At 49.0% G+C, this 57,019-nt stretch overlaps 3 protein-coding genes, 1 long non-coding RNA gene and 1 pseudogene across 8 annotated transcripts; 4 read left to right on the plus strand and 1 right to left on the minus strand.

Moving 5' to 3' along the window:
• Nucleotides 1-1,494: 1,494 nt before the first annotated feature.
• On the plus strand, nt 1,495-3,083 carry LOC100352302 (probable RNA-binding protein 23 pseudogene; annotated as a pseudogene).
• Nucleotides 3,084-15,560: 12,477 nt separating this feature from the next.
• Nucleotides 15,561-24,069, plus strand: LOC138846678 (uncharacterized). Its single transcript, XR_011384206.1, has 3 exons — nt 15,561-15,859; nt 20,173-20,269; nt 21,558-24,069. It is a non-coding gene; the product is annotated as an uncharacterized lncRNA (long non-coding RNA).
• On the plus strand, nt 16,070-16,963 carry ORYCUNV1R1671 (vomeronasal 1 receptor oryCunV1R1671). The gene is given in 1 exon segment (NM_001167341.1): nt 16,070-16,963. A coding segment is annotated over 1 exon segment (894 nt).
• Nucleotides 22,202-43,404, minus strand: FPR2 (formyl peptide receptor 2). 5 transcript variants are annotated; one of them, XM_070063154.1, is made up of 4 exons: nt 43,299-43,402; nt 38,955-38,997; nt 37,280-38,337; nt 22,202-22,636 (listed from the first exon to the last, which is right to left on the minus strand). In XM_070063154.1, the coding sequence occupies exons 3-4, from the start codon at nt 38,324-38,326 to the stop codon at nt 22,406-22,408; spliced, it is 1,278 nt and encodes a 425-aa protein (XP_069919255.1). In that variant the 5' UTR covers nt 38,327-38,337; nt 38,955-38,997; nt 43,299-43,402; the 3' UTR covers nt 22,202-22,405. The 5 variants fall into 5 exon arrangements, with proteins under 5 accessions (XP_069919255.1, XP_069919256.1, XP_069919257.1 ...); XM_070063156.1 differs by lacking the exon at nt 22,202-22,636 and adding an exon at nt 35,110-35,585; XM_070063155.1 differs by lacking the exon at nt 38,955-38,997 and having other exon boundaries at nt 22,204-22,636; nt 43,299-43,404.
• Nucleotides 43,405-46,414: 3,010 nt separating this feature from the next.
• On the plus strand, nt 46,415-50,401 carry FPR1 (formyl peptide receptor 1). Its single transcript, NM_001082314.1, is given in 2 exon segments — nt 46,415-46,459; nt 49,182-50,401. A coding segment is annotated over 1 exon segment (1,059 nt). The 5' UTR covers nt 46,415-46,459; nt 49,182-49,192; the 3' UTR covers nt 50,252-50,401.
• The last annotated feature ends 6,618 nt before the right edge of the window (nt 50,402-57,019 follow it).

The following is a 57,019-nucleotide window of genomic DNA, read 5'->3' on the forward strand; positions in this document are numbered from 1 at the left end:
AGATGGCCCAAGTCCTTGATCCCCTGCACCCGCGTGGGAGACCTGGAAGAAGCCCCTGGCTCCTGGCTTCGGATTAGCACAGCTCTGGCTAATTAGCAAGCTAATTAGCACAGCTCTGAGCCAATTGGGGAGTGAACTAGCAGATGGAAGACCTCTCTCTCTCTACCTCTGCCTCTGCCCCTCTGTAACTCTGCCTTTCAAGTGAACATAAATAAATCTTAAAAAAAAATGTTTACAGATTTCAAGGAACTCATTTATTTCCTACTTCTGGACATAGTAAATCTTGTAATTTTTAAAAATTCTCATTTAATGGTTGCCAGTGTTACCATAGAAATGTTTGCAACTTGGCTCTGGGCTCTGTTGTTCATTTGGCAATGGGACATAGCAGCGCCTCCCAGGATCCCAAGGCAAACAGCTTTCCCTTCCTGATTGGCTCGGTTTCCTTAGCTTTTCTCTTTCCCATTCTAAGCTTCTCCTTCCTGGCTACAATGTATCTATCTACATTGTTGCATCTGACTGGACACAGTTGTTATAAATTTATGCAAACCCGGGTCTGGGCTGCTCCTGGCAGCTCTGGGGACATGTCCCACCCTTGGGATTCTGGTCATGAAATCTCACCGGGGGCTTCCTCAACGACCGTAGCTTTCTGGCCCAGGGATCCATGTTGCTCTTGTTTCTCAGTTGCAGGAGCTGCTGCATTCTATAAAGCCAGAGCCTGTGGGTTTAAAAAAATGTTTAAATTACTAATTTACTTGAAAGGTAAGGCGAGGGAGAGGAAAGGGGAGGGGAGGGGAGAGAGAGAGAGAGAGAGAGAGAGAGAGAGAGAGAGAGAGAGAGAGACAAGAAGAAAGAAATCTCCTATCCACTGGTTCATTCCCCAAATGCCCACGGCAGCTGGGGCTAGGCCAGGCCAAACCCAGGAGGCTAGAACTGAATCTGATTCTCACACAGGTGGCATGGACCCAACTACTTGCGCCAGCCCCTGCTGTCCTCCAGAGTGTGCACTGGCAGGAAGCTGGAAACAGAAGCGGTGCTGGCACTTGAATGCAGGTGCTCTGATAAAATCTCTTCTGATGTGGAAACAGTGAGAGCACGTGTGTATACCTGCAGGGGCTGTTTCCACATGCTACAGTCTCCTTTAACTCTAACACCTCTGGGAGGCGCTGGGATCACTCCATTTCAGAGAACACCAAGACAGGGCAGGTTGTGCCCCAATAAAAAGCAAATGGTGGAGGAGGGGATAAAACACACTTTCCAATGGATAAAGATCTTTGATTTCAGGCAGAATTGCCGTAGAATTCAGTGTTAAGCAGTAAAGAAAAAAAACCAGAAAACTATTTAAGACAGCTGTCAGACACACAAAGACAGGACGGCTCAGTGTTGTGTCCAGCCATGGCTGAGACTTCGTAGCCATTTCAGCCGAGCTTCGTGCACCCCAAGAGGAGACGGCAGAGCCTGGACCCCTCTGCTGGGACCTGGAACCGATCTGACATGATGGCGTCTGATGGCTCTGATATCGTGATTGAGGCCATGCTGGAAGTTCCCTGTAAGAAAAGAGGAAGAAGAGGAGGCGCAGCCGCAGCCATAGCCGGGACCGGTGCCATGGGAACCCAGAGCTCTACCGGAGGTCTCCGCTTGCCACTGGGCCCAGGGGTGGCCACAGGAAGAATCCCACCGGCAGCCAGTGGATAAGCGGAGCCCCAAGGAGCATGATGCCCGTGCACTTCCCCACCTGCAGTCGGCTGCCTGCACTGGGCCTCCAGACCTGCAGGACTTTCCCTCTGCTGTTGGCAGGGTTTGTGAGGTGCGGGTCATCTCAGGTCGGAACTCACGTCGTCCTAAGGGCATTCTGTGACATCCAGCCTGTGCTCCTGGCCATTGGGCTAGCTAGGAGTCCCTGTCATGGTACAGGCCTCCCAGGCTGAGAAAAACCAACGGTCAACCATGCCAAGGATCTGCAGAAGGGCCAGTGCGCCTCCCTGTAGGCTCCCTGCATTTCAGTATCACCGAGGACAGTCTCCGGGGCATCCATGAGCCCTCCAGCAAAATTGACAATTGTGTCCTGATGAAGGATTCAGATGCAGGCTGCGCTAAAGGTTGTGGTTTCATTCTGATTCCGAGTGTGGCCCTGGAGCGAGCAAATGGCTTTGAGCTTGCTGGTCGACCTAGGAGGGTTGGCCATGTGGCTGAGTGACCGGATGGTACCACAGATACTTTTCCTGATGGCGACCAGGAGTTGGATCCGGGATCACCAGGTGGGTGTCAGCAGCTCATGGCCAAACTCGCAGAAGGCTCTGGAATCCAACTGTCAACCACAGCAGTGGCGGCTGCCGCCTGCAGCTGAATGGAGCAGTTCCCTTGGGGACCCTGAACCCAGCGGCTCTGACTGCTCTGAGTCCGGCCAGTGCTTCCTGCTCTCTGTACCCCCAAGACCATGTAAATCACTGCACACTGACCTGCCTCCCCGTGGCGCTGGGTCCTGCCCTCTTCTTCTCCACATCTGCCCAGGCCATTCTGAATGCGTGACGCTGACTGCGGAGGATAGGGGTCACCCGTTGAGACCGAGAGGAGCTCCTGCCTGCAGTCCCCCGGGAATGGGCTCTGCTGAGCATAGTCCAGTTGAAGAATCTACCTTAGGACACTAACCCACTGTTGGTGGGAATGCAAACTGGTTAAGCCATTATGGAAGTCAGTCTGGAGATTCCTCAGAAATCTGAATATAACCCTAACATTCCACCCAGCCATCCCACTCCTTGGAATTTACCCAAAGGAAATTAAATTGGCAAACAAAAAAGCTGTCTGCACCTTAATGTTTATTGCAGCTCAATTCACAATAGCTAAGACCTGGAACCAACCCAAATGCCCATCAACAGTAGACTGGATAAAGAAATTATGGGACACGTCCTCTATAGAATACTATACAGCAGTCAAAAACAACAAAATCCAGTCATTTGCAACAAGATGGAGGAATTTGGAAAACATCATGCTGAGCGAATTAAGCCAGTCCCAAAGAGACAAATATCATATGTTCTCCCCGATTGGCGACAACTAACTGAGCACCAAAGGGGAAACTTGTTGAAGTGAAATTGACACTATGAGAAACAGTGACATGATCAGCTCTTGTCCTGACGGTTGATGTACAATATTTTATCCATTTTGGTATTTTTTTGTTCTAGTACTATTGGTTGAACTCTGTAATTAACACACAATTATTCTTAGGTGTTTAAATTTTAATTGAAAAGTGATCCCTTTTAGGAATCTGGAAAGCATTATGCTGAGTGAAATAAGCCAGTCCCAAAGGGACAAATACCACTTGTTCTCCTTGATAGGTGACAACTAGGGCACCAAAAAGGAGCACCAAAAAGGAAACCTGTTAAAGTGAAATGAACACTATGAGAAACGGTGACTTGATCAGCCCTTGCCCCAACTGTTGATGAACAACTTAATACGTTATCCCCCTTAGTATATTTTTTTGTTTTTTCTACTTAATACTTTTGGTTGAATACTGTAATCAATACACAGTTATTCTCAAGTGTTGAAACTTAACTGAAAAGTGATCACTGTTAAATATAAGAGTGGGAGTAAGAGAGGGAAGAGATGTGCAATTCGGGACATGCTCAAGCTGACTTACCTCAAACGGTAGAGTTAGAAACATACCAGGGGATTCCAATTCAATCCCATCAAGGTGGCATGTACCAATGCCATCTCACTAGTCCCGGTGATCAATTTCTGTTCACAATTGATCATAATGATAGGACCAAGAGCCAAAGGGATCACATAAACAAGACTAGTATCTACAAATACTAGCTGATAGAATAAAGAGGGAGAGAATGATCCAACATGGGAAGCGAGATACACAGCAGACCCATAGAATGGCAGATGTCCTAAACAGCACTCTGGCCTCAGAATCAGCCCTTAAGGCATGCGGATCTGGCTGAAATGCCCATGAGAGTATTTCAGGCATGGAAAGCCAAGATGCTCTGTCAAAAAAAATGACCTAAATGAAAGATCTCCACGAGTGAGATCCCAGTGGAAAGAACAGGTCATCAAAGAAGGAGGTACCTTTCTCTGAAGGGAGGAGAGAACTTCCACTTTGACTACAACCTTGTCTAAATATGATCAGAGTTGGTGAACTCAAAAAGCTTCCATAGCCTTGGTGACTCATGACAAGAGCCTAGGGTGATTACTGATGCCATAAACAAGAGTGTCAATTTATTAAGTCAACAACAGGAGTCACTGTGCACCTACTCCTCATGTAGGATCTCTGTCCTTAATGTGCTGTACATTGAGATTTAATGCTGTAACTAGTACTCAAACAGTATTTTTCACTTTGTGTTTCTATGTGGGTGCAAACTGTTGAAATCTTTACTTAATATATGCTTAACTGATGTTCTGTATGTAAAGAGAATTGAAAATGAACCTTGATGTGAATGGAAGGGGGGAGGGAGAGTGAAAGGGGAGGGTTGCAGGTGGGAGGGAAGTTGGGGGGGGAACCATTGTAATCCATAAGCTGTACTTTGGAAATATATATTCATTAAATAAAAGTTAAAAAAAAAGAATCTACCCTGCACTGAGTCCTATTTCTCCATGTGTAGCATCTTCCTGAGAACGACCTTCTTGCCTCTCCAAACCCCTATTCATGGTTCCTCCACTCCTCCTGTGCTGGGAAAGACCTAGGCCACTCAGGGAGGGACTAATCTCTCTCCTTTTCCTGTGCTTTCCCTGCAACCCATCAAGGAGATCCCTAGGATCTCTCAATGGAGAGGACTTGGGAGTTTGGGGAGTGGGCCTTGCAGATGCTGGCTTTCCACTACCAGCACCCTGGGAGGTAGCCTGGACATCTGCATCGTAGAGCCTGCCTTAGACCCCAGCCTGGTGTGGCTTGAGGCCAGAGCGACCATCGGTTCAGCCACTTGCTGAGAGGCATGGGAGAGGTCCATCCTGCCAGGCAGGTAGAATGCCTTAGGGGCTCTCGGGAGTTTGATAAAAGGTGGGTTCCCTTTCCAGTAATTTCCATCTTCCTTTGTGTGCTTGACCTACTTCCCAGGTCCTCTCTTTGACCCAGGGAGGGACAATGGGGAGAATGCTACCACTCTGCACCGCTTCTGTGTGCCTCTGCCCTGGCCTCAGCCGTGGTGGTTAAAGCCGCCCCTGCCCCGTCTGGATCCACATGAGCCCTTCTCACTGGATCTCATACCGTGTCTGTGTACATAAATACACACACACATACACACACACACATGTATGCATGCACATATAAGCTTGATACAAAAGGCAAGCTCTCTTGTGGCAACTGTTATCCATATATGTGTGGCCTCTAAAGTCATCTGGTATTGGCCGGCACCATGGCTCACTTGGCTAATCCTCCGCCTGCAGTGCCAGCACCCCAGGTTCTATTCTGTAATACACAGAGACTGTGAATACAGTGCTCTGAAAGGCATCAAATCAGACAAAGTAGTCCTAGACAAAATCTATTCTATCAACCCAGAATACTGTACCCTGCAAAGCTCTCATTTATGAACAAAGGTGAAATAAAGACCTTCCATGACAAACAGAACCTGAAAAAATTTGTCATCACACACCCAGCCCTGCAGAAGATGCTTAAGGATATGCTGCCAAAGAAACACAGAAACATGGTCATCACTATGGAAGAAGGTAAAGGAAGGAAATCTCCCAGGAAAAGCACAAAGGAAATCCAAAGTAAAAATTAGGAATATCAGGGCTGGCGCCGTGGCTCACTAGGCTAATCCTCTGCCTAGCAGCGCCGGCACCCCAGGTTCTAGTCCCGGTCAGGGCGCTGGATTCTGTCCCGGTTGCCCCTCTTCCAGTCCAGCTCTCTGCTGTGGCCCAGGAGTGCAGTGGAGGATGGCCCAAGTGATTGGGCCCTGTACCTGCATGGGAGACAAAGAGTAAGCACCTGGCTCCTGGCTTCGGATCAGTGCAGTGCCCCGGCCTGGGTGGCCATTGGAGGGTGAACCCACGACAAAGGAAGACCTTTCTGTCTCTCTCACTGTCCACTCTGCCTGGCCAAAAAAAAAAAGGAATATCAGGAAAAATAGCAGGGCAAAGTCATTACTTATCAATAGTCATGTAAATGTCCTTAATTTTTCAATTAAAAGATACAGACTGCCTGAATGGATTAAAAAACAAAACTCATCTATTTGCTGCCTACAAGAAACACATCTCACCAACAAAGATGAACACAAACTGAAAGTGAAAGGATGGAAAAGGATTTTCATGCTAACAGAAACCAAAAAAGAGCTGGTGTAGCCATCCTAATATCAGACAAAATAGATAGTAACACACACACACACACACACACACACACACACAAAACTGCTAAAAGAGACAAAGAAGGGTTCTATGTAATGATCAAGGTATCAATTCAACAGGAAGATATAACTATTATAAATATATATGCACCTAATTACAGGGCTCCTGGCTATTTAAAATAAATGTTAAGGGATCTAAAGGGAGACAAAGACTCAGATACAATATTATGAGGGATTTCAGTAACCCACTTTCAGTAATGGACAGATCAACCAGACAGAAAATCAGCAAGGAAACAGCAGAGCTAGTTGACATATAGACCAAATGCACCTAACATATCTACAGAACTTTTCATCCTACAGTTGCAGAATACACATTCTTCTCATCAGTGCATGAACCTTTTCAAGGATTGGCCATATGCTAGGCCATAAAACAAGTCTAAGCAAATTTTAAAAAATTGAAATCATACCATGCATCTTCTTGGACCACAATGGAATGAAGCTGGAAATCAACAACTCAGGAATCCCTAGAACATAGGCAAATACATGGAGACTGAACAACATGCTGCTGAATGAACAGTGGGTCTTAGAGGAAATAAAAAAATGCTGGAAACAAATGAAGACAACAATACAATATATCAAAACGTATGGGATACAGCAAAAGCAGTGTTAAGAGGGAAGTTTATGGCCATTAGTGCCTGCATCAAGAAATTGGAAAGGCACCAAATAAATGAGCTATCAGTGCATCTCAAGGATTGAGAAAAGCAATAGCAGACCAAACCCAAAACTAGTAGGAAAAAAGAAGTAATTAAAATCAGAGAAGAAATTAACAAAATTGAAGCCAAAAAAACAATACAAAAGATCAGCAAAATGAAGAGCTGCTTTTTTGAAAAAATAACCAAAATTGACACACCATTGGCCCAACTAACCAAAAAAAGGAGAGGGAAGACCCAAATCAATAAAATTAGAGATGAAAAAGGAAATGTAACAGACACCACAGAAATAAAAGGAATCATCAGAAATTACTACAAAGAGCTGTGATGCCAACAAACTGGGAAACCTAGAAGAAATGGATAGATTCCTGGACACATACAACCTACCTACATTGAGCCATGAAGACATAGAAAACCTAAACAAACCCATCACCAAGGTGGAAATTGAATCAGTAAGAAAGACCCTCGCAACAGAGAAAAGCCCAGGACCAGATGGCTTCACTACTGAATTCTACAGACATTTAAAGAACAAACTCCAATTCTTCTCAAGTTATTCAAAACAATTGAAAGGGAGGGAATCTTCTCAAATTCTTCCTATGAAGCCAGCATCACTTTAATTCCTAAACCCAGAAAAGATACAAAAGAGAAAGAGGACTATAGACCAATTTCCTTGATGAACATAGATGCAGAAATCCTCAATGATTCTGACCAAACGAATCCAACAGCACATCAGAAAGATCATTCACCCGGACCAAATGGGATTTAGCCCTGATACGCAGGGATGGTTCAACATTTACAAATCAAGATGATATATTACATTAGCAAACGGAAGAGCAAAAACTGTATGATTATCTCAATAGATGCTGAGAAGGCATTTGATAAAAATACAATACCCTTTCATGATGAAAACTCTAAGCAAATTGGTTATAGACGTAACATTTCTCAACATAATCAAGGCAATTTATGACAAACCCATGGCCAGATCCTTTGGAATTGGGAAAAGTTGGAGGCATCTCCACTGAGATTCAGAACCAGACAAGGATGCCCACTCTCACCATTGCTATTCAATATAGTCCTGGAAGTTCTAGCCAGAGCCATTAGGCAAGAAAAAGAAATCAAAGGGATTCAAATTGGGAAAGAGGAAGTCAAACTCCCTATTTGCAGATGACATGATTATATATATGTATATAAACTCTTGCATATATATATATATATATAATGCAAAAGACTCCACTAAGAGACTATTGGAACTCATGGGAGAGTTTGGGAAAGTAGCAGGATATAAAATCAATACACAGAAATCAACAGCTTTTGTATACGCAGGCAATGCCACAGCTGAAAAAGAACTAAGATAAATCTCATTCATAATAGGTACAAAAAATCACCTAAATTGACATAAAAATAGAAAAAGAAGTATCCATGGAGTATAAAAGGAAATATGAAGCAAAAAAATCTATCCTGGGCAGGAGACGGGAAAAAGAGGAAGTGAGACTATGGGTTGCATCACGACTATGGCAGAGACTAAAAAATTAGGGTAGAAGCAGAAATGGCAAACAGTCACGTTTGTTGTGCTTCCTTGGCCCTAGGACAAAAAGACAAATTTGGGAATGCCCTGTGGTGTGATTGAGGCTGGCAGGAATTTCTTTCTTTTCTTTTTAAAATAGATTTATTTATTTGAGAGGCAGAGGAACAGAGAGAGGGAGAGATACAGAGAGAGATCTTCCATCTGCTGATTCACTCTCCAAATGGCTGCAACAGCCAGAGGGGCTGATCCAAAGCCGGGAACCAGGAGCTTCTTCCTGGTCTCCCACATGGGTGCAGGGGCCCAAGCACGTGGGCCACCTTCTACTGCTTTTCCAGATCATAGCAGAGAGAGGAGCAGCTGGGACATGAACCAGTGTCCATCTGGGAGGCAGCACCACAGGCGGAGCCTTAGCCCACTACACCACAGCATCGACCTGGGCTGGCAGGAATTTCCTGCAAGGGTGAGGGACTAGCACGGAGTCAGCGCTTTCCCGGCTTCCAGATGGCCCAGCTCCCTCGGCAGAGGCTGTGACCCTCAGCTTGGTCTAGCATGGCTGTGACCATCTCACCACCATGACCCTACGCAGAGCGGGACTTGGAAACAAGGGCCTGCTTGGCAAACCCTGGTGGGAGCAGCCGAGCCAGCGCTGAGCTCTTGGGAGCCCTTTCTTCCCTGTTAGGCACAGAGTCCACAGCAGTGGCCAAGGAGAGTCTTGCACCTTTAATGAATCAGTTAATTAATTCCTGCCTCAGTCATCCCAGGACTTGCTGGTTTGTCCTGGGGACTAACGCTGACAGCGCCAGGGTCCCTTTGCAGAGGATGTCAGCGCACTGCAGGTGACAGTAATTGCAGCCGTGGGGAGACATGAGCTCAGGCATCTGGAGACCTATAACTGCTGTGGCTGCGGATGGCTCATGTTTTCTGAAGACCACACTTCACTGCTGGTGCCAGCAACAGAGACCAGCCCGTGAGTGTTGCCTTAGGACTCACACTCCATGCAGGTCTGGGAGACCCTGCGAGAGGGTGGTGAGGAGCTGGGCAGGGCAGAGGCTTCCCCCTGGCCCCAGGACAGCTTCTAAGCCTCAGACGTCTGGGCTGATAAAGGGCAAGGCAAGTCTGATGATGGGGACCCCCGGTGGCAGGGTTCTTGGCTTGGGAGGGACTGGACATTGCTGTGGCCCGCTTGCTCTGTGATCCCTTAAGGTGGGCACTGGCCATCGGCCCAGACTGCTGAGAACTGAGCTGGGAGAAGTTGACACATGTTGCTGTCTATAGCATAGGGTACACATGCAGACTCTGGCCTGCAGGCTGTGTAAACCCGGCGAAACCATGTGGGTCGGCCCTGCAAGGGCAGCTGCAGGTGAGGCTTGAAATTCAATCTGCAACAGGCTAGTTTTTAAGGTGGTATTCTTGAATGGCCCACGCACAAATGATGGTATGAATATCCAAGTGGCCCTTGGCAGAAAAAGGTTCCCCACCCCTGCGGCAAGATAGATATGTCATCAAATTTCACTCCCTCTCAGAGTAACCCTGTTGATCTTTTTTATGTCTTGTTTTGGAGATGTTGTGGGATGGATCTGAATTTTGTCTGTGTGAAGACAGAGACACAGAGACAGCGATTGTGTCTGGTCTACACCTGTGATTACCCGTGTGCCAGGGAATTAATCTGTTCTGGAGTGTCTGCATGGTAAGACACCACGTGCCTCAGGTCGTCTCAGACCCAGGCTGCCATGTAACTACAACTAACTGAGATCATTTAAAAATAATCTCTGTGTCTTATTTACTTGCCCTTTGCATCTTGATGTAAGTGAAAACCAACAGAGTGCACAAGTCTCCCGCGTACAATCTGAGAAGGTTTGACAAACTGACACACCCATGAAACGATGGTCATAAACAGTGAGCAGTCCCTACACATTTCCTCGTGTTCTTTGTAAACCTTCCCTCCCGCCCTCCCCTCCCCCAGCCACTAGGCAGCTACTGAGCTGCTCTCTCTTGCTGTGGGTGGATTTGCATTTTCCAGAATGTTATATAAATCTGTGGCTTATTTTCTATCCATGTAAAATGTAGTAAGACTATTGTGTGTTTTAAGATTTATTTTATTTATTTGAAGAAGTTACAGTGAGAAGTAGAGAAGACACAGAGAGAGAGAGAGAGAGAGAGAGAGAGAGAGAGAAAGAGGTCTTCATCCACTGGTTCACTCCCCAGATGGCTGCAATGGCCAAAGCTGCGCTGATCTGAAGCCAGGGTCAGAATCTTCTTCCAGGTCTCCCACATAGGAGCAAGGGTCCAAGGACTCAGGCCATCTTCCACTGCTTTCCCAGGACACAGCAGAGAGCTGGATCAGAAGTGGAACAGCTGGGACTCGAACCAGCTCCCACATAGGATGCTGGTGCTGCAGGCCTTGGCTTTAACCCACTGTGCCACAGCGCTGGCCAAGAATATTGTTTGACACTGAGCGCTCAGTGTTGTCTTACATGAGAGGCCTGTGCCAAGCCCTAAAGCTCACACAGAAAGTCACTCATCAATCGTATCTACTGGTGTTTTCTCTGACTGGACCTGGGGCCACTTTTTGGGAAGTGGGTTAAAACAGAGAAGCTGGTACCTCTGCCCTAACGTCACCCTTTCTTTATCTGTATTTCTGTCTCCCTACTCACGTAGCTTCTCCATCTCTCTCCGGTGCTTCTCCCTCACGGGACAAGGTCAACCCCAAGCCTATTCTACCTTTTCCAGGTCTATCCTTTTTAAGAAGTAGGGATTTCTCCAGCACTTTTGCAGGCAGGAGCTCTCTCAGATGTCACTGCCCCTGGCTCTATGTACAAAGTCTGACCGCCTGACACCCCTGTATTTGGCTTGTTCTTCGTTAGCTCATTCCACTTTTCATTTTCTCATAGTGTTGGCCTCTATGGCACTTGCAAAGCACAGACTTTGATCTTTGCCTTACTACTGTCCCTGCTGTTCGGTTTTAAAAATTCTTTTTCATAAAGAGAAAACCATGTAGCACCAAGCACATGGGGGAAAAGCAGGCACCCTGAGTTGCATTGTGGGAGTTTTCCTCTACACTGAGATATAGACAGGGCCCCTCAGATCTGGGATCAGCCCCCCATCATCCACCACGAGGGGCTGTGACTTCAGACAAAACCTGACTTTCCTGTGCCCCATTGTGATCCGCTGCCTAATGAGAATGGTGACTACCGTATTTGGCTCACTGGATTATCTAGGGATTAAATGGATCAATATATTTCTGACCCTTAGCGCAGTGCCTGGCACGGGGTCCATGTTCAGTAAACTTCCACTGTGTGTTTTTTTTTTCTGGTATTGCAAAGCATGAAGTGGCTGAATCTTCGTGGGCCTGGATCACGGCTAGGATTTGGAACTGACGCCTGAGCCCCATGGGTCACCTTTACAAATCCCAGCCTGGGTTTGAGCCGTGAGCTGGAGGTGATGTTTCCTCTCGTGTTCTGGAGTGTTGATCCAAGGGTGTACATGGTGGGGAAAAGGTGCATGGTCATGAGGGCTGAGGTCACCGTGAGAGGTGTTCTTGTGTGTTTCTTCTCTTCTCCTCGTCCCCACTTCCCCCACCAGGGGCTCAGCATTCCCATCTTCAGGTCTCTGCTCTTTATGGAGCCCGCATTGCAACCCCAGAGAAAAGGCTGTCTTGACAGACAGGCAGGGCCGGCTGGATGGGTGCTGGAGCAGAAACACCAGCAGCAGGACACGCGGACCGGACCGCAGGATGCAGACGTGGGGGCGGGCATCAGAGTTGCGGGCCCCTCTCCCGGGGCCCCTGCTGCGCTCTCCGACCCAGATCTTCCGCCTCTGTTCTCCAGGCTCTGCTGCTTGCTTTCCTTCTTGAGGTTTGCTCTCCCCCTCGTCAGTGCAGCAGCTGAATGGTTCTGTCCCCCAGGAAACTGTGTGGAAATCCTAACCCCCAAAGTGACGGTGATAGGAGGGGGGCGCCTTTGAGGTGGGCTGGGGGGACTCTTGTGAGAGACTTGTGCCTTTAAAGGGGACCCTGGAGGGCTCCCGTCCCCTCTTTTCCAGGAAAAACGTTGTGTTATGTGTACTTGCTTCCTTAAATTTTTCAGTGAAAGTATGTGGAGCTAATATCTTTATAATGTTCAGATATCGAATCCAAAAACAAAGCATGCCTTCCACTTGATCATGTTTACTTCAGCTACTGGAGAGTTTACAGTTTGTTTATGTCATGCTTTTCTATGATGTTTCCTAAGTTAATTCTTAAAAATTATACATTTTTGTTGGTTTTTAAATAGAATTTCCTCTACCATGATCTGGTTTTTGTGTGTATGAAGGTTGTTGATTTTTATATATTAATTTTATAGATTGTTACTTTTCTTTTTTTTTTACAGATTTATTTATTTATTTGAAAGTCAGAGTTACAGAGCAAGGAAAGGCATAGAGAGAAAGAGAGGTCTTCCAATGGCTGATTCACTCCCCAGATGGTTGCAATGGCTTGAGCTGCACCAATCTGAAGCCAGGAGCCAGGAGCTTCTTCCAGGCCTCCCACATGGGTGCAGGGGCCCACGGCCTTGGGCCACCTTCTACTGTTTTCCCAGGCTGTAGCAGAGAGCTGGATTGGAAGAGGAGCAGCCAGGTCTCAAACTGGTGCCCATATGGGATGCCAGTGCTGCAGGCCAGGGCGCTAACCCGTTGTGCCACAGTGCCGGCCCCCAGGTTATTACTTTTCTAAACTCACCTATAGTTAACATTGATTAGCTAGAGGCTTCTTACTATTATATCATCTAAGGGTACAGTTCTACTTCTTTTAAAATTGTTGTGCTTACTTATTTTCTCCTGAACAATTACATTAACTCATACTTATGGGACAGCATTAATTGAAATAGTGGTCTTCTTTCTTTGTTCCTGCACAACTTATTACTTTTTTTAAAAAGATTCATTTATTTATTTGAAAGTCAGAGTCACACACAGAGAGAAGGAAAGGCAGAGAGAGAGAGAGAGAGAGAATCTCCCATCCACTGGTTGACTCCCCAGTTGGCCGCAACAGCTGGAGCTGTGCCAATCTGAAGCCAGGAGCCAGGAGCCCCCTCTACGTCTCCCACGCGAGTGCAAGGGCCCAACCACTTGGGCGATCTTACACTGCTTTCCCAGGCTGTAGCAGAGAGATGGATTGGAGGTGGAGTTGGTTTGGTGGTGCCCATATGGGTATGGGATGTCGGTGCCACAGGCAGCGGCTTCACCCACTATGCCACAGCGCCGGCCCCTCTGCACTATTTCTTCTTCTTCTTCTTCTTCTTCTTCTTCTTCTTCTTCTTCTTCTTCTTCTTCTTCTTCTTCTTCTTCTTCTTCTTCTTCTTCTTCTTTTTTCTTTTTTTCTTTTTTTTTTTTTTTTTGACAGTCAGAGTGGACAGTGAGAGAGAGAGACAGAGAGAAAGGTCTTCCTTTTGCCATTGGTTCACCCTCCAATGGCCGCCGCGGCCGGCGCGCTGCGGCCGGTGCACTGCACTGATCCGATGGCAGGAGCCAGGTGCTTCTCCTGGTCTCCCATGGGGTGCAGGGCCCAAGGACTTGGGCCATCCTCCACTGCACTCCCGGGCCACAGCAGAGAGCTGGCCTGGAAGGGGGGCAACCGGGACAGAATCCGGCGCCTTGACCTGGACTAGAACCCGGTGTGCCAGCGCTGCAAGGCAGAGGATTAGCCTAGTAAGCTGCGGTGCCGGCCTTGCACTATTTCTTAATAAAGTGCTCATGTGTGTTTACATATAAATGTGCACACACACATATGTATAATATACAAAATACCTCAAAAAGTTCATAGAAAATGCCTAAGTATTTTGTTGTTGATTTTTTGAATTCCTTGCATAGCTTTTTCATAATATGCACTAAATAAACTATCTTTTGGTCTCATTTTCCAAGTACACTTTGAAGTCTCCTCTCACATAATCACACTAAGGATGTCTGTACATTCCTTTATCTTGTAGTGTCCTTTTGATCATGTTGATATTTTGTCAAACCTTTTTAAAATTTTATTTAGTTATTTGAGAGACAGAGACAGAAAGAATGAAACAGTTACACAGAAAGAGCTTTCATATGCTGGCCCAATCCCCAAATCCCTACAGTGGCTGGCGGGCCAAAGCCCAGAACCAGGAACACAATTCCAGTCTCCCACATGGGTAGCAGGGACCCAGCTACTTGACCGTCACTGCTGCCCCCCAGGGCGCACATGAGCAGAAGCTGAATGGGAGCTGAAGCGGGATCAGGACCGTGGGCTTTGACATGGCTTAACCGTGAGGCCAAACACCTGCCCCAGGGGTTTGGTTTGGTTTTGTTTTGTTTTCAAAGTAGTAGGGGAGACAGTCACATGAATTTTCTTCCTAATATCAGTATGGCAGATTTTATTGATAAATGTTGTAATATTTAGCTGTCCTTACATTACTGGTATAAATCTCCCATGGCCATGGTATATGATTTTCCTAATATCTTTTCTTTGTCCTAGGAGGTATGATGAAGAATGCTTTAAATTTCTAAGCACAAAAATTTCTAAGCATATTTATATTTTTATATGTATATATATATATATATAATCTATCTTTATTTCAAATTGCTGCAATACACACAGCAATTTAGAGCCCTGGTCTAAAGCGCAGGCAACTCATATGGGCGCCGGTTCGAGTCTCTGCTGCTCCTCTTCTGATCCAGAACACTACTATGGCTTGGGAAAGCAGTGGAAGATGGCCCAAGTGGTTGGGCCCCTGAACCCACATGGGAGACCCAGAAGAAGCTCCTGGCTCTTGGCTTCTGATTGGCGTAGCTCTGGCTGTTGACACCATTTAGGGAGTGAACTAGCGGAAGGAAGACTTTTCTCTCAGTCTCTCCCTCTCAGTGTCTATAACTCTACCTCTCAAAAAATAAGTAAAGTCTTAAAAAAAAAGAAAACTGTGGAAGAATCTCACACCTTAGAGACATGGTTATCTCAGGGAAGAGGAATTAGGCTGTAAGGGAGAAATGGGGCCTACATTAACTTTTTCTTTTATCTTTGTATTATTTATTACTTGTGGTGTACACATATTTTATAATTTGTAAGAACAATTTACAAAACATAAAAATTAAAATGCCTGTGTATTACAACAGAATCACTAAGAGCTAAAATATCCCATACATATTTCAACACTACCATTTATATCATGCATTCGTAGCATGATCTATCCTGTAGCCTAATCATATTCTATGTATGTATCTCCCATTCTAAGCTCTGAGGCCCGAGGACTGGTGGCTTGTCCTGGAATGTGGTGAATATTCGGGAAATCACTTTGATATGAGAGAGAAGACTTGACTTTGGGGATTACATCTGGACACAGTGAAGGACTGGCAAACGGGTAAGCAATGGCCCAGCAGCTGGCAGGGCGGCTCCCTGAATGGCGATGCCCAGCTTCCTGGTGGAGTTGTGGCCGTCAATGGGGTCGTCCTCAGGACAGTGTGTGAAGGGCTGAACGTCCCTGTTAGAACCAGGACTGTTGGAGTCAGCCTACACTGAGCTCTAACATGGGGACCTTCGAATCAGTAACCTGCCCCTGCGAGGCCTGAGAATGGATTTCGGTGACTTTATCCTCAGGCTGTTTTTCCTGGCCCAGAATGGGATTGGGGTCCTGGGGAATACCCTTCTCCTCTCAAGCTACGCCTCCACGGCCTGTGCTGGCCACTTGCTGCGGCCCACGCACCTGATCATGGCCAACATGGCCGTGGCCAACTTCCTGGTTCTTTTCTTCAAGGGGATCCCTCAGATGATATTTACCTGGGGAGTGGTTTACGTCCTTGGGGACGCTGCGTGTAAACTCATCTACTACATCCACAGAATGGCCCGGGGCCTCTCTCTCTGCACCACTTGCCTCCTGAGCGTTTTCCAGGCACTCACCGTCAGCCCCGCAGGTGGCGGGTGGATGCGGCTCAAGGACATAGCTCAGAGGAAGGTGCGTTTCTCGTGCCTTCTGTGTTGGGTGTCCAACCTGCTGATGAACCTCTTTATTCCTCTGAAAATACAGGCCCGTCCTCGTGGCCTCAACTCCACCAGCATGCAGCATTATGGACTGTGCTCTTCCGAGACCCCCAAGATGGCCGCTACAAAATACGCGGTCCTGTTGACCTTCCCAGACGTGGCGTTCATGGTGCTCATGGCTGCGGCCAGCGCCTACATGGTGCTTCTCCTGCACAGGCACCACAAGCGGGTGAGGCATGTGCACAGCCACAGCGGCACCCACAGACTCTCCCCGGAGACAAAGGCCACGCACACCATCCTGCTTCTAGCAGGCACCTTCATTTTCTTCTACTTCACCAACTCTGTCCTCACAATTTCTGATATTTATTTTTCTCAGTCTCACCTCTGGCTGCAGCATGTGCCCACCTTTGTGGCGGCCTGTTATCCCACCCTCAGCCCCCTGATACTGATGCTTCGAGATCCCCGGGCGCCGACTCTGTGTTTTTAAGTGGAGAGAAAGGAATTGCAAGTCACAGATGATCTCACTCGCAATGGTTTCTCTTTCAAATCACCTGGTTATTCCCTTACTCATGTAATGACTTGTGGATGTCTAGAATGTAAAGGCAGCACTCAAAATACAATGATAAAGAGATTTGTAAGAGGGGCAGTGCTGTGGCGTAGTGGGTAAAGCCACCACCCTCAGTGGCGGCGTCCCATGTGGGCGCCAGTTCGAGTCCTGGCTACTCCACTTCAAATCCAGCTCCTTGCTAATGCGCCTGGGAAAGCAGTGGAAGATGGCCCAAATGCTTGGGTCTTGCTCCTGTGTGGGAGACTCCAAAGAAGCTCCAGGCTCCTGGCTTCAGATCCTCTCAGCTCTGGTCATTGTGGCCATTTGGGGAGCAAACTAGTGGATGGAAGACCTCTCTCCTTCCCTCTTTCTCCATCTCTCTCTCTTTCTCCCTCTGCCTTTCAAATAAACAAACACATATTTTAAAAAAGAGGGAGATGTGTATGATTCGGGCATTGCCGTGTGGAAGCTTTCATCTTCACTCCCAAGTCAGATGTATAACCAAAAAACCACAGTCCATCTATTAACATTATCCAGCTGCATTCCGATCGTATTTTTCCTTTGTAATATTTTATGTAAGCATGGTGGTAGATTGAGTAGAAATAATTTTGGGAACATATTAGAAGTTCTAATGATTTACAGGACAATTATTAATTGGATTCAGTTTTATATAATGATAAACAGCAATGACTTTAAGATTTATTTCAAGTATCAAGGAATTAATCCAATAAAACTGTACAAGACCTCTATCAAAGACAGTAACTTTACTCAGACGTTAGTGAAGAGCCAAATAAATGGAGTAACTCACTGTCCATGGATTTTAAAACTTCACAGTGTAACAAGCTCATGACTTGCTAAAATGGTTTATAAATTCCGTGTCCAATGCAAATCTGAGCCATGTGTTTTGGGTGGAAAATGCCAAGGTGATTTTATAAAGTTCTGTGAGGGGCCGGTGCTGTGGCATACTAGGTTAATCCTCCTCCTGCAGCACCAGCATCCATATGGGCGCCAGTTCTAGTCCTGGCTGCTCCTCTTCCAATCCAGCTCTCTGCTGTGGCCTGGGGAAGCAGCAGAGGACGGCTCAAGTTCTTGGGCCCCTGCACCCATGTAGGAGAATGGGAAGAGGCACCTGACTCCTGGCTTCGGATCAGCACAACTCCAGCCATTGTGGCCATTTGGGGGGTGAACCAGCATAAAGAAGACTTCTCTCTCTGTCTCTCCCTCTCACTGTCTGTAACTCTACCTCTCAAATAAATAAATAAAATCTTTAAAAAAAAAGTTATATGAAGATAAAAGGGTGCCACTTCATGTCCTGGCTGCTCCTATTCCCATCTAGCTCTCTGCTATGGCCTGTGATAGTAGTGTAAGATGCCCCAAGACCTGGGACCCCTGCACCCACATGGGAGACCCGGAAGAAGCCCCTGGCTCCTGGCTTCAGGTCAACACAGCTCCAACTGTTGCAGCAAATTGGGGAGTGAACCAGCAGGTGGAAGACTCTCTCTCTCTCTCTCTGCCTCTCCTTCTCTCTATATATGTAACTCTTTCAAATAAAATAAATAATTCTTTAAAAAATTAGCACATTTAGAAGATCAAAAGATTTCAGTACTGAAAATAAGTGATATATCATTACTTCTCTTCTTTCATGCTCTCTGTTCCCATATATAGGAATCTTTAACAAATCTCAGATCACTTAAAAATTTTCTCTGCTTTTGTCGCTCCCCCTCTTCATGGAGGAACGACACAGGACCCTGCGCTGTTCTTTTGTCTGCTCGGCCCTCCCCGGGTTTGCTGCTGGTTCTTCCCGGGTTGGCTACCGTCCCTTCCACCTCTGTGGAAGGGCGGTTCCCCCTGCCACCTTCCCCACTTCCACGGGGGAGCGGCACACCACCGGCCGGCTCTCTCGGGGGCTGCACAGGTGTTCCTTCGGATGTTCCCCTTAGATGTTCCTGGTGCATGTTGTCTCTCTCCTCCTTTATAGTCCTCTTCCACCAATCCCAACTCTGCTACCCACACGCCGAGTACGCTGCTCTCCTCCAATCAGGAGCAAGTCCCACAGTCTATTGGTTGAACTGGAGGCAGCTGTGTAGAAGCTGTTTCCCTTCTCAGTGCCATATTGTGGGAGAGCAGACGCACAGAATAAGTCCTAATTCCAGTAACTTAGTCTAGTCCGAGATGCTCCCCACAGCTTTCTTCTAGAAGCTTTCTAGTTTAACTTTTACATCTATAATCCGTTTGTAGTCACTTTCCATATGTGTGAGTTAAGCATGTCCACTTGTTAAACATTTTCTCGTCACATTCATGCTTTTCTCTAACTTCTTGAAAATATCGAATAAATGTAAAAATAAGATTTAAAAAATGTATTTGAGAGGCAAAGAGTTGGAGGGTTGGGTGGCGGGAATGCCTGTGATAGCCAGACCTGGGGTGAAGCTGAAGCTGTGACCAGGAACTCAAGTGTGGGCGGCAGGTGCCCAGGTACTTGAGCGTCGGCACTGACCTCTGGGGTCTGGGAGACAGGAAGCTGGAGGTGACCATCCAGCCCTGGCACTGCCTGAAATCAAAGATCTTTATCCATTGGAAAGTGTGTTTTATCCCCTCCTCCACCATTTGCTTGTTACTGGGGCACAACCTGCCCTGTCTTGGTTTTCTCTGAAATGGAATGATCCCAGCGCCTCCCAGAGGTGTTAGAGTTAAAGGAGACTGTAGCATGTGGAAACAGCCCCTGCAGGTATACACACGTGCTCTCACTGTTTCCACATCAGAAGAGATTTTATCAGAGTGCCTGGGTTCAAGTGCCAGCACCACTTCTGTTTCCAGCTTCCTCCCAGTGCACACTCTGGGGGACAGCAGGGGCTGGCGCAGGTAGTTGGGTCCATGCCACCTGTGTGAGAATCAGATTCAGTTCCAGCCTCCTGGGTTTGGCCTGGCCTAGCCCCAGCTGCCGTGGGCATTTGGGGAATGAACCAGTGGATAGATTTCTTTCTTTCTTCTAGTTTCTTTGTCCATCTCTCTCTCTCTCTCTCTCTCTCCTCTCTCCTCTCTCCTCTCTCCTCTCTCCTCTCTCCTCTCTCTCTCCCCCACCCTCCCCTTTCCTCTCCCTCGCCTTACCTTTCAAGTAAATTAGTAATTTAAACATTTTTTTAAACCCACAGACTCTGGCTTTATAGAATGCAGCAGCTCCTGCAACTGAGAAACAAGAGCAACATGGATCCCTGGGCCAGAAAGCTACGGTCGTTGAGGAAGCCCCCGGTGAGATTTCATGACCAGAATCCCAAGGGTGGGACATGTCCCCAGAGCTGCCAGGAGCAGCCCAGTCCTGGGTTTGCATAAATTTATAACAACTGTGTCCAGTCAGATGCAACAATGTACATAGATACATTGTAGCCAGGAAGGAGAAGCTTAGAATGGGAAAGAGAAAAGCTAAGGAAACCGAGCCAATCAGGAAGGGAAAGCTGTTTGCCTTGGGATCCTGGGAGGCCCTGCTATGTCCCATTGCCAAATGAACAACAGAGCCCAGAGCCAAGTTGCAAACATTTCTATGGTAACACTGGCAACCATTAAATGAGAATTTTTAAAAATTACAAGATTTACTATGTCCAGAAGTAGGAAATAAATGAGTTCCTTGAAATCTGTAAACATTTTTTTTTAAGATTTATGTATGTTTACTTGAAAGGCAGAGTTACAGAGGGGCAGAGGCAGAGGTAGAGAGAGAGAGGTCTTCCATCCTCTGGTTCTCTCCCCAGTTGGCTACAACAGCCAGAGCAGCACTGATCCGAAGCCAGGAGCCAGGGGCTTCTTCCAGGTCTCCCACGCGGGTGCAGGGGACCAAGGACCTGGGCCATCTTCTACTGTTTTCCCAGACCATAGCAGAGAGCAGGATTGGAAGTGGAGCTGATGAGACAAACCAGCACCCATATGGGTGCTGCAGGCCAGGGCTTTACCCATTGAGCCACAGCACCGACTCCAAAATCCATAAACATTGTATAGGCCCTGAGTGTAAGGAAATATCTTTGTTGTGTCTTCCTCTTTCATTTCTCTGATCCAGTGTATGGACACAATGAACAATTGTTGTTCTAAGAAAATATAAAAGGTGGGGCCAGCACTGTGGCGAAGTGAGTTAAAGCCCTGGTATGAAGTGCCAGCATCCCATATGGGCACTGGTTCTAGTCCTGGCTGCTCCTCTTCCCATCCAGCTCTCTCCTGTAGCCTGGGAAAGCAGTAGAAGATGGCCCAAGTCCCTGCACCTGCGTGGGAGACCCAGAAGAATCTCCTGGCTCCTGGTTTCAGATCAGCACAGCTCCAGCTGTTGCAGCCATCTGGAGAGTGAACCAATGGATGGGACTCTCTCTCTCTCCCTCTCTCTCCCTCTCTCTCCCTCTCTCCCTCTCCCTCACTACCTCTGCCTCTGCCTCTCTGTAACTCTGCCTTTCAAATAAATAAATAAATCTTTAAAAAGAAAATCAGAATACTCTCCTGTAGGTCTTTTGTACTTTGTGGCTTTGTATTAACTCCAGATTTAAAAGAATTGTTATTCCAGAGCTTACTGGCTTAATGAGGTGGCGATGAACTTCACCCGGGAGGAATACTGGCTGCTAGACAGTGTTTGGAAGAACCCCTACCGAGATGTGATGTTGGAAGATTACAGCAACCTACTGTCCTTGGTGAAGACCATTTTCCCAGGTATCTTCATATCGTGTAGACACAATACTTGACTTTTATTCTGGTGTCCACAGTGGAGGGGTATTCTGATATCCCCAATTATTAGATTCAGATTCAATAGGTGATAGAGCTCATTAGCGTTAGGACCCTATCACAGCTGTGTGTAATTCTTTCCAAAGGACAACTTTCAATTTTGTGAGACGTAAACGCATTCCATGAAGCAGAACTTTCCGTCTCAGGGTCCAGGACCGCTCCAGTTCTCTGTGATCCCCACTTCCAGGTGATCAAGCTACTGAGCCCGAAGAGTGGTCAGCTGGAGAAGGGAGAACAAGGAATAGCAGAGGGGGGATTTCCAAGTCATTGCCATTCAAGAGTAAAACCTGTGCAGTAGAAGTCGGTTAACCACTGATGGCTGGAACCATTGTCACATTATCTTTAACACACTTTCTCATGGTGTGTGGACCTCTGGAGTGAATTAGAGAGAATGAAAGAGGTTTCCAGTATGACTGATCTCTCCTCCTCTTACCACCTTTCCACATAAGCCTCCTAGACTGTACAGTTCCTGTGAGCTGTGATTTTGCTGAGATACTTGCCGAGTTCATCTGATGCTTGCTTTCTAGCACAGTTACTCTTTTGCATCCTGTTAGAATGGCCACCCTTTGCCACCTGCTGTCAATATTCATACAGCTCTTCTGTTATGTTTTAAATATTAAAGTTCGATGACATTTATGTCCATGTCCGTAAGTACCTACCCTCTGTTTCCTTGATTGAATTTCTTAGATTTATATTGTGCACCTGCTGGATCCCTTCTGGAATTATCTCTGGATGGTGAATCGAGATTGCACCTCTCTGCTTTCTGTGTTGATAACAGGATTCGTTGATTTTGTTGTTGTTGTTTTCTAGAAACAGTGTGGTAAGTTTACAGTTGATATCCTGAAGATATTGAGAAGAATGAACCTGTGGAGAAAGGTTGTGAAAATAATGCATTGGGGAAAATGTTTTCTTTGCGCAAAAATATTGTACCATTTACAGAAAGAGTCCATAAATGTGACTCAAGAGAAATGACTCTGAAATAAGATTCAGATTCAAGTTGCCAAAGTAAAACCCATACAGAAGCTCACTGTGATGTGTTAAGTGGCCATGAGAAGTCATCCCTCTGTGCTAAATGTGAACCCTCCCATTCTCAAGGCAGTACCATGGACATAATGTGTCTGTAAGGCTTTCAGCATGGTGACAAACTTTAAAGACACTATAGAGGCTGGCGCCATGGCTCAACAGGCTAATCCTCCACCTAGTGGCGCCGGCACACCAGGTTCTAGTCCCGGTCAGGGCGCCGGATTCTGTCCCGGTTGCCCCTCTTCCAGGCCAGCTCTCTGCTGTGGCCAGGGAGTGCAGTGGAGGATGGCCCAAGTGCTTGGGCCCTGTACCCCATGGGAGACCAGGAGAAGTACCTGACTCCTGCCTTTGGATCAGCATGGTGCGCCGGCCACGGCGGCCATTGGAGGGTGAACCAACGGCAAATGAAGACCTTTCTCTCTGTCTCTCTCTCTCTCACTGTCCACTCTGCCTGTCAAAAATAAAAAAAAAAAATTTTAAAAAAGACACTATAGAATTCAGGGCTGGCGCTGTGGTTTAGCAGGTAAAGCTGCCGTCTGCAACAGCAAAGCATATGGGCACTAGTTCATATCCTGCTGCTCCACTTCCTATCCAGCTTCCTGCTAATGTGCCTGGGAAAGCAGCCGAAGGTGGCCCTAGTGCTTGGGCATCCACATCAGAGACCTGAAAGAAGCTCCTGGCTCCTGGCTTCAGATCAACCCAGCTCTGGCCAGGTGGACCAGCTAATAGGAGACCTCATGCTCTCTGTGTCTGTCTGTAACTTTACCTTTCACACAAATGAATAAATCTGTTTTAAAAAAATATGTTACAGGGTCTGGCGCTGTGGTGTAGTGGGTAAAGCCACCATCTGCAGTGCCGCCATCCCATATGGGTGCCAGTTCAAGTCCCAGCTGCTCTACTTCTGATCCAGCTCCCTGCTATGGCCTCAGAAAGCAGTAGAAGATGGCCCAAGTCCTTGGGCCCCTGCACCCACGTGGGAGACCCGGAAGAAGCCCCTGGCTCCTGGCTTTGGATCGGCATAGCTCTGGCCATTGCAGCCAATTGGGGAGTGAACAGCAGATGGAAGACTCTCTTTCTCTTTCTTCTCTCTCTCTCTGCCTCTCTCTGTGTAACTCTGACTTTCAAATAAAATAAATAAATAAATCTTTTTTAAAAAGGACATGTTCATACAGAAAAGTCACATTAAGTATCAAATAATTAGGAATTTCTACCATCCAAATAACAATGACAGTTCACAATCAAAGGACACATTAATTCTCAGTTCAAAGATTAGCAGAGGGGCCAGCGCTGTGGCGTAGTGGGTAAAGTTGCTGCCTGCAGTGTCAGCATCCCATATGAGCACTGGTTCGAGTCCTGGCTGCTCCACTTCCTATCCAGCTCACTCTATGGCCTGGGAAAGCAGTAGAAGATGGCCCAAGTCCTTGGCCCCTGCACCCACGTGGGAGTCCCGGAAGAAGCTCCTGGCTTCAGATCAGCCCTGCTCTGGCTGTTGTGGCTATTTGGGGAGTAAACCAGCGAATGGGAAGACCTCTCTGTCTGTCCGTCCGTCTGTCTGTCTGTCTGTCTCTCTCTCTCTCTCTCTCTCTCTCTGCTTCTGCCTGCCCGTAACTCTGCCTTTCAAATAAATAAATCTTTTTTCAAAAAAAAGAAAGCAGAAAAAATGGCAGATGATACAGGTGCCTGATATTCAGGATACGTTTTCTGACCTTGAGGATTTTGTCTTCTTGCTCCCAGCTTACGCAAATCTTGAACATTTTACTCTGTGTCAGGCTGCAGGACGGCCAGAGAAAATCTCACAGTGCCGCTGGGGACCCAGCGCCCAGTGTTCCAAGTACGAGTTAGGGTAGCTGAGTTCGAGGCAAACTCCCAGGACCCAGGGGAAGCTGCTACCCTCACGTGTGTGGTTTGTGAGAAGGAAAGAACATGGACTAGACTCAGCAAAAGGAAAAGGGGCCCAGGCAAAGCCCAGATGAGACCAGGTGGGAAGTCGCAGTGGCCCTTTTCCAGGGGAGTCCCAGAGAAGGCATAACTTTCCCGGCAACAATGCAGCGGCTGCCAACCCAGAGAGCTCCCCGAGGCTTGGAGCTGTGGTGTAAATGAGGGTGCGGCAGCAACATGACTGCCTTCGGCCCCTGAGGCCCCCAGGAGGCCAACTGAGGGTGGCCCAGGGTCCCAAACCCACAAGAAGGGGCATTGGTCACAAACTACGATATTAGTATACACAACGTAGCATCATCCAAGACCTCAAGAATACAAAGATACTCTTCTTCTTCTTCTTTTTTATTCTTTATTTAGTTGAAAGTCAGAGTTACAGAGAGAGAAGGAGAGGCAGAGAGAGAGAGAGAGAGAGAGAGAGAGGTCTTCCATCTGCTGGTTCACTCCCCAGATGGCCACAACAGCTGGAGCTGGGCCGATCCGATCCAGAGCCAGGAGCCAGGAGCTTCTTTCCAGTCTCCCACATGGGTGCAGGGGCCCAAGGACTTGGATCATCTTCTACTGCCTTCCCAGGCCATAGCAGAGAGCTGGATCGGTGCCCATATGGGATGCCGGCACTGCAGGTGGCGGCTCCACCCACTACACCACATCACCGGCCCCCCAAGTGGCATCTTAACCGCTGCACCCAGCACCTCCCCTGCATGAACTTTGCAGAGTGCACTCCTGTATCAGATCTCTGGGACCTGAACTAGGACCTTGATTCTGTGGGTATCCTTTCTGTCCTGCGCATTCACTCTTGTCCCCATATCACTCAGACTGTCTTAATTTCTGTGTGTCAGTCACCGAGCCACACCCTCATAATACGTGTGTTACCAGCAAGGACGAAACAGAAGATTGCAGTGAGAGGGGATGGCGAGGCAGATACTGTCAGGGAGCAGAGTCCTGGAGAGGCGAGAATGCGGGCTCAGTGTCAGTAAGACGCCGGTCCTCCCCGACTAACTTCCAGATGCAATAACGTGGTGACAACCCGACTCTAAGGAGGCATTTCGGCAGGCAGTGAGCTAAGACAGCCAGACTGGTGTTGAAGGACACAGCTGGAGGCGCATGAAATTGTATCTCAAGGCTTAGATAAAGTGAGACTGATGAAGACAGGGTGGCACTGGCAGAAGATGCAGTGGAAAGAGGGAAGCAGGGCTGTGGATTTCTGAGGAGGGGAGGCAGGCGGAGCTAGGCATCTGAGGGGTCCCCAGTGCATAGAGGGGATCTGGAGCTGGAAGAACACACAACCGAGGAAGACAACTTAGCCTTAGGTACCCCAGTATCTGCATGTCAACCCGAGAGGAGTCAGTGGAGATGCCTGAGGAAGGCGGAAAAGCAAACAAGAGGCTGTATTTAAAGATGAGAGGGTGGTCAGCTGAGCCCTGTAGGCTTACAGGCCTTTAGCTTACCCTGTCAGTCATCCTACCAATGCTACGCGGGCCCACCGGCTGCCTAACCAAGCACCCAGCGTTGGAAGCTGCAGTACACACACATGGCTGCAGATGGCAGTATTGTTCTTGGTAAGAGTCAACCCCTTGCGTGCTAGCTTTCACTTCCCCATTCCATAGCCCAGTCTCGCTCAGAAAGAACCTTACCTGGAATGAGACAAACCTTCACTCCTGAAAGGCCTCGGCCACTAGCAGTCCTGCCTGCTTTGAGCTGTTGCAGTTTTCCATTGATGTTAATCGACAGAACATATTGGTATTGAGATGCCCTAAGGATCCTTCTGTATCCCATTTTTCTGTATCCCTACTTTTCCTCCCGGTGATCAGCATCAATCTCTCCAGCCAGAGCATTAACCCCTTACTCGCTGACTCTGAGGCGACAGGAGCCCAACACAGGGTGGCAGTCTGAGCTTCTACATCAGGGGGGTCCTTGTTGTTTGGGGTTTTTTTTTTTGGGGGGGGGTATAGATATTTTTCTTTGATTCTAAGATCTCTGTATCAACACACCATGAGATCATGGGGATGAGAGGTAAAAACCTTGCTGGTGGTAACTACAAATAATAGTGATGTTTCTCCAGTTTCTGCCCCCAAGTGCAGGCTGTGGCTGCAACACCATCCTGGGTGCTGGGTGGTGATACAGAGCATAGGCTGCCTATGGGAGGACCTGACCTAGCCACTTAGCTGCTGCTGTAACTGAGTCTCCAACAGGCCATCCCGCATCCCTTCAAGCCAGCTGCTTCAGCGACGGAGAGCACCAGCGAATTCCAGAGCCTGGACCCCTGGTCACACTTCATTGCTATGAGTGAGATCCTTGATGAGAAAAGTTCTGTGCCGAGTATAAAGAAGATGAACAAGGCATTCTGTAGGTCCAGAGAAAACAAGGCAAATCCATATGCAGGGTAAATGTCCATCCCAGTAGGAACAAGACACTGGGCTTCCCCACGATAGAGGCGTCCATTGTGATCAGCTGGACGGCACCCCAGTGAGTGGTGCTGATAACCCACTAAGGGCAGACTGCGCCCTCAGCAATGACTATAGCTGATGTGGCCTTAGAGGAGGAAACCCAAAACTGGGGGGGGGGGGGGGGGAGCAGAGAATGGGTGGAAAACTGGATTTCTCAGAATGCATCCAGTGCTTTCTATGGTGTTTTGACTGACATGGTCATGGACATATTGGAGTATGAGGTGCCAATTATATTGCCGTGTGCGTATTAATACATTTGCAATATGAATAAGCATGGGTCCTTGCCTGGTATTCAGAGAAGCCTGAATACTGGCGTAAGTGAACAAGCCAGCATAAGTGCTAAGTTTTTTATTCAGTGAGAGAAATGCATAGGAGAGTGAGGGCCCTGTCTAAAAGAGAGAGGGAAATCTGGGTTCATACCGAGTACCAGGAGCACGCAGGCCAGGAAGCTCGGGGCGGGTGGCAGCAAGGGCCCACAATGGTGGAAGAGGCAAAAGGCCCATCAAGGGCTGGGCCTTTAATCCACTTCCAAAAGGGAGTGGCTCAGCCTGATTGGCAGGTGGGCACACAGGTGTGGCCAGGCAGGGGCATGAGGTCACACAGGGGCGTGATGAAGGCTTGATCTTCCAGCTCACAAACCTGATCAATCTTATCCTATCTGCCTTCCCACAACACTGGGATAGGAGATGACAAACTAGGAAGGTGTTGTACTAGGTGCAGAGCGGCACAGCTTACATACATCTCTGCTGACGACCCTCCTCTAAGGAGGAAAAGTGCCTGGACTTGGAATGTGCATCCCTACACCCATGGTGTGGACGCCCAGCCTAAGGGGTGAGACGGTCACTGGGATCATTTGTGTGCTTTCCCAAGGCCCTTCATTTTCATCCCACCACACCCATCCTCAGCTTGAGAACTGGGGTGACTTCTCCCTCCTCTGGAACCTGGGACCGCCCTGAAGAGTGGGGTCCAGCCGAGAACACGTTCCGTGACGTCCAAGTCTAAGTCGTGAAAGGAATGGAATTTCTACTCCTTCTCACCCAGATCACCCATTCTTGGGGGGAGCCAGCAGCAACGTTGTGGGGATACTCAAGGTGTCCTGTGGTGAGGAACCAACTTGCCAGCCTTGTGAGTGTCACTTGAGACAGCAGCCTCACCTGCCATCTGCCTGCAACCTCATGAGAGTTCTCAACTCAGAAACACTTAAACCACTCCTAAATTTTCCACACACAGAAATTGTAAGCAACCATAGATTGGATGACTGTTGTTTCATGCCATTGGCTTTGGGGAATAATTTTTTTTTGGACAGGTAGAGATATAAATACAGAGAGAGACAGAGAAAAAGGTCTTCCTTCCATTGGTTCACTCCCCAAATGGCCGCTATGGCCAGTACTGCACCAACCCGAAGCCAGGAGCCAGGTGCTTCCTCCTGGTCTCCCATGTGGGTTCAGGAGCCCAAGCACTTGGGCTGTCTTCCACTGCCCTCCTGGGCCACAGCAGAGAGCTGGACTGGAAGAGGAGCAACTGGGACTAGAACCCGGCATCCATATGGAATGCCAGTGCCACAGGCGGAGGATTAACCAAGTGAGCCACAGCGCCAGCCTCCAGGAATGATTTGCTGTGTAGGTAACGTCTCCAGGGACCGGGATCAGCCATGTCTTGGAATCAGGTCAACCAGAGCATCTTCTAATTCACAAAATAGCTCTTATCTAGTCAATTCTTTACCTGTATCTTCTCAAATTTACACAAGATTGCAACTTCAACTGAAACAGCCTGTTCTGTTGTAACCATTTGGCAATCCATTCTTTGCAAACAGGCAATTATTGGAACCGGAGGGAGTGGGAGAGGAAGGTGTGGCTCGTGTGGTAGATAAGGGTTCCCGTTGTACCAGAGGTTCTTCCTCTTACTTGTCTAAGCGCCTCTCATGTGCTTTCTGCGTCAAGGAGCACAGATGACCCAGTGCAGATGAGTTGATTTCCTTTTGTGGTGGGGGAGAGTTCACTCTAATCATCCACTCTCTTGATTGTTCCGGGGAAGCTCTTCTCAGAACAGTGGAACGTTGACAGCTTAGCTTTTCCCCACCAGCTACCTTGAGGGCCAAGTGGCTCCCAGAGCACCTTGCCCAGGATGTGGGGACAACAGCTCCCCCTGGAGATGTGTTGGCTTACCTGGGCTTCTGTATCACTAGCCCCATAGCCAGAGCTTGGGTGTGGACTATAAAGATACATCTGTGTTTTCAAGGTCCAGCACTAGTTCTCAGGCAAAGAGGCTGTTATTTAATTACCAGAGATCAGGGGAATCTGGCTACTCGTCCCCATCACCAGGGAGCTTTGTGAATAAATACAGATTCCTAGATTCTGCAGCAGACTCCAGGAATCGGATGCTGAGACACTGCAGTGACCTAACTCATACTTTAAAAAATACCCCTCCTGGGGCTGGACATTTGGCACAGCAGTTAAGATGTTACTTGGGGTGCTTGCATCCGTATCAGAGTGTCTGGTTCCAGTCTTGGCTCCTCTGCTTGTAATCCAATTTCCTGATACTGTGCACCCTGGTACAGCAGGTGACGGCTCAGTACTCAGATTTCTACTACTCAAGGGGGAGACTCTGATGCGTTCCCAACTCCTGGGGTCAGCCTGGCCCAGACCTGGCTGCTGCAGGCATTTGGGGAGTGAACCAGAGGATGGATGATATTCTCTCTCTCTCTCTCTCTCTCTCTCTCTCTCTCTCTCTCTCTCTCTCTCCCCTTTCTGTGTCTCTGTCAAATAAGATGAAAATGAATACATACAACTTTTAGAAAATACCTTCCCTGTTAATTCTGTTGGAAGAGCACCTGTTGTAGATGAATGGGCACGAGTTGCCTTGAGGTATTTGGAGGCACAAGATAGGAATGTGAGAGGGGAAACACTGCGCGTCCCAAGGTTATGAAACATCTGCGTTCACTTGCTTTTATCGGCTAGGAGTGGTAACTCCTAGGGTGGGATGGGATTCAGGAGAGATCTCCAGACTTCTCCAATCTCCGGAATGTGTGTTCTGGAATGAAGGGGACTTCCCGGATTTTTTAAAAACCAAAGTTCCTGGTTCAAATGTACTCAGAAATTCCCTGCAGGGGGAGCTCACAGGAAAAGAATGAGCTGTCCCTGGGTTATTTCCCGATGAGGTCACTTAGCTGAAGATGAGCCCCGACCTCCCTTTCTTTGCTGCGTGTTAGAGCAGCCGCAAGGTGGCCCTCAGTGTCCAGTGAGTTCGTTTTCATTGGCTCTGGAGACCGACAGCAGGTCCTGCAGGGCTGGTCCATTGTGGCTGCATTTGAGCCCTCAGCCCTGTCCGTTAGACCCAAATTAGAACTTAGCCTCCTATGAACAGAGTTCCCTTCCTCAGGCAGCCTAAATCTAGATGGTATACAGCGCTCCTAATGTGAAAGAAAAGGGACTTGAGTTTAACTGACCCATTTTTTTGAACTTTTAAAATGTAGAATGTAACAAACCTATAACCCCCCAAATTACTAAAAGGCTAGCATGACTCTTAATGGATTTTTGTAGAAGAAACACCCATGTCCCCCTACCCAAGTTGAGACTGTGTCAGCATTCCAGAAGTCACCACGGTGACGTGACCCTAACTAGTCACGGCTCCTCCCCCTCCTTAATTGCAATCACTGTCTTGACTGTTACACTGACTAATTCATCAATTTCCTTTATGGTTTTGCTACATACTTATGTGTTCCCAAACTATGTAGTGTGATTTTGCTGATTTGTGTTGTATGTAAACAGAAAAATATTAAATATACTCTGTTATGTCTTATTTTCTCAGCATAATACCTAAGACTCAACCATGTAGTTTCTAAAAATTCATTGCTGGATAGTAATTTTCTGAATGAAGACGCTGTGATTTCATTCTGCTATTAATGAACTTTTGGATTATTTACAGATTTTAACTACTGTGAACAATTTTGCACTAAGTGTTTGTGAACCTGTGTGGTGTCAAATATGAACATACAAATACATGAATATAAAAATATTTACCTGGGTGTAGAATTACTGGATATGGGAGACTCTTTCAAAAATATCTTAATAGGAATTTCAAGTATACCTAACAGTAAAGAAAAATTCACCAGGGCTGGCTCTGTGGTGCAGCGCGTGAAAATCCTGGCTTTAAGCGCCGGCATCCCATATGGGCACCGGTTCTAGTCCCGGCTGCTCCACTTCCAATCCAGCTCTCTGCTATGGCCTGGGAAAACAGTAGAAGATGGCCCACGTCCTTGGGCCCTTGCACCAGCGTGGGAGATCCAGAAGAAGCTCCTGGCTCCTGGCTTCAGATAGGCCCAGCACCAGCCATTGCAGCCATCTGGGGAGTGAACCATCGGATGGAAGACCTCTCTCTCTGTCTCTACCTCTCTCTGTAACTCTGACTTTTAAATAAATAAAATAAATCTGAAAAAAAAAAGAAAGAAAAATTCACCACCTTCAAAAATTGCATTTTGCCAATCTTATTTAATTTAGCCGCTTCTTTCTTTCTTCTACTCTGAAATGTTTTAAAGAAAATTTCAGGAATTCTATTATAAGTCACTTCAGTCTGTATCAATATCAGATAAGTGTTTAAAAAAGAAACAACAGCCATTAAGGTGGGCCTTTATCACCGGTTCCGATCCCTCTGGGACACCTGCCTCCTCTGAGTGCCAGCTCAGCTCCCAAGTCCAGCTTCCTGCCAGCGTGCGCCCTGGGAGGTGGCAGTGACGGCTCCAGGAGTTGGGTCCTTGCTCCCAGTACAGGAGACTAAGATTGAGCTCCAGGTTCTGGGCTTCATCCTGGCTCAGTCCCAGATGCTGTGGGCATTTGGGGTGTGAACAAATGGATGGAAGCTCTCTTTCTACCTTTCACGTAAAATGGAAATAAATTTTAAAAAACATAAACAGTAGCCACAACAACACTATCACATCAAACGAAGAACAGCGATTCTTTAATTGGATTGAGGCTTCTTAGCTAATCTAATCAGGCTTCCAGAGAGGCACCAAGAAAAGTCTTCCTGAGGCTTAGCAACTGGCTTATAGCTCCAGCAATAGTTAAGAACAGGGAGATCGGCTAATTACATACTGTCTTCCAATCTATCCCTCAGACAAGTCCTCATACCTACAAAAGGGCGCTGTTGGTAACTTCAAAAGATTAAGTCCGAGTGTTAGCAAGGGGGCCACTGGCACGAGTCCTGGAGTCCCAAGGCCAGCATCAGATGTCCACTGAGTCTACCTGGCTCAGCTCTGGGAGCCAGGGATCAGGGCACCTCCCACAGTTCCTCCCTCCAGGCCCCAGCTGGGAGATGGTGCCTGCCTGCCTACGGGTGAGGTCTCCCCACCAAGTTCATCCAGACTCATGCTGCTCTCATTGGGAAACACCTTCACAGACGTGTCCAGTGTTTTTCCAGGCTCCTAGTTACTCTTTGATACACTTAAGAGGAGGGACTGGCATTGTGGCATAGCTGGTAAAGCCACCGCCTGCAATGCCAGCATTCCATGTGGGCACTGGTTCAAGTCCCAGATGCTGCTCTTCTGATCCAGCTCCCTGCTAATGCACCTGGGAGATAAAGTGAAAGGCGGCCCAAAGTGTCTGAGCCCCTGCCACCCAAGTGGGAGAATCGGATGAAGCTCCTGGCTCCTGGCTTCCCTGTCTCTCTGTAACTCAGGCTTTCAAAATAAACAAATAAATTTTTAAAACTACAGCTAGTTGGTACCACAAACTTAACCATCAAATAATCCCATGGAGAAAAAAATAGTCTTTTCAACCAGTGGTCATGGAACAACCGGATATCCATGTGCGATAGAAGTGAACGAAGAAACAGACCTCACCCGCTTGTCCACGGAAACAATCAGGGTCTGGCAGGAGAATCAAAGCTGGAGTTTCTACAGTGAGTCACACTGAAGATTAAAGCCATAAGCAAGTAGCCAGCTGGCTGAGTCGGCTGTTCCACAAGCCAGAATGTGTTACAGGTTTAATACGTTTCCTTTTTTTTTTTTTTTTTTTCAGGCAGAGTGGACAGTGAGAGAGAGAGAGAGACAGAGAGAAAGGTCTTCCTTTTTGCCGTTGGTTCACCCTCCAATGGCCGCCGCGGCTGGCGCGCTGCAGCCGGCACACCACGCTGATCCGATGGCAGGAGCCAGGTGCTTGTCCTGGTCTCCCATGGGGTGCAGGGCCCAAGCACCTGGGCCATCCTCCACTGCACTCCCTGGCCACAGCAGAGAGCTGGCCTGGAAGAGGGGCAACCGGGACAGAATCCGGCGCCCCGACCGGGACTAGAACCTGGTGTGCCGGCGCTGCTAGGCAAAGGATTAGCCAGGTTTAATACGTTTCTTATGGACAGATGCTGAATCAGAATTAAACACGATTTATGTGTGGTTATCTGTCCTACTGAAAATTAAGGAACCCCTGGTGATAATGAACAGACCTGATTATTGATTACAGGAGGGTGCACTGCCTCCCCGCATTCAGTGTTGCCTGCGTGCAGGGAGAGGCGGACTCTGGGCTTACTCATCCTTCCTTTAACAGCCCTAAGACACAACACTTGCATCTTAAAGCTCAGTGGGTGTTTCCTGGGGTCCAGCTGAGGTCCCTTGGAGGATCCTGTTACCTGGGAACTAGCTCCAGGGCGTCCTCACCGACCCAGGTGCCTGCAGTCACTATTCCATTCCCAAGTCCACACCCTTCACAGAATAAACTCTAAATGGATCACAGAATGCTTTCTCCCTAAGGTCGGAAGCTAGTGTGGTTATCACTGCTGCTGCTCATTGTTTTAGCTGAGGTCCTAGAGTCATAAGATGAGAAAAAGTAAAATACAGAAATATTGGAAAGGAAAAAAGGAACTGATCACACATCTAAATGCAAAACTATAAACTCCTAGAAGAAAATCTAAAGGATCTTGGATAACATTTTAGATGCACTTAAAAGCACGAGCCATGAAAGAGAGACTTGATAAGCTGGCCCTCACTGAAAATTAAATCTTTCAGCTGGAGCTGTGGCGTAGCAGGTTAAGCTGCCACTTGCAGTGCCGGCATCCCATATGGGTGCTGGTTTGAGTCCCGGCTGCTCCACTTCTGATCCAGCTCTCTGCTATGGCCTGGGAAAGCAGTAGAAGATGGCCCAAGTCCGTGGGCCCCTGCACCCACGAGGGAGACCTGGAAGAAGCTCCTGGCTCCTGGCTTCAGATCAGCTCAGCTCCAGGCCGTTGTGGCCAATTGAGAAGTGAACCAGAGGATGGAAGACTCTCTCTCTCTCTCACTCTCGCTCTTGCTCTCTGCATCTCCTTCTCTCTGTGTGTAATTCTGACTTTCAAATAAATAAATAAATCTTTTTAAAAAATGGGCCAAAGATCTTAGTACATCTCACCATAGAAGACAGGCAGATGGTAGAAAAGTCTATGAAGGTAAGCTTCATATCATGTACCATCAGTGAAGTACAAGTTAAAACAGTGAGGTGCCAGCGTGCACATACCAGAGATGACCCAAACCCAGAACACTGACAACACCAGATGACAGCAAGCATACGGAGCACCTTAGTCATTGTTGATGAGAATAGAAAACCACAAAGCTACTTTGGAAGACAGCTTTGTGCTCTCTTAGCACTTAACATACTTTTTTTTTTTATTTTTTGGACAGGCAGAGTGGACAGTGAGAGAGAGAGACAAAGGTCTTCCTTTTCCATTGGTCCCCCCCCCCAATGGCCGCTGTGGCCGGCGCACCACGCTGATCCAAAGGCAGGAGCCAGGTGCTTCTCCTGGTCTCCCATGAGGTGCAGGGCCCAAGCACCTGGGCCATCCTCCACTGCACTCCCTGGCCACAGCAGAGAGCTGGCCTGGAAGAGGGGCAACTGGGACAGAATCTGGCACCCCGACCAGGACTAGAACCCGGTGTGCCGGCGCCGCAGGTGGAGGATTAGCCTAGTGAGCCGCGGCGCCGGCCATACTTAACATACAGTTCCACAGTCAAGTTTCCTGATGTTTACCCAAAGGAGTTGAAAGCTATGTTCACGCAAAAACCTGTACGTGGATGTTGATAACAGCTTTATTTGTAAATATCAAAACCTGGCAGCAATGGAAATGCCCTTCAGTCAATGAATAAACAAAGTGTGGTCCATTATCCAGTACTGGAAAGAACCGAGTGAAAGGTGTGGAGGAAACTTCAATGATATTAGTCTTTCAAATAAATAAAATAATGTTTAAAAATAGAGGTTTATTTATTATTTGAAAGTCAGAGTTACAGGGATAGAGAGGTCTTCCATTCGCTGGTTCACTCCCCAGTTGGCTGCAACGGCCTGAGCTGCGTCAATCCAAAGCCAGGAGCCAGGAGCTTCTTCCGGGACTCCCACACCGGTGCAGGGACCCGAGGACGTGGGCCATCTTCTATTGCTTTCCCAGGCCACAGCAGAGAGCTGGATCGGAAGTGGAGCACCTGGGACTCAAACCAGCACCCATATGGGTGGGATGACAGCCCCAATAAATAAATCTCTAAGAAAATGTAATCCACATGGAATTTATAAATAATTTAAGCAGGGGAATAGGAATTTGCTGGACATGGTCTGTTATGGGAGGTGTAGGTAATTAGCCATTAAGGCTTTTCAGTTGATACGTAGGTGATACTGTTATTTACTGATTCACTAATCCAATAAATCATACATGTTTATGTATTTATTCAGTAAGCAGGTACTACCTTACACATCGATGATAGCGAATGATACAGACTACAGTCTCTACCTTCAGATCACATATATTATCTGAAAGAAATCATGTCAAGTTTTGTACGCAATAAATTTGATGGTTTGGGTGAAATGGTCAAATTCCATTAAAATTACTTTTTACCAAAGCTGAAAGAGGAGGAAAAAAAAAAAAACAGAAAGGTCACATAAAAGTTGTAACTAAAAGCCTTCCCAGAAAGAAAACCCAAGATCCAGTCGACTGAACTAGAGAATTGTATGAATATTTAAGATGTAACATCAGAGAGCAGACTCCGAGAACTCCCTTCCCAAACCCTTCTCAGAGATCACTATAAATTTGATGTAAAACCTGACGATGACATTCAAGGTAGGTACGTAGTAGAGTCATTTTTATGTAGACACAGAAACTCTGAAGAAATCCATTAAAACCAGTTTATAGGCCGGCGCCGCGGCTCACTAGGCTAATCCTCCGCCTAGCGGCGCCGGCACACCGGGTTCTAGTCCCGGTCGGGGCGCCGGATTCTGTCCCGGTTGCCCCTCTTCCAGGCCAGCCCTCTGCTGTGGCCAGGGAGTGCAGTGGAGGATGGCCCAGGTGCTTGGGCCCTGCACCTCATGGGAGACCAGGAGAAGCACCTGGCTCCTGGCTTCTGCCATCGGATCAGCGCGGTGCGCCGATCGCAGCGCGCCGGCCGCGGCGGCCATTGGAGGGTGAACCAACGGCAAAGGAAGACCTTTCTCTCTGTCTCTCTCTCTCACTGTCCACTCTGCCTGTCAAAAAAAAATAAAAAAATAAAAAAAAAAACAGTTTATAAGCACGTGAACTACATCACAACCATGAGTAGTTTGTTCCAGGAACACGAGGGTGCTTGAACACTCTAAAACTAGTCATTGTAATTTATGATGATGTACATAAAAAGAGTAAAATGGTATAATCCTTAAACAAATGTATTTGACAAAATCCAACATCCATTCATGATTTAAAAAAAATAGAATAGAATCAAGGAAAACTTCCAGAGTCTGATTTTCTTTAAAAATTGCTACAAAACCCTGAATAGTTTACTTAATGGTGATAATAAAATAATAACTAACACAGTTTTTGCTGCTTATATACACTATCTTATCTAAGTCATAGAAATCCCATTATGCTTTCTCTTATGTCTGCTTAACCCAGGATCCGAGCTGAGCTCTGAAACCCAAAAATGACACCAGTGGTAGCACCATCGTCCATTTTGACCACCCAACCAGGGGGGCACAGAAGGGTTTTTCTAGACATTTTTCAATGTTCTCCAACACTTCAGCCACTCACACCTGAGTAACCCAGGGTGACTCACGACAAGATGAAGCTGGAACTAGGGTCAACTTGCAATGAGACAGAGCTCAAAAATGTGCCTGAGCCCCCTTCCTCACAGCACCTGTAACTCAGCCTCAGTAGAAGGTGAGGTGGAGTTGGCAGCTGTGTCATTTGTTGGGGCCGGGTCCTCACTCAGGGCCCTCTCCAGACTGGAGGGCAGGGAGTGGATGAGCCGCTCTCGGAAGTCCTGGCCCACGAAGACGTAGAGCATGGGGTTGAGGCAGCTGTTGAAGAAGGCCAGGGAGCTGGTTGGGTTAACCAGGACGTTGAGGATCTGGTACTTTCCAGCAAACAGCATCTCTTTGAGCCAGACCGTGCTCAGAAGGGCGATCAGTTGAAAGGGGAACCAGCAGATGAAGAAGGAAGCCACCACAGCAGTGAGGACCCGTAAGGGACGGCTGGATTTAATCATGCCTTTTTTGTGCATCCTTGCAGCAATGAGCCCGTAGCAGATAGCGACGATGGACATTGGCATACTGAAACCGATAACAAAGCGGATGATACCTCTGACCGTCAGCATGGTGGTGGCCACCGTCACTCTCTTTTCAAAGGTGTCACCCCAGGACTTAAAATTGAAAGTGCAGTATGTGTTCCCTTTCTCATCCTCGACTATGGTCAAGAACATGAAGATTGGCAAGGTCAGGATTAGGGCAAGAATCCAGGGTCCAGCGATCATCTTCCTGGCTAGGTTTACAGTGCGGTGATTCTGAGCCCAGATTGGGTGCAACACACAGATGCAGCGGTCGAGGGCAATGAACGCTATCAGGAAGACGCTGCCAAACAAGTTTATGTCCACCACAATGTGAACCAGCTTGCACAGGAACAAGCCAAAAGGCCATTTTTCTCCCATGGCCATTGAGACGATGAGGAATGGTAGGGTAGCAGTGAAAGAGAAGTCAGCCAAGGCCAGGTTCAGGTAGCAGATGGTGGTGACTGTGTGTGCCATCCGGAACCCCGCCACCCAGATCACAAGCCCATTGCCCAGGATGCCCAGGACAAAGGTGACCCCAAGTACAATCAGCGGGAGGATCCGCAGAGCAGTGTAGCCGGCAGACTCATAGAGCATTTCTTCAGATCCATTCAGAGGGATGGAGATGTTGCTTTCCATCTTGCCCACACCTGAAACATTTAAACATTTATTGGTTGTGTAACCATCTTATAGAATTCCCACTCGTGCATCCACCATCAACCCTGTGGCCCGAGATACTATACAATTGGCAGTCTCTTCATTGTTCTTTTGGGAAGAACAGTTCTGTATATGCCCATAATTATTAAAGTGCATTCCACCTAGCCAGCTGATCACTTTACCAAGAGAATTCAAGGCTCCTTCCACCAGCAGAAAAACTGAACCGGCCGCATGGGCAGTGAGCATGGGAAGCTTTGGCAAAGTGAGGGAAGCACTAGACTCAGAGTCAGTAGGTCCAATTCTGTTTCTGCCCATGACTCACTGCAAAACTACTGGCCGTCTCTGAAACCTTTATTCAATGCCAGGTTCCCTCCCAGTCTCCTGGCTCCCGTTCCTCCTCACCGTGAGAACCCTTGATCTGTGATTTGGTTGGTGTTTTAGCTAAGTTTTCGGGTTTGGCTTGGGTTTTTAGTCGAAGAGACTCTTGGAAAGTGACTGTAATGAATAGTAATGTGTCACATCCTGTGCTACAGGAAGTCAGTAGAGAGGGAATCCTCTCTACTTTCAATCCAGTGTTCTCACTTCCCCCTGCGTGAATCAGAGTTCTTACCTTGAAGGCAGAGAACTTGTCCTTATTGTATAGTTCTAGTGTTCTGTGGGATTAAGAGTAGTAAAATTTGTTAATATTTGTGGGATTTATAGAGACCAGCATTGTGTTATTCCTACATGTGAGATCCTTTGCCCTGCATATCTCCTTAATGTTCATTATTTTATGCTTTAACAAGAATAAGTTGATGTTCCAAGTAATTATGAAATATGCCAGAAGCCAAGTAAGAAGTAGCAGAGGGAAGACTTCAACCCAACTTGGTCTAACTTCCAATGCTTCCTCCACTACACCAGTTGCAACAAATGTTGCTGGTTGCCCACTGCACATCTGTTCCCTCATTCCTGTCTGCCAACCAGATCACAATGTTTAATTCATTCATCCCTCAGGAAAGATGTCCTTTCTCTACCTTTGGAGTAAATCCTGCTTAGTCTATCCAGTAATTGGAGTTCCTTTGGTGATGGACACATAACTAAATTACGGATGAAAACACTATGGGAAGATGCTTGAGGGGGGAGATTCTGGGATGTATTTCCTTGCTCTGAAGAGCCCCTTCCTCTGGAGCAGGTCACACCTGTGGCTATTGCATCCAGTTCAGCTCAGGGGTCTCTATGACCCTCATGTCCATGCCACCAGACCACATTTCCTTTTACCGTGTTATATGGGCAATATCAGAAATATCTAGGGTGTCTATATTAAAATGCTTGTTCATAAGCCCCATTCTAGAATATTCTGCAGTGAAAGCAAGGATGGTTTTCTATGGCCATGAGAATTTAAGAATCACCTTAAACTATTCTTCCTCTTTAAAGGAAATAGTAATTCCTGGGCACATGTCCACAATTAATACTCAGAGTGATATTGTGAGACAGTCACCATCATCATCCTTCTCTTACCAGGAAAGCCATGGCCAGGGGTTTCAGTAGTTTCTCCAATATCATCTCCAGCCACTCAGTGGAAGCATCAAGCTTTGAAAGCCAGGCTTAACCAAGTCCAAGGCCACGGCTTCTGCTGCTCTAAGGTGCTTCCTTTGAAAAAGTCCTCCCAAGATTTCTTGAGGATGATCAGATACCAGAGTCATGATTTTATTCCCCCTCTCCCCTTCTCACTTCCTCCTTCACTTCCTGTCTTTACCCATCACTTTCGCTGAGGTCTTCTATGAAACACTGTTTCACATAAAGCAGGGTTTCTCAACATCGGCACTGTTAACATCTGTGGCTGGAAGATCCTTTGTTGTGGGCAGCTGTCCTACCCGTGCCTTGTAGCATGCATGTTCAGCAGCACCCCTGATGTTTGTCTTCTACATGCCAGTTAGGAAAACCGAAAGTGTTAGTACACATTGTCAAATGTGCCCCGGGTCTCCTACATGGGTGGCAGGGGTCCAAGCTCTTTGGCCATCTTCCACTGCCTTCCCAAGTGCATTAGCAGGGAGCTGGATTGGAAATTGAGTAACCAGGAATCTCCAACATGGGATGCTGGCATTGCAAGCGGTGGCTTAACCCTCTGTACCCCAATGCTGGCCCCAGTGACATCTCTCTGAGCCTCAGTTTCCTCCTCTGCAGAAGGGAGGCACTGTGAAGACCGACTTTCAGGGAAAAAGTAAATGAGAACGGGGGGAAATCTTCCAGGATAGACCACAGGCGTATCTAGCAAACAGGGACACTGGGTCTTCACCGGGTTCTGTGCTATGTCTTGGGGCTCCATGCTTGGCCATGCATGTAGAAGCACAAGGACGGGCCAAGAACAGTGCTCATGACCACAGTAACCACCACTGATGAATATTGTGCACCTGCCAAGAGCTGCTCTTTTAACCCTCACAACAACTCGTCCCACAGGCTCTTGTCAAGTGCATGCATTTGACATGCATACTCTGAGACATTGCCCATACTGAATAGTGTTAACTAGCTAGCATAACCATTGCATAGATGAGGAAGTTGGGCCGTACCCTTGCTACGTGCATTGTTTAAATTCCCCGGATGGAAAGAAGTAAAGCCCGAATCTGCACTCTGACCAGTGCTCTTAAGCTTCTCCCAACCCCTGTTACCTCAACAGGCCCAGGTTGTCTCTACCTACCCACCAGACATCCTACAAGGCACTCAGAAGCTAAACCACCAATGTTAAAATGTCCATATAGAAAGGAAAGACAATGATAGGTGCACAACAGGTAGGGACAGGCAAGGAGGCAAATTATCAGGTTACCCCAGCTGCATGGTGGGAGCCACATCTGATGTCTGCACTGCCTATGAGGGCCACTGTTTGGTGAAACCCCGATGTGTGCCAGCCGCTGTGCAGTTTGTCGTCTCTACTTACAACACCCTTGCTCTGGGACAAGTATCGTTGTGGTGTGACACAAGAGGAAACTGTGGCTCAGAGGAGGGAAATTACTTAGCTGATGTCACAATTGTTGAAGGGTGCAATTGAATACAGGACCACAGTTTTCAAACGAAAGCTCAGTGCTTCCTTGCTAGCTCATTCTACTCCTCCAGCGTATCCACTTTCTCATCTTCACAGCTGTGAAACAATCTGACATCCTCTATTGCTGCAGCTCCCAGCCACCGCTCTGGACTGATTCCGTAACAAGGAAATGGTAACAAGTAGACCTCTCAGCCTTTCCCTTCATAATCCCTCAAACCAATGGCCTCTTTTCAGTTCTCCATCCCAGTGACATAGGACCCGTTAGACTTCTATTCCTTCTTTTAAAAAGCAATTTAAATTTATTTGAAAGGCTGAGTGACAGAGAGAGAGAGGGAGGGAGAGAGAGAGATTCACTCCCCAAAACAATGATCAGGGCTGGGCCAGGAGCCTGGAACTCCATCCATGTCTCCCTCATGGGTGGCAAGGGTCCAAGTACAAAGGCCATTGTCTTCTGGCCTCCTGGGCATCTTAGCAGGGAGCCAGACCACAAGCAGAGCAGCTGGGACTTGCACAGGCACTCCTGTGGGGGATGCCAGTGTGTCAGGCCACAGCGTGACATACTTTGCCACACTGCGGACCCCTCTTCCTCCCACTTAAGACACATTTTATGCCTCAAGATGGTAAAATATATACAATGCATTCCTGGTTGTCTTTAAAGCTCAGTCATCTACCCCTCTTTTCAGTCTGATTTGCTAGATTTGTCTCCCTAAATTTGAATCTAAATTCTGGGATGTCCCAGGACTGGTACCTGCTCCACCTCTCTGGTCTTTCTCTACCATGCTGTATCAGGGATTAAAACATTGTAACTCTCAATCTAAATCCTCAGCCTCAGCCACTCCCCAGAACTTTGGCCTAAATAATCAACTGACTTCTCAAACATCTTCCCAAGGAGTCCTAACATTGCCCAAGCCAGACTCTTGAATGGCCCATCCTCTCAGCTCCAATTCTAGGCCCAAACCCAACCCAAACCCTCCCAGGTCCATTTCTAGGATAAGTTGAATGCCAGAATCACCACCCTGGCCCCCAGCCTGTGCCTGGCCTGTGCCTTTAACCTTGCAAATAGCTTTTTTCCCCCCTGGCACCTGCTGTCCCCCAGAGAGAAGCCAAAGGATGAAGGAGACCAGGACGCTGTCCTGTGAACACCCTCCACAACCTTCTACCCTCTTTACTTTCCAGACACACCTGCACCTGCCCTGCTGACCCTTCAGGCCTCCCAGGTCCACTCTTGGTGCTGTTCTCGGTCCACCTGGTGGCCTCTGGGTCCTTGGCCAGGCAAGCTCATTGCCGCTCTTCCTCTTAAGTTTCCCCCACCTGGCTCGTTCTGAATTTTCATATTTCAACTTCAATATTGCAGACCGCACAGAGGTCCAGCTTGGTCCACAATGCAAAACAAAGCAGTTGTGCCAGGCCCCGTCTATCTCACCAGTTTATGTTCCTGTTTAATCAATCCGTTCACGCATTTGTTCCCCATCCTGAACACCCTCCACACTAGGACGTAAGCTCCAACAAGACTACCCGTTTTCTCTGAGTCGCACCGTCCAATAGAACCGTCACACATGCCACATGTGACACTCAGAACGTTCGAGTACCCATGTTTCTGAAAACGTTTTTAGATTCTGGGGAGACCGGTTTCCATAACACATTTTATTTAACTCAACATATCATAAAAGGACACCATTGGAACCTTTAACCAAAATGCAAATCATTCGTGAGCTCATTTACATCTTTTCCTACTAAGCCTCCGAGTCTATGAAGTGTGTGTCACACTTCCAGCACACTCCGGATCCCACTGGAAACTTGGCCAGAGCTCAGGAGCTGTCCACGGCGAGTGGACCCCATGTGTGGCGGCCCTGCCCAAGCATACAGGAGGTGTCTGCCACATAATCAATGCTTGAGGATTTTCTAAGCTGTCAGGACCTCCCCCCCACCAGCACTCACCACAGGCTGAAATCCTTTTCCTGTGCTGGTGTCTGGCTTCCTGTGGAGCAACTCAGACCTGGGCACTTCTGCAGGGACTTTAATGAGGGGGGAGGGCCCGCGGAGCTGGGAGGGGCAACAGAGCTGGAACGAATCAGGTCACAGAAGCCCAGGGCTTCTAGCAATGTCCAGAGGCTCTGGACTCTTCTTACAGTGTGGCCGGCCGCTCCTCACCACCAGGCTTCCGTGGCAGATGGGAGTTTCCATCCTCTAAAAGTTAAGGGTCGTGGAATCTGCGTGCCTAGACCCTTCCTCCTTCAGAGATTTGGGAACATGAAAAAACAGTGACAGTGACAGAGAAGAATTGGTGGCAAGCCGGGAGAGACAGATGGCGGTCAAAGAAAATCCTGTTTTCTCTATGTATACACAATACTTCTGACACCAAGCAGTTTTTTAATTCTCTACAGACGCCAACTGGGTGGTCCCTACCCTGGTCAGAGTCTAGGGGAGAGGAAACAGACCCTATCTCTTAATGGGAGGAGTCTTGAGGAATTCTGGGTCCTTTTTCTTTTTAAAATGGTTTTACTTATTTATTTGAAAGGTGGAGCTACAGACAGAAAGAGGGACAGACAGTCAGAGAGAGGTCTTCCATCCACTGGTTCGCTCCCCAGATGGCTACAACAGCCAGAGCTGGCTGAACTGAAGCCAGGAGCCAGGAGCTTCTTCCAGGTCTCCAATGCGGGTGCAGGAGCCCAAGGACTCGGGCCATCTTCTACTGCTTTCCCAGGCCACAGCAGAAAGCTGGATGGGAAGAGGAGCAGCCAGGACTTGAGCCGGCGCCCATCTGGGATGCTGGCAATACAGATGGAGGCATAGCCTACTACACTGCAGCACTGGCCAGGACCATTCTCTTTAAAACCACATCACCAAGGCGACTGGGTAGATTTGGGCTCACTGGTGAGAAGGAACCCCAGAGGGGGAGCTGAGTGTTAGTTGTGTAGGGCTTTCAGACACAGCGCCATAAACTGGGTGGCTTACCTCACAGACATGCGGCTCACCACGGTTCTGCAGGCTGGAAGTTCCAGGTCAAGGGGTCAACAGGGCTGATCTCCTCGAAGGCCTCTCTCCTTGGCCACCTTCGGAGGTGACCGCCTTCTCACAGTGTCCTCACGGGGTCTTGTCTCTTTTCACGTCTGTGTCCTACTTGCCAAAGCTTTTCGTTCACATGAAACACTCTTACAATATTTCAACTTAATCTCCTATTCTTATAAGAACACCCATCGTATTGGGTTAAGCCCACACTAATCATTTCATTAAAAAACATTTATTTATTGGAAAGGCAGAGCGATGGAGAGAGAAGAATCAAATCCTCCAACTGCTGGTTCATTCCCAGAGGCCAGCTCAGACACTTCCGCTACTGAAAATCAGGGGTTCCCCGACCACTCCCCGGCCAGCCCCGTGCCACTTCCCTCTGGGCTTTACCCAGATCAGGCAACAGGGTTTGCAGGACTGGAAGGTCTGGGGCCTTCCTCTTTTTCTCCAGCCTCGTCACGTTGGGCTACACACAATTGCCTCTGTCCACGTTTGCAAATCCTTGGTGACTCAGGGGACATCTGCAAGCAAAACCAAAACCTGCTCGTGCCTTGGTAGCGGGGGCTTGTGGGAAGCATGCGGGGTCGTCCCGAGGAGCCCAGTTTCAAGGAGAACAGGCAGATCAAGGGCTCAGAAGGTGTTCAGACAAGCTCCCTGTGGCGTCCCCTGTCTCTTATGCACAGGGTATATGTGAAAAGTAAATGAGTTTAGTGTTAAAACGTGGTTCTTATCCCCCAAGATCATTAGGTATACACAAATATTCCATGATCTAATAAAATCCCAAACCTGAGACACTTCCAGTCCCAAGCATTTCAGGTAAGAGTTACTCAGCCTCTGTTGCTCACCTCCAAAATCCTTGCACAGTAAAACCAAAAATGTGGTCCTTGGTTTAATCCACTGCTCTGTGCCGTCGTGAGTGTCTTATCACTACAAATACCCAAACCGAAACCTTGGGAAGAGTGGTTTTGGATGAAGAGTGTTTTTGGATTATCGTCCTCTGTCTCTGTCTTCCTTGGCTTCTCTATGTCACTCTGATACTCTTGGGCAATTCTTTTTTGTTTGTTTGTTTTGTGTTTTAAAGATTCATTTTATTTATTTGAAAGAGAGTTACAGAGAGAGGCAGAGAGAGAGAGAGAGAGGTCTTCCATCCACTGGTTTACTCCCCAGATGGCCACAACAGCTAGAACTGCGCCGATCTGAAGCCAGGAGCCAGGAGCCAGGAGCTTCTTCCAGGTCTCCCACATGGGTGCAGGGGCCCAAGGACTTGGGCCATCTTCTACTGCTTTCCCAGGCCATAGCGGAGAGCTGGATTGGAAGAGGAGCAGCCGGGACTCAAACCGGCGCCCATATGGGATGCCAGCGCTTCAGGCCAGGGTTTTAACCTGCTGCGCCACAGTGCTGACCCCTTGGGCGATTCTTACAGTCACCTAAGACTGCCTGGGTCAGAAACCTACAGGTGCGCTTGCCCAGGGGCAGAGGATTATGGGATTTACCTTGACGGTGGCAGCTGGGTGGAGAACATGCCTGTCTTGGCTGGTTGTCTCAGGTTCTCTGCCTCTCTTACCTTGCTCTGTGGTTCTGGCTTCTCTCTCTCTCTCTCTCTCTCTCTCTCTCTCTCTCTCTCTCTCCCTCTCTCTCATCTCTCCCTTTCAGTCCTTACTGCTGAGTCTTCCCAGCTCAGTACCTGCTCCTCCCTTTATCCTGATTCCTTGAGAACAGAGGCACCTGGACTCCCAAATTCCCGCAACCTTGATCTTGACAGTCATCCCACAGACCACTGAGCTGAGGGAAGTAATCCCCCCCTTCAAACCCTGTTCAAACAGGTGCCAAATTGGTGCCTTCCTGGGGCCTTTGCGTATCAGAAGGAACCCTGATATTCTGTTTCCTCTTACGCAATGATTTCAGTTCCTCTCCCCCTCCCCCTCCCCCTCCTGTCCCTTCCTCTCCCCCTCCTCCTCCCCCTCCTGTCCCTTCCTCTCCCCCTCCCCTACTGTGTCTTCTCCTGAGACTATTAGAGCCACAGTCACTCTCCCAGGAGACCAGGACTTAGAACCACTCAGAGCGAGGACCACAGCTGGTGGCACGGCCAGGTGAGACACTGATATGCCAGGGTGCTGGGGAGCTGGACACGGGCACACGCCGCGGACTCCTGGGGAGAGCTGACTGTTTGGAGGGAGCCGCAGGGAACAGCAAGGCAGAGAACCGTGTGCAGAAAATGTCAACGACTCTTGCAGGATGCGCTTTTGGGCGGGAGAGCTGGGGAAGTGGTTGGAGGCTGAAGGAGGATATGGAAACAAAGGACAGATTTGGAGATGAGAGGTTCTGGACCGTGCTGGGTGCTTCTGAGAACGACGGAGCAGGGAGCAGATGGTGATGCCGCAGGAGGGTGGGGAGACCGGGAAGGAAGGAAACTGTTGAGAAAATGAGGGAGTGGAGTCCGGAGGACAAAGTGGAGGGTAGGTCCCGGGCAGGGTTCTGTGGTTTGTTGTCTTAGAGGTAAAAGCAGAACACGGCGGTCCAGGGGGAGGCGAGACGGTGTGGCTAGGACATCAGTTGGGAGTGGGGGTAGGAGGGGAGGTGGGAACTTTGAGAAGGCAGAAGGAAAGTGTGCTAAGAACGCAGCAGCCCCCAGGGCTCTGCACGAGGACCCGGATCCTGGGCAGTCCACGGAGCTGTCACTGTCACGGAGCTGTGCGCTCTCTGCATGTGACTTCCCCTGTCAAAGCAAGGGCTGCTCCTTCCCCACAGTGGTGGTGGTGATCTTGACTCAATACCAAGATTGTGGAGAGCAGAGACAGGAAAGGCGAGGTTGTGGGACGGTGACTCGTAGCAGAAGGGTTCTACAAACAGGGGCCACCAAGGTGCGTGTTCTTTGCAAATGACAGCCATATCTCACAGCTTTTCCCACAGGTCAGCCATTGAAAACCCCTTCTTATTCACTGCACCGACCTTTTCAAGTGGTTGCCTCGGCAGTTGGGTGGGGACTGGGAAGTGGGGAAGGAGGACCTCTCCAAGTTGTTTGGGAGACTGTGGGGTATCAAGGAGCAGCAGAAGTACAAACCGCTTATGCAAATGTGGTTTTTAAATGTTCTTGATTTAATTAGGAGCCAGAGACAGGGCGAGGGCATGCTCCCACCTGTGCATCACTCCTCAAATGTCTACAGCAGCTGTGACTGGGCTGGGCTGAGATGGGAGCCAGAGACTCAGTCCAGGGGCTCCACACGGCGGGCAAAGACCCAAGCATTTGAGCCGTCTGCTGTCTCCCAGGGACTGCACCGACAGCAGTCTGGAGTCAGGGAACACAGCCAGTACTTGAACCCAGGCCCTGTGCTGTGGGACGGCGGCCTCTTAACAACTAGGCTACATGCTTGCCCTACATGTATAACCTGAAGTTGTCTAGAGGCGGTTTTTAAAAGAAGGAAAAAATGCAATTAGTTTTATATAATATTTTTTAATATTTATTTATTTATTTATTTGAAAGGCAGAGTTACACAGAGAGAGGAGAGGCAGAGAGAGAGAGAGATCTTCCATCTGCTGGTTCACTCCCCAATGGGCTACAATGGCTGGAGCTGCACCAATCCAAAGTCAGGAGCCAGGAGCTTCTTCCAGGTCTCCCACATGGGTGCGGGGTCCAAAGACTTGGGCCATCTTCTGCTGCTTTCCAAGGCCGTAGCAGGGAGAGGGATCAGAAGTGGAGCAGCCGAAACTCGAACCTGCACCCATATGGTATGCCGGCACTGCAGGCAGAGGCTTAGCCCACTGAGCCACAACACCAGCCCCCATCCACCATTCTTAAAAAGAAACTCTGGTAAAATGCACAGAACACAGAATTGAGCATTTTAGCCATTCGGTGGTGTTAGGCACATGTACCATGTTTTGTAGCCGTAATGCTATGTAGTCCCAGAATTATCCTCACCCCAGCTAGAAAGTCCATATCCACTCAGCAACACCGCCCAGCCCCTGGCGACCACTGCGCTGCCTTCTGCCTCTATGTGTCTGCCTATTTCTGACATTTCATAGAAATGTGTGTAGCTCTTCCTGTGTTTTGTTTTGTATAATGTTTTCACAGTCCATCCATGTCACGCACGTGTCAGTGCTGTATCCCCTGCAATATTCCAAGGTATGGATGCCCTGTATTGTGCATCTGTTGATGGAAAATTGGGTTGCTTGCACCTCTGGCTACTGTGGAGAGTACCGCTGTGAATTTTAGTGTGCAATCTTTGCCTGAATGCCTGTTTTGCTATCCACCTTTTGCCCAGTATTTTTCTCTTGGAGGGCAAAAATTATATTCTTTCTAAAAAAGATTTATCCTACTTATTTGAAAAGCAGAATTGCACAAAGAGAGGGAGAGCAAGATAAAGAAATTGATTGAAATTCCATCCACTGGTTCACTCCCCTCAATGGACACAATGGCCAGGGCTGGACCAGGAACCCCATCTGGGTCTCCCACGTGGGTGCAGGGGTCCAAAGGCTTGGGCCATCTTCTGCTGCTTTCCCAGGCTCATTGGCAGGAATGCTGAGTTGGAAGCGGAGCAACCAAGACTCCAACTGTTCCTGCGGGATGCCAACAGCAGTGGGAGTGGCTTGCGTGTTAGGAAGTGTGGGAATGTGTTGTAAAAATGCAACCTTGGCCAACAGATCTGTAGACGCTAGTTGACTTACAGAGAGTGTTCTGAATGGGGCGGGGTTGCGGGGAGCCTGGGGAAGCCGAAGGAACTGTGGATGGGAAAGCTGGCCGGGCGCAGAGTGGGGGCGTGGAGGGGTTGCCTGCAGGTTTGGAACTGACGACTCGCTATTCCTGAACTGTTGCAGGTGCGGGCAAGATGGACAGCAATGCCTCTCTTCCCCTGAATGTGTCTGGAGGGACTCAGGCCACACCTGCTGGCCTTGTTGTCCTGGACGTCTTCTCCTATTTGATACTCGTCGTCACCTTTGTCCTCGGGGTCCTGGGCAACGGGCTGGTGATCTGGGTGACCGGCTTCCGCATGACTCACACGGTCACCACCATCTCCTACCTGAACCTGGCCTTGGCCGATTTCTCCTTCACCTCCACGCTGCCGTTCTTCATTGTCACAAAGGCCCTGGGGGGACACTGGCCTTTTGGCTGGTTCCTGTGCAAGTTCGTTTTCACCATCGTGGACATAAACCTGTTCGGAAGCGTCTTTCTGATCGCCCTCATCGCTCTGGACCGCTGCATCTGTGTCCTGCACCCAGTCTGGGCCCAGAACCATCGCAACGTAAGCCTGGCCAAGAAGGTGATCGTTGGACCCTGGATCTGCGCTCTGCTCCTCACCCTGCCAGTTATCATCCGGGTGACCACGCTGTCTCATCCAAGGGCACCAGGGAAAATGGCCTGCACCTTCGACTGGTCTCCCTGGACCGAAGACCCTGCAGAGAAGTTGAAGGTGGCCATCAGCATGTTGATGGTCAGAGGGATCATCCGCTTCATCATTGGCTTCAGCACGCCCATGTCCATCGTGGCCGTCTGCTACGGGCTTATCGCCACCAAGATCCACAGACAAGGCCTCATTAAATCCAGCCGTCCCCTGAGGGTGCTCTCTTTCGTGGTGGCCTCCTTTCTCCTCTGCTGGTCCCCCTATCAGATCGCGGCCCTCATAGCCACGGTCAGAATCAGGGAACTCTTGCTAGGTATGGGCAAGGACCTCCGAATCGTGCTGGACGTGACGAGCTTCGTGGCCTTCTTCAACAGCTGCCTCAACCCCATGCTGTACGTCTTCATGGGCCAGGACTTCCGAGAGCGGCTCATCCACTCCCTGCCCGCCAGTCTGGAGAGGGCCCTGAGTGAGGACTCGGCCCAGACCAGTGACACAGGAACCAACTCCACCTCAGCGCCAGCAGAGGCTGAGTTGCAGGCGATATGAGCACTGGGCTGGACAGCACTCGGGAGCCCCCAGTTCCTGCTTCCTTCCAAGCTAAGTTGCTCTGAGCCACACACATGGCTACTTATGTTCACGTCACCCACAAATCTCTTTGTGCCCTTGCTTTTGGAAGAAGAAGTAGACCCACGGTTAGCACTGATGTCTTGTTTGGCTGCTGCGCCTAAGCTGGGAGTGGTGGGAGGTGGGAAGAGATAGGGAGAGGGTGTAGCCGAGTTAGCCTGGGAGGACCCTCAATGCCAGCCATTGATTGCTCTGCCGTAATTCGTAGCGGCCACATCTGTTCTGAACAGCATCTTGCCATCTACCACAAACTAGGTGGTCCCCCTGGGAAAATGAAGAACACGGAGAAGTGTGACAGGGTATGGCTCCCGTTTAGACAAGAGGCAAAAGGGGGAGCTTTCTATAAAGTCCTTAGTCTTTTTTAATTTTATTTTTTTAAGATTTTTATTTATTTATTTGACAGGTAGAGTTACAGACAGTGAGAGGGAGAGACAGAGAGAAAGGTCTTCGTTCCGTTGGTTCACCCCCCAAATGATCGCTGTGGCCGGAGCTATGGCGAATTGAAGCCAGGAGCCAGGTGCCTTTTCCTGGTCTCCCTGCACGGGCGCAGGCGACCAAGCACTTGGGCCATCCTCCACTGCCCTCCCGGGCCACAGCAGAGAGCTGGACTGGAAGAGGAGCAACCGGGACTGGAACCCGGTGCCCATATGGGATTCTGGTGCCACAAGCGGAGGATTAGCTAAGTGAGCTATGGCGCCGGCCCCAAGTCCTCAGTCTCTATCCATCAATACGTGAGTGAAAATATAAAGTTAGCAAGGTATCAGGCGAAGCCCCCTGGGCCCTGAAGCTACACTTAAGTCTGTCTGACCCCTGGGAGCTCTCCTATCCTCTCCACAGGAGCTGCGCTCTGGGTGGAGTTAATTAAGCCAGCGTGGAAGGCAGGCAGTTCAAGTTCTTCATCAGCTACTTGCAGCAGTGTGGAGCACAGTGCACGGAAATCCAGCAGTGTGGAAATGTGCATGAGTTGGCCATCAATGTGCAGCTTTCCAGTTAACTTTAGAAACCTTTGTTCTTAAAAGCCCGCCCTCTCCCTCCCCGCTCCCCACCCCGCACCTGCAGATTTCTGCCTTTTCACAGTGCAGAGAAATTTGCCCATCACGCCCTGGACTCTCGGGTTTCCTCTCTTCTGGGTCTCCTTTCCTAACCCAAGCCAGGGATCAAAGACGCCAGTTCCCTTAAGAAGGTTTCTGGGCACCAGATCTTCATGGGAGCACTCAGCCAACACCACAATCCTTGCCGCTTTATTATAAGTAAGGAAGAGAAGAGAAAGGGAGAGGGGATGGACAGAAAGAAAGGGGCAGAGGAAGAACCAGGAGTGTCTGGGGCCAAGAGAGAGCTGATCACGCACTTTGGTGAGGGACAGGGAAGTGGTGGCTGATTTTAAGCCGGTTCAAGGGCAAGTCCCTTGGGTTCTGACCACGTGCTGCAGCCCCCTGGGCTCCAGGTCTTCTCTGGCCCTTTCTGCACAGCCCCCAACAAGCTCTGCAGGCCTCGCCTCCAAGTTGCCAGTGCACCTGTACAGTTCTTCCCAGAGGGCGCTGTCTGACCTCTGCCTTCCACCTGCCTAGGAAACACTTCAATAAATGGTGCTTGGACTGAGCGTTTTGCCCCTGTAACTCTAACAGTTGCCCAGGGTATTTGCATATCTGGTAACTCTCCAGCTCACCAGCCCCCCTGGAGCCAGCTGAGCTCTTCTTCCTATTTTGACAAGTGGAGTAATTGAGAACGGATATGCACAGGATGTGCTAAGTTGGGGCCCAGTGAGTGGCCACAGCCCTGGCAAACAACTGCCCTGGCTTCTGATACCACCTGCAAGTCTGGAGGGTTCCTCCTTAATGGCCTGGTTTCAATAATTTTCTAGAAAGACTGAGAACAAAGAGATGTGAGTGCATGAGGGCCCAGGTTGCAAGGTGGAGACTGAAGCTACTTTGTAACCATGGCCTGGAAGTTCTTTCTGAAGCTGGCTCCGTTATGCCACCACGTTGCTCCAGTGAGAATTTTTAGCTTAAGCCAGCTTCAGTGGGTTTCTGTGACTTGCAGTGGAATCATCGGTTCCTAAAGTACCCATGAATCTTGCCAGAATGGACACAGGTTGGGCGTGAGGAATGGGGATGAGACGTGGCTTAGGGGAGGTTGTTCTTGCCAGCTAACTCAGTGGGGACCTCCTGGTCTTGCACGAACCAGCAGAGGAAGAGAGGGAACAGCTTCTGCTGTGGTCTAAGATCAAGGGCAAGTGCCAGCCGCTATGTGCTCCCCACTCCTGGCAATATTCAAGCCCCCCCTGGAAGGCGCCACCGTGGAAAATAAACCCCTCTGGGAGAACCTGGAGGTTGAGCACTCCAGTGGCTGGGGTGAGCATTGTCAAGCTCTGGGTCAGGCCACCCTGGGGATGTCCGTGTCCCACACTGGAGTGTGGTTTAAATCCTGGCTCCTCCACTTCTGATCCAGCTCTCTGCTGATGGATGAGCCTGGGAAGGCAGCAGAGGATGGCCCAAGTCCTTGGGCCCCTGCACCCACATGGGAATACCTGGCTTCCAGCTGCAGCTTGGCCCAGCCTTGGTTTTTGTGGCCAGTTGGGAAACGAAGCAGAGGATGGAAGACAGTAGCCATAGCAGACGCTCAGCGGGTGCCGTCAGAGAATGGGGGATGGTGGTGGTGGTGAGAAAACCCACACGTTTGGTGTGAGAGGTGTGAATAGAGGAACAGGGTTTTCCTCTCGTCCTCTGATCAGATCATCACAAGTCAACCCCCAAAGTTTAGAGGGACATGAGCTTGGAGAAGGGAGCACTGGGCACTTGGGTTCCTGGGAGGCTCCAGCCCAGCCCCCACGGCACCAACACAGTGACACCTTAACCTAGGCCATTTGGAAACCAGGAGGAACCCTCCAACCCCAGTTCCTGTCACCCAAGAGGCCCCAACTCCATTTCCCCTTCTTGTTGAGCAACTCCGTTTGGAAATCTCTGACACTCGAGACATGTTCCCCAGATGTCAGCAACTCGGAGAAGCCCCGGGCTGAGAACCACACAGGAAGTGTACTTGGGGTGGGGAATCCATGAGGGGTGGGGACTTGGAGCCTCAGCTCCTGGTCCCGAGGGGGAGTGCTGGGGACCCACATCCTAAGGACCGATGGCTTCCTCTCCTTGAGCCTCTGTCTTCTTCATCTGTAAAATGGGTACATTACGAATCCCTCCCAGGAAAGATTGTCTGTACAGCAGAAAGGCAAAATGCTTTACTCTTCTGTGGGAACAGGAAGGAGCAAGTTCTGACTACACGCACAACTGTGGGTGCAGCTCAGGGACACAACATCGAGGGGCAGAAGCCAAGCACAGAAGACATGCCATGTGCCCCATTTGTGGGAAGATTAAAAATAGGGGATCTAACACACGGGTGGTGTGTACAGGGGTCTCCTGGGATGCTGTGCTGTTCGGTCTCGGTGCTGGTTACATGGTGAGCTACATCGTGAGCATTTACTGAGTCATACCCTTAGGATATACGTAATGTGCACACTGATGGCGTTTTTGCTGAGAGAGAGAGAGAAGGAAGGGAGGGAGAGGAAGAGGGAGACAGATGGGCAGGAGACAGAAAACAGAGAGAGAGGGAGTGAGGATAGAGAGAGGGAAAAAGGCAGAGAGGAAGGAGGAAAGTGGGGGAGAGGTGTGAACACTGTGTTAGTGCGTGAGAAAGATGAACTTGAGACTTCTCTCCCACTGAGGGGAGCTGGCACCGGGCTTGAGACACTGGAAGTCATTTTGGGTCCTTCCCACCCTCCGATCCCACCCCTTCTATTCACACATCTGGAGATACAGGGCAGGGGGCGGGGGGAGGGCAGATACCAGCACCAAAGACAGAAATAGCCGGGCTCTGAGCACAGCCGTGCTGCTCAGCTGGGGCAAGGATGGAGCCAGTGGCAATTCTCGCTCTTTCCGATTTTATTCCCATGCTGTGGGGACAGCCTCAGTCTCCCGAGCCTCAGAGGTTCCTGAGAGTCTGGCTTGGTGGCGACCCCATGACTCTCCCCTATACACACAGGGCGGGGTGGGGGGGGTGGAGGAGTGAAATGCTGAGATAGCTCCTCTCAGCTCACAAGAGACAATGGTGATGGTGACAATGTCCACAATAAAATAAGCAACATTAAAAATGACCGTAGGAGTTCTTGCTTGCTTGACTTGACTCCCCGCTGCGTCTGACTGTCTCTGGGATTGGGAGGCTGGGGAACCGGCGAGCGGCGCACTTACCTTTCTTCAGACCCAGTCCATCCTCGTTCGGGTGAACTAAGACCCTGCATCTGGCGCCCAACGTGGGGCATGACCAGTAGCTTTTCGGCCAAAGCTAAGCGGTCTCTCAGGGTAAGTGAAACCTTCAGTATGAGTGATGCAGTTTCGTCCCAAAAGGACCTGGCCTTAAAGGCCTTTCTCTATATGTTAAAAAGTGTCTGGGAAGCCGTCATAACCTTGGCCCTTTGGATTCAGGCGGCCAATCTCTTTTCTTGGAACGCTTGGTCACTGGTGGAAGAACTCACCCTTGAGAGGGAGAGACACTTTGATACCACCCTTAAAGCATCCTTCCACCCGGACGCTACACCCCCACCTTCCGAGGGCGAGAGGGAGAGAGGCAGCGCAGGACTTGGAGGAGCCTAAAGACTCAGAGGAAGATGGCGGGGAGAGGGAATGGGCTAAGTTTGATCAGGAACGCAGAAACCCTGTGGAGGCACGAACTGTTGAGGTAAAAACGAAAGTGAAAATCGTCCCGCCTAGCCCATCCGCCCCAGAAGGGCCGGGACCCCCCCCCCCCAATACCTCCCGGAGGCAGAGGTGGCCTCCCCCTATGTAGAGCCGCGGAGGGAGCTGCGTGATGCGGCCCCTTACGATTGCCCAGTAGGGGAGAGGAGAAATGAGGTGAGGCTTTGCGGAAGCTTATCCGGTGGACATAAAGCAGCGTAGGGAAGTGAACTCTGGGCCTGGGAACCTGCCGCCTCAGGCCTGCCCTGGTAATTTAGCTCCAGGCAGCAACAGACGTCTGGAGTGTTGTCCCTGGGAAGTGAAGGACTTCAAGGAGTTTCCCAAGGCAGTGGCGGAAGATGGGCCAAACTCCCCCTGGGCCCAAACCCTGCTGCAAGACATAGCTTATCACCCATGCATCCCCGAGGACTGGTTGGACGTGGCCAAGGCAGTCCTCGCGAGTCCCCAGTTCATAAAGTGGTGCACCTTCTTTAAAGAGGAGAGCCGGGTGAGGGTGGAAGCTAACCCAGCAGCCCTTCCAGCTATCCCTATTACATACGCTGTGCTGGCTGGGACGGGGGAGGGATTCTCTACTGGGATCCAGCAAGCCACGCTACAGACATATGGCTGGTCCTGTAAAAAGTCGCCCCAGGCCGGCGCCGCGGCTCACTAGGCTAATCCTCCGCCTTGCGGCGCCAGCACACCGGGTTCTAGTCCTGGTTGGGGCGCCGGATTCTGTCCCGGTTGCTCCTCTTCCAGGCCAGCTCTCTGCTGTGGCCCGGGAGTGCAGTGGAGGATGGCCCAAGTGCTTGGGCCCTGCACCCCATGGGAGACCAGGAGAAGCACCTGGCTCCTGCCATCGGGCCGGCGCGGTGCACCGGCCGCAGCGCATCAGCCGCGGCGGCCATTGGAGGGTGAACCAACGGCAAAGGAAGACCTTTCTCTCTGTCTCTCTCTCTCACTGTCCACTCTGCCTGTCAAAAAAAAGAGTCGCCCCGTAAAATGACCTTTTAAGTAATTGGTTGGTCCTTATGCCCTGCCCCAGTAATCCTGCAGTCTTGTGCTTTAAAAGGCTTTGTTACGTGCACAATAAACCGAGTTCTTGCTTGCTTGAAAAAAAATGACCATAATGAATTCTTAAAATTCTCCACTGCCTTGGGGCCAGTGCTGTGGTACAGCGGGTAAAACCATCACCTGCGGCACCCACATCCCTTATGGCACTGGTTCAAGTACTGGCTGTCCCACTTCCCATCCAGCTCCCTACTAATGCACCTGGGAAAGCAGTGGAGGATGGACCAAGTGCTTGGGCCCTGCACCCACATGGAAGACCTGGATGAAACCCCTGGCTCCTGGCTTTGAATTAGCCCAGCTCTGGCTGTTGTGGCCGTTTGGGGAATGAGGCAGTGGATGGACAATCTCTATCTCTCCCACCTCTCTCTCTATCCCTGTAACTTTGCCTTTCAAATAAATAAACCTTTAAAAATTATTCCCCACTATTTTTGCTACATTTTGATGAACAGAGTCCATTGTTGCAGCTTTCTCAGTCCTTTTATAATATTTATTTTTATTTATTTGAAAGACAGAGTTACAGAGAGAGGTAGAGACAGAGAGAAAGGTCTTCCATCCACTAGTTCACTCCCCAGATGACCACAGCAGCTGGAGCTGCACCGATCTGAAGTCAGGAGCCAGGAGCTTCTTCCAGGTCTCCCACATGGGTGCAGGGGCCCAAGGACTTGGGGCATCTTCTACTGCTTTCCCAGGACATAGCAGAGAGCTGGATGGGAAGAGGAGCAGCCGGGACTAGAACCGGCACCCATATAGGATGCTGGCACTTCAGGCCAGGGCTTTAACCCGCTGAGCCACAGTACCAGTCCCTAGCTTTCTCAGTCCTAGGAACATAAACACCAACACAACACCAAGCAGCATCTGCCCTGGACCTATGCTTGGGCATCAGCGACACGAGGTGCATCTT

This window comes from Oryctolagus cuniculus, chromosome 18, assembly GCF_964237555.1.
Source record: "Oryctolagus cuniculus chromosome 18, mOryCun1.1, whole genome shotgun sequence".
NCBI lineage: Eukaryota > Metazoa > Chordata > Mammalia > Lagomorpha > Leporidae > Oryctolagus > Oryctolagus cuniculus.

Coding starts and splice junctions, on each gene's coding strand:
- FPR2 (XM_070063154.1), bottom strand. CDS start 38,326: ATGGAAAGCAACATCTCCATCCCTCTGAATGGATCTGAAGAAATGCTC. Junction 22,637..37,279: donor CTACTGAGGCTGAGTTACAG/GTGCTGTGAGGA, acceptor CTTTCTCCACAG/GTTCATTCTTCTCAATATCT.